Consider the following 66531-nt stretch of genomic DNA (forward strand, 5'->3'; position numbering starts at 1 on the left):
AGCTTCATGGATGCATACTCGGGATACAATCAAATCTCGATGTATAGGCCAGATGAGGAGCATCGACCTTCATTACGGACCGGGGGCTGACTGTTACAAAGTCATGCCTTTGGCCTCAAGAATGCGGGTGCGACCTACAGAGGTGGTCACACGAATGTTCTCCGACCAGATGGGAGGACAATGGAGGTCTATGTGGACGACATGCTGGTCAAATCCCAGGTCGCCTTAAACATATTGCGCATCTCGTAGAGATGTTCGACATACTCCGACTGTACAGAATGAAGCTGAACCCTCTCAAATGTTCATTCGGGGTATCATCAAGAAAGTTCCTAGGATATATGGTCAATCAGCGGGGGCATAGAAATAACCCAAAAAGATTCAAGCTCTGGTCAATATGGGGAGCCCGACCAGCAAAAAGCAGGTCATGAGCTGAACAGGCGAATAGCGGCATTTAGTCGCTCATATCAAGGCTAACAGACCGCGTTTACCATTCTTCAACGTCCTAAAAGCCAATAAGAAATTCGAGTGGACTCCCGAATGCGAGCAGGCATTTCAGAGTATAAAAGAATATTTTGGGAAGCACCTCTCCTTTCAAGCCTTTCCACAGGAAATCCTACTCATCTAACTGTCCTGTCTCAGTTCGCGGTCAGTGCAGCTTTAATACGGGAAGAGGAAAAGGCTCAGTGGCCAGTATATTATGCAAGTAAGCGTCTGTCGGATGCCGAGATGCGGTATCTGGAAATGGAGCGACTAGCTTTTGCTTGCTGGTCACGTCCAGAAAGCTGTGACCTTACTTCCATGCCTATACAATCAATGTAATGACAAATTACCCCCTCAAGCAGGTCCTTAGAAACCAGAGGCCTCGGGTAAGCTGCTCAAATGGGCCATGGAATTGAGCCAGTTGACCTAAAGTATAAGCTCAGGTCGACCATCAAGGGGCAGGCTGTTGCAGACCATCTCGGAATTTTCCTATCTCCCGATCGAGCAACAGCCTAGCGAAGTCGGGCAAGAAAGTATTAGAAAGTCGAACTAGAACCTCTACGTCGAGGGTCATCAAACAGGAAAGAGCGGTGGGGTCTTCTCCTTGTAGCCCGAGGGGGCTCCGAATTCATGGTATCCTCCGGTTCGGGTTCAAAGCGACCAACAATGAGGCCGAGTATAAAGCCTTGCTCGGGGTTGCGACTTGCCAAAAAATTGGTGCAACCGCGATCAGCATTTACAGCGACTCTATGCTGGTCGTTAACCAAATCCTAGGGGAATACCAGCCAAGGAAGAGAACATGGTCTGCTACCTAAAGGAGGCTAAGACCTCTTGGGATTGTTTAAGCACTTTGAAATCGCTCAGATCCCCAGAGAGAGCAATTCTATAGCGGACGCCTTGGCAAAGATAGCCTCGTCATTAGATTCTGAGGCTCCTGATAACATTCCTGTCGTTCGTCGATGCTCCAACTATCAGCTCGACCGAACAGGCCGTAAATGTGGCTCAACCGGATTATGGATGACTCCATTGTCCAGTACCTCAAGGATGAGACCTTGCCTAGCGACAAGGTCGAGGCAAGGGTCTACGAGTAAGGTCTGCTCGTTTCACACTCATCGGGGATCAGCTGTACAGGAGAGGATTCAGTGCCCCTCCCTCCGATGTGTAACAGTGAGAAGCAGACTACATCATGAGGGAAATCAGAAGGGATAGCGGTAACCACACAGCAGCTCGATCTCTTGCGAACAAGGTTGTTCGTCAGGGATATTATTGGCCCCGGATCCAAAAAGATGAGCACAACTTTGTCAGGAAATGTGACAAGTGCCAGTGGTTCGCGAACATTCCGCGAGCCCCATCTCAAGAACTAATTACTATGTCAAGCCCCTGGCCGTTTTCCATGTGGGGGATCGACCTTATCGGCCTCATGCCAGTTGGAAAGGGAGGAGTCAAGTACGCCGTGGTCGCGATAGACTATTTCACAAAATGGGTTGAAGCCGAACCGCTAGCCGCGATCACGACCAGAAAGCTAAAAGATTTCGTTTTCAAGAACATAGTGTGCCGCTACGGAATTCCTCACACCTTCATCTCGGATAATGAAAAGCAGTTCTGCGACGAGCTGGGCATCCATAAAAAATTTGCCTCAGCCGCCAGACCGCAAGCGAATGGCCAAGTTGAAGCAGTCAACAAGACCATCAAGCACACTCTAAAGGCCAAGCTCGGGGCAGCCAAAGGAAATTGGGCTGACGATCTCCCCGAAGTCTTATGGGCGTACAGGACAACTCCAAGAACCTCCACCTCGGAAACCCCTTTTTCGCTAGCCTATGGCTGCGAAGCAATGATCCCTGTAGAGGTCGGAACCGGTTCTCTTCGGAGGGACTTGTACAATGAGGTTGAGAACGAAGCACTTATGAGAGCAAGTTTGGATCTGGTCGAAGAGCACCGCAACAAGGCTTCGCTAAGGATAGCAGCCTACCAACAGCGTGCAAAGAGGTTCTTCGACTCGAAGGTCAAGCGAAGAGACTTCCAGGTTGGAGACCTTGTGCTAAAGGAAGTTCTTCTCGGGACCAGAGAGCCAAGTGCGAGGGTACTAGGACCTAACTGGGAAGGTCCGTACCGGGTTGACAAAGTAATCAGACCGGGGACTTACCAACTCAAAAGATTGAACGGCTCCAAAGTACCCCGAGCTTGGAATGTCGAGCATCTCCGGCCATACTATCAGTAATCCCAAACTCAGCTCTCAGTTTATGTTAATTTCTTTAATGTTAAGTATTACTTTGTTCGCTCGAAACAGTTCGCATGTGTTTTGTTCGCATGTAAGAATTTGTATGTAATTGCCTATGTAAATCACAATTGTAAATTGTACATATATATGAAAAGGCGAACAGCAATTAAAAGCAAAATGTATTCTCATTTATGTACAAACAAAAGACTCAATTACAACGGGGGTGACTCATTACATTACAGCTGGTCGGGAGGATCCTTCGAACCAGAACACCTGCCTGGTCGGGTCGTTGAGCGGCCACGACCTCCTGATCGTCCTCCTCGGCTATGATCCGCAAGGTCACCTGCCAACCCTCCGGGAGGTCGGACATGTCCAAATCTGGGTTCTTTGCTCGCAAGGAGTAGATAGACCCGATTGCCCAGTCTGCGGCCCTTTCCTCCAGCTCCTCTGACTGATTCCGCATTTCCTCAGTCAGAGAAGCGATTCTCTCCCGACCGCCTCGCTCACGGGCTCCTTGCCTGACCTCCTTGATTCCTGTCGCGACCTCAAAGGCTCTTCCTCAGATTCGGTCTCCGACTTTCGGCCTGAATCTGCTTCCTCTTCTTCGACCTCTGGGCCGGAGCCTTCCGCCTTGGGCGAGCAGATGGTGCCTGAGCGACCTGTTCTGTCCTGGTCGCTTCTTGCACAGGACGGGGCTGGGGAGGTGCGACTGTTCGCACCGGCTGTGTCAGAATAGGACGAGCAGTTTCAGTCGCTCTCTCTTTCCTCGATCGAGGGAAGATGAATGGTGCTCGGCGGGGCTGCTCGGACTCCTTTGGGGGCATAGTTTCTGCACTTAAGTTCGTTAGTAAACAAAATTGTCCCGCGACCAGAAGGGAACCATTATAACTTACCTTCTGGGGGTTCTAAAGACGCTTTGTCGCTGAAAAAACCATACTTCCGCAAGTTCGCGGTCGTCACAAGCTTCCTCGCGTCCCGGCTCTCCTTATCCAGTACTCCAAAAGATACAAGCCTGTTTGGGTCGGCAAGTAAGTTTTGGCTGGTCGTTCTGTTAACTGCAAAAGAAAACAGGTCGTTACTATAGATCATGCGAGCAGATAATGAACCCAGCAGAAAAAAACCTACTTGGATCCTGAAAGCGGCAGTAGCCGTCATAACAAAAGAAGAAGAACTTTGTCTCGTAGGCCCCTGCATTGCTGGGATAGCTGTGTATCCCTGCGGCAATGGTAGGTCGCCGAGACAAATAGTATGAGTCCTTGTCCCTGCTCTTTTTGAGATAATAGGCGACGCTGAGCTCCACTGCCGTTGGCTCGCCCAAGCCGCTTTCGCAGCACGCGATGTACATCGCGACAGTGATGACATACGCGTTTGAAGTCAGCTGCATCGGTGCGATCCCGAAATGGTCCAGGACCGACCTGATGAAAGGATGGAAGGGAATCCTCCCCCCACCCTTGAAGATCTCTTCGGAGATCGCGGCAAGACCATCAGAGGGGCACCGTGACGACCTGGTATGGTCGAGGAACACCTCCGTGCGGACCTCAAACTGCCTTTTTATCCTATCAAATTCCCCTGAGGTGAGAACCGAGTAGACGTCGAGGGCTGCGTCCTCGGGAACCTCCCGCGAGGACGAGCTGGCTCCTTCCTCGGGTCTGGATGCTGACGGTTCCATTCCAATCTGCAACATCGACAGACAGGTCATTTTAGCCCTCGCATGTCTCGCGCGGCAGTGTGGGATAAATCCCTTAAGCCCTAACAGTAACTTGAGCCGCCATCCACGGCTCGAATCCAATGACGACGTCACGTCTCTGGTGAAACACCGGGAGACCCAACGCCATGGCCCAACCAAACGAATGCAAAATAAAAAAAGGGAAAAGAGAATCTTACTCTCTGGGATGCGAAGCTGAGGCTGAAACTCGTTTCAGTTGCCTGAGAAGCGCCGATCGGAAAAGAATGATTTTTGGTTTGCGAAGGTTTGTCACTCGAAGCAAAAGAAAATTCGGTGACCTCATCTGAAAAATGCAAGTTTTTATATAGATTGCGAATCAACGGTTACCACCCCTCAGAACCGAAACGACAGCCCTCTCTCTCTCCCCGCATTAAATGCGCCTCACGTCGCATTAAATGCTGTGATAAGAGTCGTCGTTTCGAATGCGTTACACAACCAATGCTGTCAAAATGGCGTCGGGTCAGCACACAACGCATTTAATGTGTCTGACAAACGCTTTAACGCGTGCAGAGCGCCTGACAGCGCAGAACCAGGTTCATTGAATCTCTAAGGTACAGAAAGGAGCGTCCATCAGATCCAGGTCGCTAGGATGAAGATTGTCAGGTCGCTTAGGCAAGGAATTGTGCGAGATCGTGTTCGCCAAGAGTCTTGTGCCGAGCTCATCCTACTCAGGTCGGAGCGCCCAGACACCTCCAATGTGACTTAGTTTCCAAGGTTCGATCCTCAAACCTTAAAAACTAGGGGTCTTCTGTTAGCCTGGGAAAATAGGGCTGACGTGGGAAAGTCACGTGAAGAGTGACATGCTCCCGTCAGACCTGCCAAATGATATGGAGCTCACACATGTCCTTTGCCCTGCATAAATCGTGCGAAATCAGTTGGGAAGAGAGCAATGGGACATAAAGCTGGATTATATCCTGACAATCACACCAACCCATGGATTTAATGATGATTACACGCTTCAGTTTGATATAAAATGAAGAAGACCCCTTCATTAAGGAGATTCAGCCATTTTTTACACTGAGAAACTCTCTCTCTTGTAAACAACACATTTACTTTTCCTAAATCTTCTGTAAGTCAGTCCGCTATCGCGACCTGACCCACACGATCAATGCAAACACAAATCAGTGGAAGTAGGACTTGCTACCTTAGAATCCGAATCACTTTAAAAACTCTCGTTGCATTTATTTTGCTTTTTATATTCATTATCACGTGTGTTTATTGGCCAATCAGCGTTACGCATGTGACAATTAGTTGGTGCCAAAAACCAGCATCAACACATACATTTATTTTTATCATTAATAAGAATTAAAACCAAAATCCTTGGAATAATAAAACACATAAAGGAATACATGACGGGTTCTTGATGCGCTAATAATTGCTATATATTAACTGCTACTAACTGGCCTAATGGTACAAGAGCAAAAGAAGATCTAACATGGTCTTTCAAGTTCGAATCCCTTTAATGATAAAAAAGCAAGATGAGGATCTAACATAGTCTCTCAAGAGGAGAATATAACATGGTTTCCCAAGTTCCCTTCCTCATAAGGGTAAAAAAGTAAGATGAGAATTTAATATTGTCTTCCTAGTTCGAGTCCACATGATTGCTAATAAGGGTGGTCACTAGAGTTTCGATAGTTTCAAGGTCCTGATGGATTAATTAAAGTGCGTGTAATCTAACCCGGACACCCAGATCATGAAATAAAAAATTGCTATATATTTATGAGAATTTTAGCAATGTTTTGAAAAAAAAAAAAAAAAAATTGGCATTATAAACGCTTCTCTATCTATATTTTTGTTTTTGCTTTCTTTACATATGGGCATATAAATATCGGAAAACTTTTACGAGATTGATGTTAAAAAAATATACATGGGGAGAGTAAATATAATGTTTTCTCAATTTAAAGCACTACTGAGTAACCAACAACCGATCCCTTCCTAAATGATTAAAAGGAATACTGAGTAAAGCCACTAGTGCGCTACAAATCAATATAGGGCAAACAGATGAAATTAATATCAAACTTAAACTACAAAGCAAAATTATAGAAAAAAAAATTAAAAATACGAAACACAAAAATCTAATTTAGTAAACTGAAGCCATTACCTTGCTTGGCGACGGAGTCCTCTGAAGCAGAAGCCATCCTCTGTGGAGGTTTTCTGTGTGTCACAAAATTTATCAGTCACGTCGCATAAGGGCTGCGTATTTATAGGATTTCTCTGGGTTCCCCCACGTTTAATTTTAAATTTGATTGTACTTTAATTTCTATCATCCAATAAAAGTCTGTCATGAGAACGGTCCATTACAAACTGTCTAGGCCCGGGCCCAGACTACCATGAGAACGGTCCAAGCTGTCCAAGCCACTATCATGACAGCAGCCCAATTTATCCGGTAGTCCCATTACAAACAACAATCATCCACAATAATTGCAAGAGAGATGCCTTGCTTACAAGTGAAAACAGATTCAAACAAATTTAAAATGAATCCTTAAGACAATCTTCTTCTTTTCTTCTAATCTTTTGTTTTCCATATATATTTTTATATTTAATTCTGAATTTATAGGTTTCTATCAATTTCTAGGTAACAATTTTGAAGTCAAAATCAGTTGGTTAAAGCTACAATGATTAAAAAAAAAAAAAAAAAAACTTTAATCTAAAAAAAATATATGACAAAATGAATTACAATTAACCACTGGGTAGTCGAGTGGTCAACTAAGACTCTTATAGATAGTATTAAGAGGTTTTAAGTTCAATTCATCTCGGTTACTAATAAGGGTGGTCATTAGAGGCTTATCCAGTTGTTAACTTCATGATCTCGAGGAATTAATTGAGGTAAGCATCCCCGGTCAACAAAAAAAAAAAGAATTACAATCCATAAATTTTAAATTTTATTTATACATAATATAAAAACATGTCATGATATTGATATACCAAACTTAATAGACATTTTATTGCGGCTTATGACCATGGTAAATGCTTCATATAGAATGGAGAATTCATGCTTTGTAGCAAACTTCTCCTTCACATTTCCAAACTTCATCACCATCACAACTTCCGATCCCATCACCATTTTCTTGCTCCATTGCACATTCAGGATGAAGATAGAAGTCACACTCATCACAGCCAAAAACCCACCCAACTGCTAATTCATTACACCCACCACATTTGCAAATGCCACGCTGAGAAAGAACAATTTCATGATGTTCATGCTTCCTGCTTCTCACCTTCTCCGGCCACCCCTTTGCCATCTTCTCAAGCTTTCTATCCATTTCCTTCTTTCTCTCCTCGGTGAAAGGATATGCATCTGATCCGAAGAACACCACAAGTTCTCTCGCTTCGTCGGTGAGTGTCTTACCATTTGGTCCAATAGCTGCGAGGTGAGGGAGGAGGCTGCGGTACTTAAACGTCAGTTTAAGCAAAGTTTCCCTCTTGTCATCGTAAGGGAGAGCCAACCAGGGCATTTCAGAATAATACTCTTTGAAGGATTCCTCGTTGAAGTCAAGTGACACAAAAACAACTTCGAAGTCAGGGTGCTTGGATTTGATTTCATGGTATGTCTTGGCTAGTTTAGGCGTGAATGCTCGGCATGGAGGACAGTGCAGTCGAGAGAAGTAGAGAAGTACAGTTTTGCCTACAAGTTCAGATACTGGAACCTGCAATATTTCAGAACAACTGAACTTGCTTAATTTTGTTTTCCAAACTAATCGAAACAAACCTAATAATCATATTCCTCAATAAAGTGTTACCTTCATGCCGCTTTTGTCTAATACAAAATCCAGTTCGTCAGAAACCAGAAGCGACTGCAAGGTTTGCGACTCGCTTCGTGCCTTATTCAACTCATCTAGCTGTGATAACTTCTGGGGCGAAAAGGGGTACGCCTGAACTCCAAATTCTGCAACGTAATCGCGGACATTGAGGTTAAGAGTTTTTCCATCCGGCCCCAGAATCAACAATGTTGGCAACGACCTCAGCTCTAAGTACTTGGGTAGTTTCTTGAGAGCATTGTCACCAAATGGAATGGCCAGCCATGGCATCTTCATGAATTCCTTTTCATAAGATTCCTTATCACCATCATCCAGTGAAACGAATACGATCTCGAAACTCTCTCCTTTCTCCTTCAAGCTCTTATAGAAATCTATTAGCGTTGGGGTGAAATTCTTGCATGATCTATGAGAACCAAGATACATGTACAAGCCCACCATCTTGCCTTCAAGCTCAGAGATTGCCACCTAAGTTTGAAAATTGAACAATCAAATCAAAGCAAGGGATATAAAGCAATGATACAAGTAATACTTATATTCAAGTATATTACCTCTTTCCCCTCATTTGAAATTACAAAATCTCGAGAAGGTGTTGCCAATATAGTTCTTAAAGTTTGGTTCTTCTTTTGAGCCTCTTCTTCATCTTTCAGTTCCTTGATTCTATGTTTTGTAAAAGGATACGCCAATGAGCCAAACTCAGCAACAAGAAAGTGCCCAATACTGCTCACTAAATCACCCTCCTTACTCAAGATTATGAGATGGGGAGTTTCTTGAACAGAATACAAACTCTTCAAGCCATGGCGAGCTGTTTCATTGGAATGTGGAATAGCGAGCCATGGCATAGTAAAGAAATACCCATGAAAGGATTCTTCATCATTGTCTAAAGAGACAAGTATGATTTCAAACTTGTCTTTTGAGATGATTTCATTGTAGGTTTGAACAAGTAGTGGTGTGAATATTTGGCTTCTTGGACAAGACGAAGATGCAAAGTAGAGACCAATAATTTTGTCCTCCAATTTATCAACTGTTGCCTGCAAACACTTAGCCAAATATAAATGTTGAAAGTAGTAAAACAATATTGAATTTGACAGATATTAAGAACACAGATGTTGTAAATGGTTGAGATGGGAAATTATGAAACCTTATTGCCATTACTTTGCAAGAAAATATGATCAGTGTTATTGGTGCCAAGCAACGATATCAATCTGTTAGAAATTTGTGCCATTGTTGTAATTCTTTCAGCTTGATTGACTTGTCTTAAGGCTGTGAGCAATTTTTATTAAACTCTAATCGAAATAAATGGATGTTATTAGGTTGACGGGACAGCTGCATTGAGATAATCATCAACCACTAATTTAGTGGGGCTGCAAAACTAAACTTTGGCCCTTGGTTTAATCGACTTATATCATATTTTATTTACCTGTGTTAACATAAATTAAAACAAGCAACTAGCTAGTCACAATTTCAAATAAATACAAAAACATTAGAGAGGGCCTGTTTCGAAATAAAAAGCCAAGAAGATAATTAATCTATTGAGGCTTGATTTTAGACGCCAACGACTCGCACGTGTAAAGTGCTAAGAGGGTCTTAGAAATTACATGTGATGGATCTATAAGATTTGAATACAGAGCTGAGATTATATATGTTACAGAAAACATAAATAATAGGCTGACAAGAGAGGTTTTTATAGTGGTTCGAATGCTTAAAGCGACTCCTATATCCACTGTTATTTTATTGATCTCTAACTATTTCTATGATATTGCCCGTAAGGCATACAAAGATAAAGAAATATAGTATTTACAGAGAGAAAGAATTGAGCTCAAACTATGGTTAGCTCTCATATGCCCAGCCCCCCTCTTCGGGAAGAGAAGTGCCAATTTATACACCTTTCCACTCAATGTAATGAGTGTTTTGCAAGTTACCTTGACACATAGAAGGCTCTTGTCCATTCATCTCTTGAAATGAGATATGGTTGGTATGAATATCTTTGAGGAGATATGGGCTTGGCAGCTAGTACAAAAAGACATTTATTAGGCTGACATAAGCGTGACTTTTTAGATATAACAGAAGCCCCCAGTTTTTGGAGTGCGTAATCGCGCTTCAGAAACTAAAGTCTTTGATCTAAATGGCTGCAGTCTCGAACTGAAGAGCTCAAACTATTCTTGGCACGATCGAGTGCTAAGAGCTAGGAGCTGATCGCAATCTATTAGGAGCTCGACCTGAAATCTGCTAGGAGCTTGACCTGCTAGGAGCTCGACCTGAAATTAAAACGAGCTCAATTTGAGCAAAACGAGCTCAATTTGAGAGCAAAACGAGCTCGACCTCAAAGCATAACGAGCTCAACCTCAAAGGTCATAACGAGCTCAACCTGAGAGGACATAATGAGCTCGACCTGAAAAGGTCATAATGAGCTCGACCTGAAAAGGTTATAACGAGTTTGACCTAAGAGCACAAGAGATCAGCGATCTCAACGTGTGATCAGCGATCTGAACACGCGATTTGAAGCTAAAGATCAGTGATCTGAAGCCGAGGATAAGGACGACTTGTGCATGTGATCTGCGATATGGCCACGCGATCGGAGAACTCGGAGACATGCGATTTTCCATCTGGCCACGCGATTGGAGAATTCTGACGCGTGCGATCTGCGATCTGGCCACGCGATTGGAGAATTTTAACTCGTGCGATCTGCGATCTGGCCAGGCGATCGGAGAACTCTGAGACGTGCGATTTGGCCGCGCGATTGGAGAATTCTAACATGTGCGATCTGCGATGTAGCCACGCGATTGGAGAATTCTGACGCAGGTTTGAGATCTGAGCACGCCATCAGGGAACTTGGACACAGGTTTGAGAATCGGACCTACATGGGCCACCAAACTGTTGACGCTTGATTTTGGACGCCAACGACTCGCACGTGCAAAGTGCTAAGAGGTTCTTAGAAATTACACGTGATGGATCCATGAGATTTGAATACAGAGCTGAGATTATATATGTTACAGAAAACATAAATAATAGGCTGATAAGAGAAGTTTTTATAGTGGTTCGGATGCTTAAAGCGACTCCTACATCCACTGTTATTTTATTGATCTCTGACTATTTCTATGATATTGCCCGTAAGGCATACAAAGATGAAGAAATACAGTGTTTACACAGAGAAAGAATTGAGCTCAAACTATGGTTAGCTCTCATATACCCAACCCCCCTTTTCTGGAAGAGAATTGCCAATTTATACACCTTTGCACTCAATGTAATAAGTGTTTTGCAAGTTCTCTTGACACATGGAAGGCTCTCTTCCATTCATCTCTTGAAATGAGATATGGTTGGTATGAATATCTTTGAGGAGATATAGGTTTGACAGCTAGTACAAAAAGACATTTATTAGACTGACATAAGCGTGACTTTTTAGGCATAACATAATCATAGCCCAATTATATAACAACGAAGATGTTGCCATCGATGTAACATGGTTGTGTTGAAGACAGGATAGTTTGATAGTGATGTAAAATATTACATAGTTAACAAGTTAATGAAAATTCAATACATTTCTCCTTGAAGCAAGCTCCAATCATACAATTTCCACTATTCTAAAATTTTTCGTTTGGTTCAAGGTAAAATAGGCTTCACTAATCTTCGTTTAATTTTTACGATTCCTTTGTTTGTTTTATAAGTAATAAAATATTACAGTAATCTTTTGTTAAAAATAGTATTTGCTGTTGATAATATAGGAGGTAATAAGATTACCTTGTCAGAGGATGTTATTAAAAAATTACCAAGGTAATATGATTTTATACATATTTTACCTTTAATTAAATATTATTTCAAACACAATTGCCCTTAAATGTCTACCAAATAACAATTACTCAAACCCCCTACATTTAAAAATTTAGCTAAAACACTCTAGCCATAAAAAAGTTTAAAAGTAAACAAAATACCCCCAACTACCCAAGACTACCGTCAACCATTATTTTAAAAACTGGACCGGAGGGCAACTCGCTCTGATGGCTGGGTCACAGTTCAACCGATCCAACCGGTTAGACGGTCGGTTGGACCGGTGGCATCATCAAACATCATAATGATGTCAGCATATTAAAAAAAAAAAACAATTTTTTTTTTTAGATTTCTATTTTTCAATAAGACAATAACAATTTAATTACTGCCCAACATGACTCAAAGTTCAAATTCAACAACAATCCTAACATAATTTAAGTATTTAATAACAATTCAAGTCTAAATCCAAACATGATGTTGTATTTACATATCAAATGACAAAATGCATAATAATTAAAAATTAATAACAAAACATTTGATACAAGTGTTTTTTCTTTTATCCATCTCCATGTTGATTGAGCTTCACACACTAGCATCGAAATTCATCACCATCATCGTCATCAAAACCATCACCACCATCTACGCAAATTTCATAAAAAAGAGAAATCATAAGTTAAAACTTGTAATTTAATTTAAATAGATATTAAGTTTTAATCTTTTTCAAGAACATCTGTGAGTAAACTTTTTGGTATAATCAAAAGAATCAAATACAAAATACATTGTTAATTGTTTTTATATAGCATATAAATGTAACATAAAACAAAACTTGTCGTCAACCAAAACCACAGTCACAACCATAGCCACAAAAGAATATGATTACTACAGTGCTAGTACCAACTATTAGTTTGAATGTGATAGAAAGTTATGCTCACAACCACAGCCACGAAAGAATGACTTAAAATAGAGTATGCCAGCCCAATCTGCAGATATCCTATCTTGTTTAACCAGGTTTTGCAAAACTATATATGAATGGTTTTTTATGACTTGAAAATCTATACTAGCTAAAAAACTGCTCAATCTGCCCAAGCCTCATAATGCAAAAAAAACTATCATAACAACTATCAGCTAAGGGAAGCTTTTTATGACTTGAAAATCTATACTAGCTAATCCAATTACTTAATCATCTACAGTCTCTCAGCAAAAGCAATTTTCATCTTTGTTTAAACTCTTGGTCATGTATCAGCATTTTCAAAAAAATATTGCAAACTCTACATCCAATCAGTGGTAGAACATTGAACTTTCTGTAATGGAATCAATCAAGGACTGATTTTTAACATCAATATCTGGCTCTACAGAAATTAAAAGATCCCAACACCTATAATAACATTGTTAATTTTCACTTAATTCTATTACTCCCATCTTTTACGTTTAAAAGATATGAGGTTGTAGTAGTCAAACTACAAAAGTATACATAAAGGTTTTAAAACTTACATAGACCTCATCATTTGTTACCATATATAAATTGGAATAAATTCCCTGCACTTTTTTTGCGCAAATATAGACCTAAATTTTAGAAGCCTATATCACCAACTAATTTTATTGTATTTATCGTTAAATCCAAAAATAAAAATCACCAACACAAACTCATCAAATTCAACCATTTTTTCCCAGTTCTTCATAAAATCATATTCATGACTGAAAACAAAGAAGACCGAACAAATTCAACCATTTTTCTCATTTCTTAACGAAGTTCTAATGTTACTTAGAAAACAAAGAGCAGAGAGAAAGTTCAGCTTCAAAAACATCACTCATCATCAGTTTCAACACAAAATCCCAAGTGGGATTCGATTTCAAAACCCTTTTTTACTCTAAAACCAGGAGATCTTACCGATCAAACAAAGAGATCAAATCAAACAACCAAAGCATAAGATCACTACAGACTACAGAGAGAAAAAGAAAGGAAAAAATCATATGTACCTCACAGTGCTGGGCAGTTTAAACGATAATCACTCAAGCTAGCTGAAGCTTCTCCTCTCAACGGCAAACAAACAAACAACTGGCGGCAGTTGCAGGCTATAGTTCTTTAGATACCTTTTTCTTAGCCCCTTTTGACTAATATTTATAAAGAGTCAGTAAACAGAAGAGTGGGATTTCAGAGAGAATAGAAGATAGAGGCAAAACCGTAGAATTTTCACAGAGATGAGAGTGTTTGCTGAGAAATTTTCGTCAGAAAAGCTGAGAAAGACTGAAAGAGAAGAAGATGAGAAAGGGTTACGTGACAGAGAAGAAGATGAGAAAGGGCTGCGTGAAAGGGAAGAAGATTGTCGCGTATTAGGGATTTAAATTGTGGACTGGTTTTTCCACCGATCCGGTTGGACCGTCGGTTCACTCACATTATCCGGTTTTCAACCGGTTTAAAGTGGCTTAATGTATATTAGCGGGTTTGAGTGTGACTCGAACCGGACACGTGACCGGTTCACGGTCCAACCGATTGGACCGGTCGGTTCGGTCCGGCTTTTAAAACAGTGCCGTCAACCACCACCGTCGACCACCGCCGACAGTCGCTATATATGTGGTTGGAAATGGCTAGAATAGATCTGGTCGTTTCCAACCAAATCCACAACGATATGGATGTTTCCAACCTTTGATCTAGCCAAAAACAACTAGATTACAACCAAAGATCTGGCCTTTTCATGGCCAGATCTGAAAAGGCCAGATCTGGCTGTTTGCAGCCATAGATCACATATTCATGATCGAAAACGACTTTACCGACACACGACCGACCAAATCCGATCGATCGTGCGCCATTTCAACGACTGCCGACGATGGTGTACTGGCTATCGATAATGGCTTGGGGTGGATGATGGTGATTTTGCTACAAATTAAAGTTTTATATGGCTGTAGTGTTTTAACAAAATTTCAAATATAGTCGTTTAAAAGAAATGATTCTAAAAAAAATATATATATATATTATATTAATATTTTCAATTTAGTAATTTATATAACATATCCACCCATTTACCTCCCAACCAAACAGATTAATATAATATACCTAACAATTTACTTCAACCTAACCAAATACATTTCCCTAAATATTCTCAGTAATCTTTAAGATAATCTATCTGTCTATTAATATAATATTCTCAATAATACAATATTCTCTGAACCAAATGCACCCTACGGAAAAATGATACATAAAGCCCAAAGAATGAAACCACATAGCTAAAAGACCAAATAAGAGAGTACACCTAAAGGGAGAATCTAAACCTGCTGTATAAGCATTCAGTTAAAAAAAAAAATGAATTTAAATAGCTTTCTTTACCCGGTGTGCTCTAGAAGAATGACGGTACAAAACTGAGTACAAGAAAAATTATAAAAGAGCGGCGACGGCATATCAGTTTGAAGGGCTGCAAATCGAGGAATGAATGAAGATGCAATCACCGTTTCATTTGGAAGGAAATTAGGGTCATCAGCTATTAGTCATTCTTCTTGGAAGTACGCAATTTTCTAGCAACATCAGATTTCAATTTGCCCATGAAGGAGACAACATCCAGAACCATGGAATCGATTTCTTGCTCCTTTTTCTCATACACATAGAAAATCACAAAGGCCAAAGGAAGTCCTGCAAATATCAATGGAGATGATAAATCTTCTGCTTTGGAAGGAAATTAGTCACTGTACAAATATTTTAAGAAAGTGATAGTAAAAGCGGGCAAGGAATCCTAAACCCTAAACTTTAAAAAATTGGATTTCAAGTAATAGATGGATATAATAGGGTAACCGAAACAGTATTAAGTTTTATGCGGGAGCATCAGCACTAATTATTCTGGTTCTCCAGAGACCAACCAGAAAAATTCATTTATGACCCTAGACATTCTTATGGTTAACAATCATGTGCACATCCATGTATGAGAATGAGTATGAGCATGAGAAAGTGAGAGAGAGGACCTATAGCATACAAGCTCTGAAAAGGCATAGCCCCAAGAAAGCTTAGTATCAATAGAGAGAGAATAACCTGTTTAATTGCCAGAACAAGATGAATCGTTAGCAAACAATCTTTCACCCACCATAGCAATTAACAAAACAATTTTTAAATGACCATTCAATGTCTCATCACGTAGTTCGTAAGCACAATGAGATTTCATATATATATGGAAGTATTAATGATAACTAGAAAACCAAAGGCTATTTATGCATCTGCATGTCAGCAGAAGAAGACTGCTGGTCAACCAATATAACAGTGTGTTTACAAGGAAGAACAATAACAATCTTACTCATGTTCTGGAATATTATTTGTGAATCGTGTGCAGTGCCTCATCTTTACTAAACTATTAACACCTATTTTTTGGGGGCTGAATGTACACTCAACCTCATGAAAATAAACTCAAATTTACAAAAACAAAAAAGTAGGCCCAACCAGTTAGATTCTCATAATGTGTCAGAAAAGATTTGGTTAGATTCATCTCTGTTTGTTCAACATTCACCTAAATCTCTTCGAGAGATGATTGTACTAGGAAAAACCAGGTCAACTGAACATGGAGAGAGATATGCTAAGAGTCAGCTAAGCTTGTTCACGACCAATGCAATAAAAGACAAAATTCCTGATGAGGTTTTTAGGTTTTATCTATTGGTGGAGTTACACAAGCGACCAAATAAAAAACTTCTAATAAAACAGAATTTGGATAATATTGAAAGTTAATCACCAAAGGCCTGGTGAATGACCCCACTCCCCTCAACTCTCTTCAACATTATAGCCTTCAATTACAAAAGATGAACCAAGTTGGAAGCACACTTTCTTGCCAACGGGAAAATTACCAAATTCCAGTTATTGTACAAGAAAATTTTACTCCCAATGTCAAGTCAGGATCAGAAGGTGGGATCCATTTACATTTTCTCTAGCGTAACTCAGTTTTTGGAAAAAGGATAACTTCACCTAATGCTATGTTCCACCACTATAGACCTTATGAAGTTGCAACAGATCAGTGGGATGCTCATATCTGTGCACATTATAAATATATTGAACCATCCTGTCTGTCAGCTAAGGTAATACTGGAACTTACTGATCTGAAAACTGAATTAATGCTTTCATTAATTGTTTGAACATAATTCGAAATTTTAATCCTTCCCAATGTGTGAACAGATAGGTAGAGTTATGAGATGATCAGATGCATTACTTTACAAGAGCTAGTGCAAGACTGAAATTGCAAAAACTCTATATTTTTTCAAAGAGTAATTATCAGGTATTGACTTTTACGTTCATAATAATATCTATGTCAACACTACCAGTTTGTTTTAGGAAATTCAAGGAAGAGAGAGAGAGAGAGAGAGAGAGAGAGAGAGGGAAAAGTCTTCCTTCAATACCATGTACTAAAAACATTCCTGACGTCCTAGGTTATGTCTGATTTTGTTCTATATTTAAGAGAAGTTAAATAATGCCTTCTTGAAGATAAAAGTCCATTGTACCACATTTTTAAAACGTAGCTAGGTATAAGAAAATACAACCATGTTTTAAAAAAAAATTTTAAAAAAAAGGCTACTGGGCATTGTATATACCTTGAGGAACAGCAACCAGTCATTACCCATGGAAAGAGATTTTAAAACATCAATAGCAGTATTCCACAATGAGATCACAGACAGAGCGACTCGGTGCGATTTCTCTTCAGACAATTGGAAATGTGATGTAGGAATTTTCTCAATTGTATATCCCAATCTGCACAAGCAGAAAATTCCATTCTTCGACATTAGTCAAACTTCCCTGCACTAGGAACTCTATCATGACCTATATTATAATATGTAAATACAGTGTTACTATCAGGTAGTTATCAAACACAGCCCACACTCTATTACATATTTGATGATGCTGAATATCAATTCGACAGGATGAACAACAGAAAGTTCATATTTACAACCAAGTTAAATTGATTTCGTAGATGGTCGTATGACTCAGAAAGAACTAACATAATAGTTTTTTATTCACAAACCAGATAAAGAAAATTTGGCCAATCATGATCCTAATTAATGATAGTGTACAAAACAGGCATTTTGTTGTATTAGCATTTAAAGAAGAGAGTTGGCATACATACATTTTCTCTGGCAAAATTCCATGGATGAACAAGAAGACTACTGTCAACAAGAGAAGCTGTGAAAGAGTAGAAATGATGGTCGGACCAGACAAAATGAAGTTGTAGTAAATTGCCACCAAAATTAACACTGCAGAGAGAGTCTGCTTTTTATCTTTCCAGAGTAGTGTGTCAGCAACTGCAAGGCATCAATGCAAAGAGACTTTGTCAATCAACATATATACATAATTTCTTCCCATCCCCCTTGTCTCTCTTCTCCTTGTGAACTTGTGCACTTCTTAGAATGTTCAATCAATAATCATATCACAAAGATGCTATTATGCTCCCTATAAGATAGACCCTATCCAAACAAAGTGCACTTAAAATTAAAAAAGACACAAGAGAGGTTTCCAACACATATATTAGGTGATTACATGGTTAACACACAAGCAAAATGACTTGATGTGTCACTGCTTAAGAGTAAAAACTATATTGTGTATGCTAGTATGTCATTTAAAATAATGTGTCATTATAATAGAAATTACCATCGTCCATAGCAACATTCCCTAACTACTCTAAAAGCTTGTGTCCCTCAGTTTGATTACACATTCAGGGTTCTTCTACCGATGGTATAACAGTTTTCCACTACAATCAACAAATTAACTATACTATTTTTTTTTTTTGAAAAGAAACGATAAAACTATGTATTAAAGAAGAGATTGAGGTAGGTACATGTGTGGACTAGAGATCCACAAAGATAACAAAAAACTGACAAGGGGAACAAATCTATACGAGACAGTGACTAATGTTCTCTTCCCTGTGCGAAAACTAGCAAACTATACAAAGTTTGCCCAAAACTCAAAAAATAATTACTGTAAATGTAATCAAAATAATCCAACAAAAGCCGACTGGATTATGAATTGTTGTAAGTTTCTGTATTGAATTAAATACTAAGAGGATGCGTCCATAGTATTTGGAATCATAGTCACAACCAGACATCGTAAAAGTAGTTGGATGGAAGGAAAAAAATGCTTATACCCCTTCCACTACCGAGAAATATAGAAGCTTTGGATGGGCCTTCTCTCTTTGATTGATTTTCAGCTCTCAAGTCTGAATATGATTCGATTGTCTTTCTCAGACCCTCCTGCAGAGTAATTACATATGTTGTCATAAGCAAACTGTCTGTCCACTGACTAGGCTTTACATAAAATGCTATACCCTATGGAAATTTGGATCTGTTTGACCACAAAATGTATGTTGGTAGAGCTTATTAGTCAATGAAGGCTAATTTAGGACATTTATGCTTATTATTATATAAAAAAGAACTAACCATCAGACTAAGCAAATTACAGAGTAATCTTCATACAAACAATTAAATAGTTTTAAAACGGCTATAGAATATATATATCTTAAGAATGGGCTAAAATACTAAGAGACCAGTGCAATTAAAAGTGTCGTAGATGAGGCTACCCTTGAAGTTTAGTTTAAACCCAAACTCATGAGTTATAGCTCCTTAACCAGTGAGTTTAACGGAATATGGTGCAAATTATACAGAGAAATGAAGCATCTCCCACCAAAAAATTGTCCAAAATTGATATTTTACAGTTTCAACAATGATTAAGTATCATAAAAACAACATCAAATTTCCATAATAAGTAAAAAAGATTGAATTTTTTGCTTGTTTCATGGAACAACACAGACCTGAAGTGAGACAAGAGGTGTGTAGCCAAGTCGATCTTTTGCTTTTGAACAGTCAAAAGATCTGCTGCAAGAGAGAAGTCTAATTCTTGAAGGTGTCAACTGCGGAACCTTCATTCCATACGGGCCCAGTAGCTTATATGTACACTCTACCAAGTGTGCAATCGGCATCATAACCAAGGCAGGAATCCTTATACTTGGCCTGTAAACTACATCAATTAAGACAAAGAAATAATGGGCGTATATGTTTCCATGACCATATTTAGTTCCTCAATTTTCTTTTGGGAACTAGTGAATACAGAATGCATAAAAAACAGAAAATGCAATTATTGGAGAAGGCTATAAGCGTCTAATTTTCAAGGCCTAATTAGCAGTTCACAAGTGCCAGCAAGTGAACAATAAATCATTTCCTCTTGAAAAATATAAAACAAAATCCAGAATGTTTAACAATTTCCAAAACCATAGAAGCCCGATGGCAACTGGAAAGTTTTAAGAAAAAAAAAACTGCTATGCTGAATGCCAAGTTTCCGATATGCAACATAAAACATTGACCATTTGTTGCGAAACAAAGAACCAAGAGGGTCCACTCAAAATATAAACAAAGAAAGAGATCAACACAACAAACCGCTGGTTGCATTTCTTTAAACTAGATGAGGAAAGAAAAAAGTACCTCTTATAGCCAAGACCTTCAAGAATTTGTGAGACAAATTCCCAAAACTTGATTGGCTCCATATTGGTTATAAAATATGTCTGCAATATCATCACCAAACAGTAAGTTAAGGAGTGTTATGCTGTGCTCTCAGTTTATTCTATCAACAGATAAATTAGAGGTCATGAAAACTGAATCATTCACCTTTGTCCCATTTTTATATTAAACAATAAATCAGAGATCAAAAGAAGTTCAGGGGGATTGTAACAGAACCTGCCCTGCAGCTTTCTCAGCAACCGTCAATTCTGCAGCTAGAGCTCGTTCAGCACATATATGAGCATGTGCCACATTTTCAACATAAGTGAAATCATAAACATTATTGCCATCACCAATTATGAACTGACCATTTGGAGACAGAAAGGAAAGAAGAAAATGTTAGATTCCATTGAAGGAAATCTCTACGAATAAGTAATATGTAGACTCATGAGCAAACATAGATAGCTCCAACCAAGAAACAGAGATGGTTGTTATATGACCACTATTATTTCAATCATTTCCTAACCAGTCAAGAGTTTTGATGAACTATTTTCCACAGAATTCTAAGCCTCTCAAACTACACATTTTAGATGAAAATTGATCAAAAGAAATCACAGAGATGAATTACGATGAGAGTCATTAGGATCAGCAATGCAATATAACTAACAGCTAGAAGTCTTGGCTTGACCACACAATCATGAATGTCGTGTCAATGATATACTTTCCAAACAAGCCGTAGAGAGATTAGCCTCCAAGCTAATTATAGAATTATCAACTTCCATAGCCAAAAGGATGAGATCTTTAATACTATCCTTTAAAAAAAAACATAATTTATTCGAGTTCAAGAAAAAAAATATACCAATTGATAAGATCAGATGAACATTACAATAAGAATGAACTCTCAATTCAAACGGTGAAATTCTTGAGTAGCCACGATAAATTTGGTCCCCTATTTCCCAATTTTCATTTTTTTTTATTCAAATACCCTATTAGAGTCCACCAAAGTATCGAATATTAATTGTGTGAATTTCAAAAAACTCTTTCCTATTTCTAGAAATGCTAAAACCATTTAGTTTCTTAGCATCAAAATAGGATAGATAGTATAAAAATAGAGAAGCTGTTTTCTTTTTCTAGGAAAAACTGATTTGGAGATTGTGTGATAACCTGTAACAATGAAGTCACAATAACATGAATCAACAAAAACAAACATAGAAACAAAAATAAAAGAAAAATAAATTACATAAAACACCAAGAAAGGTTAGATACAATTGATAAAAATGAGAATAGGTGTTGAATATATATATCAGAAAAGCATCAGGTATTATTTTGAATGACATAAACAGGTCAAAATGCAATCCAAGAAGTAACTATGCTGAGACTGCATGAAATAGAGATAATAGTTTATAATGTAACACACTGACTGGTGAAACCAGATTAAAGTAGCCAACCAGAACTTTGTTGAGTTGCACAAAATACTGAATCTAAAATATTTGGAAATTACTTAAAATAAGATTACCAAATCTCCAATGTACTGATATTACATTATTTCTAGATAAAGGCAGAATGGGTTTCATCAAGGAGCCAGAGTTTATTAAAAACTGCAATCAGGACAAAATGTAGACTCAAGCACGTGACAAAAGTATGAAAATATTTAGTGCAAAATAGTAATAAAGAGTTATATGAGATGGGCTTTGGTGCCATCAATAGAAGGATTTAGGAATTTAACACAAGAGCAGTTAACATAATAAACAGCAACAAAATAGTGTGCATTTTACAAAAACCATAGTCATATGAGTAGCATATATCTTACAAATGGGGAAGTAGATACTACAAGTTAATTATTTATTAGAATAATTTAATTAAAAATCATATCAAATGAGTCTATAGACATCTCATGGAGATTGAAAGGGAAAGAAAAAGGATCACTAGTGGCATGGAGCACAAATTTAGAAAACAGCTCCCAAAAACAGAGAACTCATGTCTAAAATAAAGAAGAAATTAAAATTAACAGAGACAGCAAAAATGGTACCTTAGACTTTCCTGCCCTTGCAGCATCAACCAAAGAGGGAACCAGCAACCTATCACCAGGACCAAAAATGCTGCTGGGGCGTAAGCAACAAGTTAGAAGCCCATTAGCACCATTTGCCTTAATGATCAACCTCTCTCCTTCAGCTTTTGTAGCTGAATATGAATCAATGTGCTGAAACAATTGGAGATAAATATTAAGCAAGGCTCATGTCAGTTGCAGTGAGGAACACAAACAAACTAATTTACGGGAACACATCAGAATGTAACTTAGCATGGGTAGCACATCCAAGTTGACTAAATGGTACAGGGTGTGATTGAGCTTAAAATAGTACATAGGACTTTCACCTGTCAGTTTAAATTTTTAGGTTAAGCAATAACTCAACATGTTCTAAATAAGGTAGTATTAGCATTGCTAGTGTTCAAGATAAGGTAATATGAGGGTGAAATGCATACCTTAGAAGCATATGGTAATAACTCATTCCCATTAATAATTCCATGAATCCCATCAAAAACCACACTAGCGGAGCTAGTATAAATGAGTCTCTTTACTTTGCCCTCAATACAAGCTTCAATAACATTAGCCGTTCCTGCAAATCAGAGTTTATATTAAGAAAAAAATCACAAACATTAGGCAAGAACTGAAAGTTCAAATCCTATAGCTAATGGCAAACAATTTCTTACCTCCAATATTAACTGAATGATGAAGCTGATAACTATTGATGGATGAATTGGGTGCAGCCATGTGGAACACGACCTCAGCTCCTTTACATGCTGGAGAAATAAACAAACTCAATAACCCTTTTAAAAAATTTCAGACATATGCATCAAAAAAATTCCTTCTCTATAAGGGAAAATCTAAGATACAAGATGCAAGTCCTGGTAACCTGACTGGATCAAACAGTTATTAGAAACACGCGTCATATTTGCAACAACATTGGCACTGTCATAATCACAACCATGTAAAATGAAAACAGTACCATAGTACTGTCCCTTAACATTACTAGACCAGTTATAACATTAACATGATATTATTTACTTCTCATGTTCCATTACTTATATCAGTATCCTGTATGATATTGTGAATTACTGAAACTATTAATTCCGGTTACAGTAATTGTGGCACTTTGGCAATATGAATTGTAAATTAGCGATGCGTGATTTGTCATGTAGTTCATTGGCTCAATATCATAGTAGAATCTTATGTTATTATTTACACAATTTGATAAATAAAAAAGAAGTAAAGAAAAAAGACCTTGAAGTACTTGAGACTTGTGTCGAAGATCAACGGAGAAATACTGAGCACGGCCAGAACTCAAAGCCTGGCCAAGGATTCCCTGCTCCTCGTGTGGTTCAAGATCAATGGTGGCGCCCAAATCAGCAATTCTCACCGAAAACATATCGTATTTGATAAGCATTTCCACCAAATGGCGCGCGGCGAATCCCCTTCCGCCCGTCACCACGCACCATCTCTCCTCCACCCCCGACATCACGGCTACACCGTGCCGAACCGAATCATATTCAACAAACTATTCTTCATCAAACAATATAAGCAAAAAAAAAAAAAAAAAAACTTCAAGTAACCACATTTGCTTACCGATTGGATCTTGAATCTCAGGATCTGGCAGGTAATAGACGGAAATGAAAGAGAAAAAGAGTCAAGAGGATTCTCTGTTTCTCAACACTGGACCAGTGATAGTGTTTTTTTTAACACGGTGCACGTTTGTACTGGCTAGTATTTCTTCAGCCGAAGCGTTGTCGTTTCCAGTTTAACTAATATCTGATGTCGTCTGATTCGTTTCTTTATTCTTATTATTATGTTTTAGATTATTGAGACTAAAATAAGCTAATGACTCGATTGTTCAATATTATATACACAAACTGTTGTATTATTGTTGGGATTATTAGAGCAGAGCAGACAATGAATCTTTGACCAACTTAAAATCAAAAATCAAATGGATTCAAATATATTTTGTGTATTGTAGACACCTATCTCAAAATGTGCAAGTTATTAACCATCATTTCACAAGGAAATATCGTATCAATACATGAATGTTAATTAATCCTTAGGTGATCGAGTGGTTTAATATAAACTTTTGAGTATTACTCAAGAGGTTTTTAGTTCGAATCTCTCATCAATTGTTAATAGGAATGGTCACTGGAGCTTTATTCTGATCGTAATTTAGAATCCCATTAATGTGGTTTAAATTGGCAGACACGCCGATCACAAAAAAAAAAAAAAAAAAAAAAAAGTTGATTTGGATATGATATAGCCAACCCATAGTGGTGATATTGAATTTATATATATATTTTGTTATTGGGGTTATCCGAGCCAGCTTACATGCACCTCGACTAGTCCTCCGACCCTAAACAAGGCTTCTAAAACAGGTCAAGCCCCGCGGTCTGTGACCAACAATATTAGCAACCGTTCTTGTGATTTGATATTGATATAGCCAACCCATAGTGGTGATATTGAATTTATATATATATTTTGTTATTGGGGTTATCCGAGCCAGCTTACATGCACCTCGACTAGTCTTCCGACCCTGAACAAGTCTTCTAAAACAGGTCAAGCCCCGCGGTCTGTGACCAACAATATTACCAACCGTTCTTGTGATTTGAACTCGAACCTGGGAGCACAAGGGAGAAAACCCCTTAGCACCAAGCCTTTACCACTAAGAGAATTCATCAGAAAACCCCTTAGCACCAAGCCTTTACCATTAGGAGAATCCATGGATTTTTGAATTTGAAAATATTCTTTTTCGTTTTAGTCTTATTAGTTGTTATTTGGATTTGATTTGGTTGTTGGCATATGAATCTAATTTAATTCTTGGAAATTAAAGATGGTTGTATTTATTAGGAACAATTACTCTAAACTCTCTGAAATTTCTATAATATATTTTGAAATATTGGTAATTATTCTTCACAAACAATTATTTTTGTTAAATATTAATATATATGGTTAGTTTTAATTGAATGAGTAGAAGAATAAATGACCGTTAATAATAATTTTCGAATAAATACTTTGGATTAATTTTCACCCCAATCTATTGTGAAAGAACATTTTCCCCCTTACTTTTGAAAACATACAATGTTACCCGCATTTTTTGAATTCAGGGTTTAAAACTTCATTTTGTCAATTCATTAGGCTATATTAGCTTTACTGTCTTATTTGTCTCTATAATGTTATACAGTATATATATGAGGTAAATTGACAATATTATCCTTTCATGGCTAATTTTTAATAGAGTAGACGAACTTTTTTCCACCCAAGGTTTGCCTTAATGACATTTTTCCACTCAAAAAGTTTTAAAATACCAGTTTCTCATCCAACGTTTATATTTCGTTAATACCCAAAATACACTTCATTTTCTCAGTCGGTGTTTGGTGAATTAGAAAGAGCAAAGATAAGAGGGTTTTTATAGAGTGGAGGCTGGTGAATCAAATGGTGGTGATTAATTGAATATTCACCATAAAAAATCCACTAAGAATGGGAAACTCTAGCTTTGCGATAGCCGACAATCATCGAGAAATTAGGTGTTGTAGTCAAAGGGTTTTTGTAGGGAGGAGACTAGAGGTTCAATACTGGTGACGGAGAGAATTTTTGCGGCTGAATTGGGCTTTGGATAGTAACGGAATACTAACTTTATGTGGGAAAGTGGTATTTTGAAACTTTTTGGGTGAAAAGTTTATTGAGGCAAACCTTGTGTGGGAAAAAGTTTTTTACTCTTTTTAATATCTAAATTTACAAAAATGAGAGTAATATTGAATATTTTCTAAATCAAAGGAAATAAGATTTTTTCATTATATATTTAGGGTTAAAATGTCAGTCCACCTAAATAGTCTTTGCAAAAGTGCCTCGGATTATAATTAAATAATGAGTAATATTAGATGTATAAAGATATATTTACAAATTAATACGAAAAAAAAAAATAGAAGAGTGAATTTGACGAATTTGACTTTTTATATTTATTTTTTTATTAATTTTTTATCACGTCATTTTATATATAAATTTTTATTCTACCTCTAACATTACTGTTAAATAATATAACTTTACATTTTATTAAGTTTTTGGTATTAATAAATAATATAGAGGTAATTAGATGAAGATTTATTAACTCATCCTCGTGATAAATATTGTTTATGTTATTTCTGAGGAATTTTTTTATTATTTGATTAATTAATGCTATGGGTCGAGAAAACCCCAAAAGAGGCTCGAGTGCTGGTGAACCTAAAACGAGGTATGAAAACTTCTTTCTCCTCACTTTGAAAGCACAAGATTACAGAGCTCCAGTGCTCCACTTATTCTACACTCTCCTTCTAGAGGCAAAAGCCGAGCAGCAGTAGCGAAGATTGAGTCGGATCGGAAGAGAAAGAATTCTTCGATCTCATCGGCAGATCGAAAGCCATCAACAACAACGAGAGATAAAGAAAGAGAGAAGAGTCACAAGAAAAAACCTAAAATGTCGTCGGCCAATCAGGTTAGGGCGTCTCACATCCTGATCAAACATCAAGGCTCTCGAAGAAAGGCCTCATGGAAGGATCCGGAAGGTCGGGTCATCAACAACACCACCAAAGACAGTGCCATCTCTCAACTCAAAACCATCCGAGAAGACATCGTCTCCGGCAAGATTAAGTTTGACGAAGTCGCCTCTCGTGTCTCTGATTGCAGCTCCGCCAAACGCGGTGGCGATCTCGGTGCGTTTCTATTCCGTTTTATTACTTTTTTTTATTTTACCTTTTCGCGAATTTTTGCGTTTATCGATTTGCTGAAATTGTTGTATTATAACTATTTAGGATTAGCCCTAGAGTTTTATTATTATTATGGCTACTTATATGGTTATGAGAAGTATTGAACCGGGGTCATAGGTGGATTGAATATGATGAGATTAGGGTTTCGTATGTGAAGTTATTGCTAGATTTAATTGGAATTGTGAGAAAAAAGAACTCTGAACATGTGGAAGCAGTTAGAAAAGTTCACGTAGTGGGAAGTAATACATATCTCTGTTATAGTAATAGCTCCAAATTTGTTATGCAATTGCTAATGTTTTTAACTTATGGTATTAGGGCTTTATTTATAATAATTTTTTAGATTGAGCGTGATTATAATTTCCATGTATGACTGATTATAATTTCAATGGGGACATGGCTGATTGCAGTGTTGATGTAATGTGTTTGTTTATTGGTACATGGGATGTATAATAATGTAATTCTAGCATTTGAGGATTTGTATTGGTTTATTGAACTGACAAATCTTAATTTTTGAGCATATGCAAAGAAAGCTCACCAGTCACCAAAACCTTTGTGCTGCAGTACTGCAATCAGATTATTTGAATTTTTTGAAATAAACTCTGTAAAATTTTTCTTGTTACTCTAGTTTATTGTCATATTTAGAAGGATTTCAGAAGAATTGATTGGTTGTATTGGCGTTTTTTTTTCTTCTTAAATAAATGCCATAGAAAGGGCTCTATAATGATGGATTCTCTTGAATTGGCTACAATGCCTCTCCTTTTGGTTCTTTCATGTAGTGATACTATTTGTTGAACTATTTATGGTTGCTGAATCTTGAATTTTGTATTGACCTCTTACCAAATAGCTCAAGCTTTTGGTAAGTGGTTACTTATTATAGTATCAAGTTAAAAGTTTTGTATAGCTCAAGCTTTTGGTAAGTGGTTACTTATAATAGTATCAAGTTAACAGTCTCGTATTCAAATAACTCGTGTATCATTTCTTTTTCTCAATTAATTATCTAAATCAACTGAAATCTTGATGTGCTCATTCAATTAATGACACACAACTCAAATCGTTTATGATTCTCATTGGATCCATGATACACATTATTTGTGAAGGAACGTGTAAAATTTTAAATATTAATGTTAGGACTTTATTTAATAGCTTAAACTTTTGGCTGAAGGGGATACTTAACAGTAGTGCATTGGTGACCTGTCTAACCCACCTAGCGTTTTGTGCTTTTTATATATGTCCAGACACGTCAGAAGCCTCCCAAAAAAAATGCAAGTTTTTTGTGAGGGTGTTGTTTGTATGCGTTTATGGTCATTGAATCGTTCGGATCAGTGCATAGCACATCTGAAACATGTCCTCTTCAAAATGTTAATCTGAATGATCCTATTTAAAATTTTGCTTCAGGTCCTTTTGGACGAGGTCAGATGCAGAAGCCTTTTGAGGAAGCTACATATGCTCTTAAGGTTGGTGAGATAAGTGACATCGTGGAAACTGATAGCGGGGTTCACATTATCATGAGAACTGGTTGATTATTTCAGTGTGTTGAGCAAAGTATCGAAGAATGTTGTTTGATTTTGCTTGCTTCTTTCTGGTTCAATGAGACCGTCTTGTGATAATATCTACACTTTGTAAGTGGTATTTTAATCAATCATATTGTTTTCTGAAGTCATTTTAGTTTATAGACTTTTCTAATTATGATTTTGAATACTTTGAGTGACTGTAATAATCACATCTTGTTTGGCGATTTGTGCTTACTAGTTATTATGTGGTATGACAGTGTTTTGGCATGGTTTAATGTTAAGACATAATGTTTTAAAAAAGTAAAAGATGAGAATAACTAGTGTCTGTGGTAGCAGATCACTATATTATTTATCTAGGATTTCTTTTACCTTTTACAGAAAAAAATATAATTTGATGCGGAACCTAATTTATGGTAAAGGTAGCATTAGAGATTTGTTTGAAGATGAAACCTCATACCTGTGTGAAATCTCAAATTTGATTCAAATGCATTATTGCAAATCTTGGATTGTTTTAACTAAATCCTAGTTTCATTTCTAACTATATTAAAAGCGTTTCTATTTTGTAGATTAAAACATGTAAAGACAATGCATTTATAACTGCGCATTTAACGATGTTATTCTATTAAGCATACTACAATCCAATTGATTTAGACCTAAGATTTATTTACCTACCAAACAAAATATTTAAGGGTCACATTAATGAAGAGTTACCTAAATTTTGCATAACTTTGGCTATTGTAGACAACCAAACTGTGGTCAGATCTGGTCGTCAGATTTAGCCATAGATTTGACATTTTTCGTCCAGATTTACCGTGGATTTGGTTGGGAAATGTTATATCAACGCATGAACGGTCAAATCTAGTTGATTGTGCGCCATTACAGCGACTATCGGCCACTCCCCAATGGTGATGGTCGAATGCCAGCATTTAATGGGTGGGTGTGGGTGTTTTTGTTAATTTTTAAACTTTTTTATTTGTTGGAATGTTTAGTTAAATTAACAAACCTATGGGTGTTTTTGTTAATTTTTAAATCCTACCTCGTAATAACCACTCAACTCAACTTTTTCAAAAATTCAACCCAAAATTATAAAACAAACACCCCAATAGCCAACTAATTTGCTTGGAGTCTTTAAGTTTTAAGCAAGCTTACTCAACCTTCTAGATTGCCTTTTCAAGCATTGAGATCAACTTGCTATAACCATGTTATATTACTCATTCATCTTCCTTTCTATTTTTGCTAAACTTGTTAAGTTTTTATTCAATAGGATATACTAAAAATACATATATATACATCATTAGCTAAGTAAACTATGTTACCTCAAAATTGTGTGCAATTTTTTTTTTTAATGATCGGAGGTGTCTAGATTAGCTTATGCATATCTTAACTAATGTCTCAAGACCCTAAAATTACTGGTTGAGTAAAAATTTAAGTGGTTACCTTTATTAGCAATCAATGAGAGATTCAAACTCAGGACCTTTTGACTAATACACCCAAAAGTTCTTATCGAATCACCTAGACACTTAGAGTTAGTTGTAGTTATGTTGTGTGCATTTTCATGATTATATAGCTTAGAGAATCTCCAAATGACTCTTTATATGACACAAACTTTTTATTATAAAGAGTATCTATAAAAATAAGAGTCTAACATACTTTTTATCTTTAAAATATACATTAAAGAGTGAGTTTGGTTCTCCACATTTAGAGAGTCAAATTTCACTCTCTATCCTAATTTTAATAAATAAACTACAAGTTCTTATGCATTTTATTTATTAATTCTCTCTCTCATTAAGTCTCTTTCTTAAAAATAAAGAGTATCTTCATTAAATTTAAAGAGTCTATTGGATTTGAATAAAAAATATGTTCTTTATATTTAAAAATTAATGAAGATGCTCTTTATTTATATGAAAGATGCTCTTCAAAATAAAGAGCACCATTGGAGATGCTCTTAGAATAAATGAATAGGCTCTTAGGGGGCGTTTGGTTGGAGGTTATGTGGAATTACTAGGGTTATGTCATCTTATATTACTTGATTATCACGTTTAATTGTCAAGTAATATAAGATTTTGGTAATCTTCAAAAACCAATAGTAGTTACTGTTGGTAATATTGAAGGTTATCTAATTACCTCCATTGTTTTAGGTATTGTAAGATTACCAAGGTAATTTTTTTTTTTGTTACAATTCTATCCCTTATTAATAAAATTTTAGGACAATAATACCCTTATTTTTAAATTAATTTACATGAATATGGCTTTTACTATTTCACCCCAATTAAATAACTTTTTGGACAAAATTACTCTTGAATTCAAAACAAATTGCAGTCTACCTAAGCCACTACCCCCACCCATCTGCCGCCGTCGGTTGCCGGCAACCATTGCTAACGGCTAGCAGTCGTCGCCACCGGAACGACACACAGAAGGCCGAAAATGGCCGTCGTGCGCCGATATGGCCATTTCCGATGAGAGATCTGGCCGAAAAATGGCCAAATCTAATTTGGTAGCCGGAAACAACCAAATTAGATCTAGCTATTTTCCGGCCAGATCTCTAGTCAGAAATGGCCATACGGCACATGGAGGTCATTTCCTGCCTTCCGTGCACCATTAGGTTGCCGGTAGTGGTTGGGTTAGTGGGGGTGCATTGTTAATTTTTTAAATTTTTATTATGATGTTGTTTTTGCTAAGTTTTTAAATATAAGGGGGTTATAATAATCCAAATAATAATCTAAAATAAATAATAATATTTAATTAGAGGACAATTCAGTCATTTAAATAACATACCCACCAATTTATTCCTCCCAACCAAACATATTAATATAACATACCCACCAACTAACCAAACACATTTTCCTAAAGATTCCCAGTAATCTTCATGGTAATCTAACTTTCCAGTAATCCAACATTCTCAATAATTTAACATTCCTTAAACCAAACGCACCCTTAGAGTTAGAGGTAGTTATGTTGTGTGCATTTTCATGATTACATAGCTTAGAATAAATGAATAAGGTGAGTATAGTGTGAAACGGGTTGGAGGAGAAGAATTGTGAAAATGGAGACAAGTGTGTCGCGTGGAGTAAACGACATGTTCCCACCCAAAGTTAAGCAAAATGTAAAGTTCCCACCCCTGATTTCATAAATTCTAGATTCCCACCCTTAAATTAACACTGTTAATGAAATTAACAGCTAAGATTGTACTATTACTATACTATCCTTGACTTTTGATTTCAAGCACCCAGCCACCACCACCTTTCACCACCATCAATATCCAGCTGCCACCACCCAACACCACAAACTCAACCACAAAGCCACCCAAAACTCAACCACAATCACCATCACCACCCAGCTTCGCACCACCACTCTTATCCAATTGCACCAGCCAGCTGCATCTGTGAAACCCAATCGCACAGTAGCCCTTCTCCTAGCAAAAGCAAATCCCTTGGACTTTTCTCAAACACTTCGGGGGCAGTCGTAGAAAACTTCAAAAATACCAACTTCAATCCATCAATCAACCTAAAAAAACCAATAATATGTAGCAAAAACAATCAAACACCCCAACAAATCAACTAGAAATCAAAATCCATCCTCACTCTCCCATAAAAATCCAACAACCAACAATTTTTCAAAACACAGTTGCGGCGACAGTTGTGGAAATGGTTGTCTACGGCGAAGCAAAATTGCTGGAAGGACAAAGGTCAGCAGTGGAGTATCCTGGTAAGTAGGTGGAGGCTGTTGGATTTTGGCCACCGTAAGGCCATCATGCTGTGGCCAAATCTGGCCACAACGTGATGGCTTTAAGGCGGCCAAATCCAGCCACTGCAGAGCCTATTCCGAGAAGTGAGAAGAGAGAAGAAGAAAGACACGAAGAAGGAGAGGAGGAGAAGAAGAAAAAGAAAAGGTGGCAGTGGTAGAGTGATGTTAGCTGGATCTGGGAGAGAAAGGAGGGAGGGAGAGGAGTGGGAAGGTTGTGGTGTGGTTTGGAATGGTGTGGGTTCAAAGACTATTTACTCTTTCACCTTTTCATTCAACATTTTTCTGTTAATTTCAGAGTGAGAAAATGGAATTCATGAAACCAAGGGTGGGAACTTGGTATTTCGCTTAACCTTGGGTGGGAACATGTCATTTGCTCGTGTCACGTATAATGAACTAGTGGCATTATGGTAATAAGATGAATATGGACAGTTTCCCTTCTTTTAATCTTGTAAATATGGCTATTTAGGAATTGTTCATTTCTCTATCCTCAAATGGTAAGACCCGAATCCTCACCCAACCCTACTCCGGGTTTCGTTAGCCTGGTCGGATTTGGGCGAAAACCCAAAACAAAACGGCCCATCATTTGAAACCTCCATCGTTTTGAAAAGGCAGGGAAAACTCCATTTTCCCTCCACTTGGCCAGTCTCTTAAAGAGAAAAATTGAACGAAAACCTTCCGTTTCTTCATCCATTTTAAAACAAGTGCAACGTCATAACCTAAGAGCAAAGTTTGAAATCATGCTCACAAAACGCACCGCGTCTCAGCCAATACCCACCGCCTGCGCCGCCGTCCTCGACGACGACGACGATGATTTCCAAGCCCCACTCACACAAACACCTAAAATCACAACTTCCACCTCCAAAAAACGAAGAATCCCCTTCAAACCCTCCAATAATTTCCACCATTCATCCAAGCCTTCTTCCAATCCTGGCAAGGAGAACTTGAACCCCAATATCGAGGGCTTTTACTTCAATTCAGATGAAAATTGCAGCTTGGAATCAATACCCTCGAGCATCGATTGCAGCTACAAGGTCACAAGTAGCAATCGCTCTCCTAATTGCGGGGACAAGAAGGGAATATTGAAAATAAACGAGGGGTATTCACGGAATTCGATTGAGTCTAGGTTATTGAGGTCAAGGACAGAGACTTGTAATTTGAATGAGGAGGAGTCTGACGACGATGCGGAACTTGATGTGTTACTTAAATTACGCGAGGAAATTAATGATGATTACGACGAAGCTGAAGTGGATGGCGTAGTTCAGTGTCCGCTGTGTGGAGTTGATATTTCGAATCTGAGCGAGGAACTGAGACAACTTCACACCAATGATTGTCTTGACAAATGCGAGAACCAATCTCAAGATGTAATTTTTATGATCTCTTAATCGAGAATTTATAATAGTATTTATAAGTTGAGATGCGGTTACTAATTTGACAGCATTTCTTGTAGGTTGTTGCTCCTGATGTTGACAGGATACCTCAACTGCCACCACAAGTTGGCGATGTTTTTGCTCAATTTCCTCAACAAGTTGTTGATGTTTCTCCTGTTGTTAAATTTCTACACAGTCTGGGTTTGGGTAGATATGAAGAAGCCTTTGTTCGGGAAGAGATTGACTGGGACACCTTACAGTGGCTGGCCGAAGAGGTTTGTTTCAAGATAAAACATACCACACCTCCCATGGGATTTTTGGTTAACTATCACCCAAATGTATTCATACAATTTAGACAGCGTATTTGATTTCCAAAAGTTCTTTGTAGAATCAAAAGAAATTGTTGTTTATGGGCTAGAATTTCAAAATGGATTGCTCCTTGCTATGTCAACTTAATTAGAATAAGAATTTGCTGGAGACGATGTTCTTGTATTAAGAACGTGAGGGTGAATTGTGTTGTCAAGCTCATAATGTTTTCTTCATTTCTTATAAAGTTCTTGCAGTTTTTGTTCCAGGATAATATGTTTTTGATAACTACTTTCTTTTATCTTTTTCATTGCAGGATATACTCAGTATAGGTGTTACTGCACTTGGTCCAAGGAAGAAAATTGTGCATGCTCTTAGTGAAATTAGAAAAGGTTGCTGCCATGCAATTGAGAAAAACGTAAATTCACATGCTGCTAGTGATGAATCAAGCAGTAATCGGGGATCAGAGAGGCACAATGATGCATCTAAAACTATTGTTAATGAAAGTAGTAAGCCAGCTGCGAACAAGCTGATTACAGATTTCTTTCCCGGCTCCATTGTTGATGGGAAGAAACTTTGCACCTCTTCTGGTGGATCAAGAAAAAGTTATTCAGGTTCTTGTCGAAAACCTGTTGGAAAAAGTCATGCCAAAAATGGAAAACTCAAAGATATTCCCACATGGTGTTGTGTGCCAGGGACGCCATTTCGAGTGGTAATGATAACCTTTTATCTTCTGACAAATGTTATCTGCTGCTTACTCAATTACAAATTTTGTACTCATTTACCACTTGACTTAATAAAGCAGATCTAAAGGTCAAAGTAATGCTTTCAAATGTCAACTGTGACAGAGAACTTTTCTGACATATCATAGACTAATTTGAAGTAGTATAAGCAAACATCACAGGGATAAAATTCTTACATCTTCTTCGTTGTATGTATGTGTCTGTGTGTAAGGATGAACGAAAAGCATTATGTGCTGTGACTGATCTGCAATAATTATTACTCTCTTTAATTTCTATATTATCAATGGTGCAGGTCTTAATGCTAAGTTGATTATAATTTACCTTTGGCAGGATGCTTTCAAGTTTCTTAGAGGAGATTGTTCACATTGGTTTCTTACTCACTTTCATATGGACCGTAAGTTCACTATTCTGTTGTTCAAGTCCAATCTTACAATTTAGTTTGAAAAGTTCAGGTAGGATTTACTGTTAGTTACTAGTTCAATATATTGATAAGTTCATTAAGTTGGTTCATATTAAATTTGTTTAGCATACCCATGTAGCTTGTAGTTGTTTTCCCACCTCCTCTTGTACTCAATCCATTCATTTGTAAAGCTCTTCTATTTAGTTTTCAAACTTTCAAGTTTCATTTTCTACTTGATTTGTGTCTAATTTTCATTATTATATTTCCATGGTATTATGGGCAAGGGAAGCATTAATGATAATAGGTTCCAAAATTCTTGTAGTTGCAATAAAAACTTCTCTTTGTTCATCTTAGGCACTGATTCTCAGTCACATATTGTGGTGCTGATCCAGTACTACCACATCAAGTCATCTTTCTGAGTGCAATTTCTGTGGATGACTTACAATACATTTTGCTTGATTCCATTTGTTTCTTTGCAAAGGAGTCATACTTAAGCATATTCCTACACCATATTTCAGGATGAGTATTCTAATCGAGAGGTAGAGAGTTTTTGAAAAATGGTCATGTTGCTAACATACATTTGTTTGCAAGTTGCAAGTTGGATTAGTTAATAGCACAATAAATTTATATGTTTGTGTTATTATTATTATTTTGATGAGGAACTATAGATTTTGTATTTGAACTGAAACTAAGATAAAGTTACAAAAGTAGACTGGAAGAAAACCATAAGAACTAAAACTTTAAGGTTGACCATCCTATACAGAGACAAGCAAAAACACTTGTCCACATCCCCACTTGAAATAGCCCCTCCTTGTACAAAGGATCTTTCTAACAAAATTCAACCCAAAACTCCTTCCAAAAAATTAAGATGTATAAAGAAAATAGAATAAGTAAAATTGGTGCATAAAGATGAACTTCGTCCTACCAACTACTAGTTGTTTCTTCTAATTTTTTATGAGTGAAACCCAGTTGTTTTTTCTCTTACCATATCACCCAAAAGATATTCAATACCCCACATTTCCACAGAATCTTGGCTTTCTTCCCTTTCCCAGAAGCAAAAATGTTTTCTATGGGTGAATCACAATTACCTGGATTGACCCAAGCAATGTTGGCTTCTTTGTATAAACCTAGCTCACAAATAAGAAGCCACTTGATATTTTAGAAAGAGATGGTTGTGAGGTCTCTCAGTTTTTCTTACATATTACACACCAAGAAGGCAAGAGACACATTCCTGTATACTTTCTTTTGTTTACTTTCCCTTTAGCCATTCCAAAGTCTTGACAGTTTCTTTTTGTGGCAACCTTAGACAGCATCAATTTTGTGTGGTTTATATACCATTCTATTGATGAGCCCTTTGGTAAAACTCAAGTAAAACCTGTACTGCATTTATCTTTTCAGATTATCAAGGTTTAACCAAATCCTTCTGTCATGGGAAGATTTATTGCTCCTTGATTACTGCAAGGCTTGTGAATATGAAGATTGGAATACCATGGGATAGAATACAAGTTTTACCCCTCAACCAAAAGATCACAATTGCCGGTATATATGTGACATGCTTAGATGCAAACCACTGTCCAGGTTCCGTCATAATCCTTTTTGAACCACCTGATGGTAAGGTGTGGTCCACATTGACTTCTAAGATACTGCATTGTTATTTTTGTTATCACCTTCTCATCATTTTTAAGAATGATCCTAAAGTTACTATAACTTCAGGCTGTTCTACACACTGGCGATTTTCGTTTTAGTGAGCAAATGGCGAGCGCATCTGTTTTGCAAGCATGTCCTATTCATACTCTCATCCTTGATACCACTTACTGTAATCCCCAGGTAAGTCTGTATGCAATAATTTCAACGATTATGTTGTCGATATGCTGAGTTGAGCTGAAATTTTCTGAGTTTGATTTGCTTTAAGTTGACAAAACAAGAATGGTAGTGACCTTACATAGCTGAGCTTAAACCAAGTATCCCAAGTATCACTAATCCCTTATCAAAATCTAATGCATATGCTTAATACTCCAAGTTTATTGAAAATTTAAAGTAAATGATGCAGAATTTATTTACTCTGGGTCTGCTTGAGATCTGCTGAGGTTAGTCTCTGGAGATATGACCAGCTTGGGGTCTAAGTTTGCCTCATGGATAGTAAAACAAATTGGCTAGTGTGCAATTAACTTATATTCATAAATAGCACATAATTTGCATTGAGAAGTTTCTTGTGGGATATATGTTTGTGAATGTTTAATTATTTCTTGTTATTATATACACAGCATGTGCTTACATTACTATTACCTAACTCTGCTACAATGTCTACTATATAAAATCCACTGGTTTTTAGTAAGTTTAGATTGTTTTATTTCTTTAGAATATATAATCTTTGCATTTAAATTTTACTTGTATCATTTAAAACCTGAAACATGAAAGTGATTACATACTTTAGCACTTTCTTGGTATTTGTATATAAAATTAAAATAAAATTGAATTCATTCTCATGTGATTATTTCTTGCAGTATGACTTTCCAAAGCAGGAGTCTGTAATACAGTTTGTTATTGAGGCCATCCAAGCAGAAGCTTTCAACCCTAAAACTCTTTTTCTAATTGGAAGCTACACAATTGGTACAGGCCATAATCTCTCTATCTCTCTTTGATTCTGTCTTTCACTGTTGTATGCTATAATTTCTTTAATTATCATAGGCAAGGAAAGGCTGTTCTTGGAGGTTGCTCGTGTCCTCCACAGAAAGGTTTATGTCAATGCTGCAAAGCACCGTCTTTTAAAATGTTTGGAGTTTTCCGAGGAAGATATGCAATGGTTTACTATGAATGAACAGGAAAGCCACATTCATGTTGTGCCTATGTGGACACTTGCAAGCATCAAACGACTTAAACATATATCCAATCAATATAAGGTGAGAGGCATGCTTTTCAATAAAAAATGTGAAGCTGTGATCTGTGTTTGTGAAAGAATTTAGTTATTTATTTAGGTACAGAAAATAAAAAGAACGATAAAGAGGATAAATTAGAAGCATTGAATAAGTAAGTGCTTCCAGATTCTTGCTTAGTGAGTGCCGATATGTGGTAGGGCCAAGGACACCTAAGCTGTTTTTCAGTTTTAGGGGTAGAGCACTCAGGCATATTATTTTATGCTCTTTTTTTTTTTTTTTTTTTTTGATAAGAAATATATAAATATTATTGACTGAGTCTGAAATAAGTACAAAAGAGTGAACAAGATGCCCACAAAAGTTAAAGATCCATTTAAAAGATCACAAAACCATAAACAGTCTAAAACGGCCGACTTAAAAAAACTATGAAACCTCAACATGTGTACACCAATGCCACTAGTATGCCATTATACCAAAACTCCTTCCCAATCTAAGTGAATGAAGAAAAAAGATGTCCACTAGTATGCTCTTCTTGTTAAGGCGCTCTTTCAGCTTTATTAGCTTACGAGGAACTAGACCATCGGTGCTTGTCTGGAAATATTTAGAAAATAATACATGTCACATTGTTTATGTCGTTGAAATGGTAAAAATAAAGGGAATAGAAGCATAGAACAAAACAAAAATGTGTTATGAAGTCCATATTGATTATTGAAGGATGATAGGCATTTTAATTCTCTCTCATTTAGTGAATTTGTGATGTATCCAGGAAAGACTGAATTATTATTTCCCTTTAGTAAATTTTATCGATGCCGATGGCATCTCAGATTTGTTTGGTGAATGTGATTGCATTGCTGTTAACCGGAGTATTGTTCCTAAATCTGGAGTTTGCATTTAAGTCTCAGCTGTGCTTGATTTTATGTATATATAGTTAAAATTTTAGTTTCTCTTCCCTTTTTTATATTCTTGTATAGAAAGTGAACTATCGTTTCAAGAATTTTTTAGTCTTAAGGCTCTCTTAGATGATTCTATATGCATTTTTATTGTCAATAATTGATTTTAACAATGGATAATCTATTGAATTATGTAATATGAATTATGTCCTATAAGAATTTGGGCTAGCATGTGGGTAACCAGCCATAGCATGGTCTTATCACACTAACTTTAGTGAAACAGACTTCATTCTTTGTTTCAATATCTGAAATCATTAAATATTGGAATGATTATTCATGTTTATTTGTATGCTTGTTGTCAGAGCCGGTATAGTCTTATAGTTGCTTTCTCTCCTACTGGCTGGACATTTAGTAAAGGGAAGAAGAAGTCTACAGGGAGAAGATGGCAGCAGGGCACAATTATAAGGTTTGTCTTGTATTCTTTAAGAAAAATGTAATTCCTATATATTCCCCAACTTTTGCCTTATCCCTTGTGATATGCAACCAGCTATGGGATAAATGGAGCTTATAATGATTTGCTCCAAAGTAAAACTGTTTACTGAAATGGCAACCTCAATAAAATCCTACCTGGACTGATTAGATTGCAATATTAGTCACCAAGTATCAAATAAACCACATCAAATCTATTAATGTAGCACCAAATTTGAAATTATGCAAAGCAATTTTATTATTTGTAAAATGAGATGGTTTTGCATTTTGAGAGTTCAACACTCTGAAAGCTCAACAGTTATGCTAAGTGATCAGCTTTGAAGTTTACCTTATTCACAATTGATATGTTAAGGAAAAGGTCTTTTTGTCATTATGCTACTTACTAATGGAAGATGTTATTTAGTTGCCTAGTGTTTTCTGGCAATATATTTTCAGCCCTTTAGGGATATAAACAATTAACAGCTTAATTTACTGTCTCCAGTGCTGCTTGTAATTTCACTTCCAATCCTCCAAGGTTTTGAAGTCCTGTTGATTAGTGTTGGTTCCAGTTATATAAATAGTTTACTCTTTCTTGATAAAAACCTTTGTCAAACTCTAGTTGGCTACAACAATAATTTTTCTTCAATACTAATTTGGCAGGTTAAACTCTTAAAAAATTGCATGGCATTCCTTATACCTGTACTTCCGCAAGTTTAATCTGTTCATGGTGGATATACATGTTTGACTTGATGTTTGCAAAAACAATTTTTTTTTTTCAGTATATTGTATATAACAATCCTAATTGTATGACTAATAAGAGATTTTGCTCCTCTGTTGTCCAGATACGAAGTGCCATATAGTGAGCATTGCAGCTTTACAGAGCTCAGAGAATTTGTGAAGCTTGTATCTCCGGAAAACATAATACCAAGTGTCAATAATGACGGACCAGATTCTACAAATGCCATGGTTTCCCTTCTTTCATCTTGAACCGTTCACTGCTAGCAGCAGATACAATCCCTTATTGTATTTTCATCTGAACCTGCCTTTGAAGTGCTATCAAGAACGAGATGGGTGAATCTCCAGTGCAGGTCTGCAATGCCCTTAGATTAGTTTGGTATGTCTTGCCCAATTGGATAATGAAATATACCACAAGGTAACATGGAAATGAAATGCATGTATATTTTGTGGAACATGATATTATAACTGATGTTTGTATAAGAGATACCCAGACCTGCAATGTCTAAGAAATATTGGTAATGCTATATTTTGAAAATGTGGCTCCAATAAGATGTATTGAGTAATTTTAAATTTACTGAAAAATAAAATTCAACTTCTATATATTGAATAACGCTATTGAGTCTTATAAAAAAAGTATGGTCAATTCTCATATAATATTTTAATGACACATGATTGGATATGATGTCACAGGTGACTGCATAAACAAAGAGTTTATGATGGGGACACAAGGTGAGTGACCTTTTTGTTAATTACTTTTGTGTTTCTAGATGCTCTCATAAGTCAATAAGTGCCAAAGGGGCAAGGGGCCTCCGCGGTTTGACATTGTTTGACTGTTTTCCATGTAAAATATGACTGCGCAAGTTAACACATATTATATAATTTGATTCGAATTTTGATTCTATAATCACAATATTTCTTTGGCTGTCTGTAATACGATTAAAATATAAAGAAGAGGAAGATAACAAGAAAGTACGGTGGACAAGACAATGAGGGGTGTTGGTAATATTATAGAAAAACCTCGAGTAAATGGGTTTCTCATAGTTGACTCTGAAATGGGCCTACCATGGGAATCAAATACACCAGTGTTGATAACTGACTTAGGGCTTGTCCATGGATGTTTTCTTAATTGAAATTATATGATCTAGGCTTAATTTCAGTCTTCTAGGTTCATGTTCATGGCCATGGCTGGCTTTATTATAAAAAATATATATTATTAAGCTATTATAGTAAAGAGTAAACGATTTTTTTCACCTAAATAATGGTTTACTAACATTTTTTCATCTACAAACTTTTAAAATACCACTTTATTATCCAAATTTATATTCTGTTTCTCTTCCTCAATCATTACTCAGCAAAACCCTTTAAACCATACTCTCGTTAATCAAATACAATCGATCGATTATGGTTTGTGTAGCGGCTCTTTCCAAGTCAAATTCTAATCAATCCTAATCATTAAAATCTAACTTTCCACCACCAAAAGACTCATCAGTCTTCCCTCTTTAAAAGTACCAATAATTTGTATTGAGTTTAATCTGTGTTCGTTGTTGGAATATAAATTTAGATAATAAAATAGTATTTTAAGAGTCTGGGTGAGTAAGTTTCATTAAACCATTATTTGGGTGGAAAAAAATCTTTAAATAATTAGTAAATAATACAAGGTGATGGCATGTAAAAAAGGTATTTATTGCATGATCTAAGTTAATCATTAATGAAAATACATATATAAATAATATAATTTTGGGTGAGACAGTCAGTTCTTAGCTCCAAAAGTACAAGAGTGAGATGATTTCGTACGTATTATAGTAGACATTGAAATTTCGTTCTTGAATGCTCTTCCTATAAAAGGACACCACAGCCCTTTTTGCACACATGGCAGATGACATGGACTTCATATTCCAAATTTTTTATATTAAATTAATAACAAGCCATTTATTAATTCTACATCTTTCCCAGATTTAATACAACAGAGTACAAAAAAACTGGGCCATATTTTCCCCCTATAATTTCCATCCAATATCTTATAACTGAGACGCCCCTATAATTTCCATCCAATATCTTACGATTGAGATGAAAAATCAGTGATATCAGCAGCAAAAATTAGCCAAACTCTCCTGATGACCTGTTAAACTTAACTATACAAATTATAATAATAATAAATAAATAATAGTAATCTCGATCACTTAGAAGTTCCACAGAAATGAAGACTGAGAATACACGTTCTCATGATCTTCCTCGTTCTCATTGATCATCGCTGTTGGTGTTTCCGGAGGTGGAGGATATTGTTCATCTCCATTCATGTTCATATTCATGCTTATGTCAAGCCCAGAATAAAGACCAAAATCAGATGCAACTGCTCGCTCATTGCTATCTAACATACTCAAAAACGACCAATCCATTGTAGTATGATTACTACTGTCCACGTCCACCGGCATCGCCACCCCATATGATGATGACGACGTGTAATGCGAAGTCGCAGCCGATGATGACACATTATTATAATCCAATGAATTTCTCTGCGGCTCTTGCTCTTCGTTGGCGTATCTTGCAGCAATCACTTGAATCTCTTGTGGTTGAAGCGCTCGTCCTCCGGGTCCAGTTATGTTAATCTCCGGTGGGTTATTGGGGAAGTTGAGTTTAGCACTGGGACCTCGTAAACAGAACAAAGCTGCGTCAAATGCACGCGCCGCCTTCTCTGGCGACTCGTACGAACCTAACCAAATACGTTCTCTGCTGTTCGGAAGCCGAATCTCGGACACCCATTTCCCCCATTTTCGCTTACGAACACCCTTATACTTTGGTTCATGATGATTACTTGATGATGAAGGTTCAGTTATGGAGTTAGTAGCGGTCTTCACCATAGAAGTCTGTTTAGTTTTGGTTAAGGTTAAGGAAACAGCATGAAAATGTTTGAATTGGATCAGACTGATAATAACAATGGCGGCTGCGATGGTGAAGAATATATAGTGAGGAAGAAGTTGAAGTCTAAGCGTGTTGATTTGTGAAGTCAGAGGAAAGACAGAAAGAGCGCGGATAAGCGGACACGTGGCAGTTATAAGTGATTTTGACGGTTTGAGAACGCGGTAGGACCAATTTCAAAGCACGTGGAGTGTTTGTCGTGTTTATATTTTTATTGTTTTACTCGTGTCTTCGGGTTTCAGCCTTTCAGGTCCCTGGAGAGGGAGGGCCACGGCTCACGCTCTACCGCTCTAGGCCTCTAGTTCAGTGGAGCCTTTCTTCTTACGTGAATACCACTCTCCACCTAGGTGCGTTCCTTCCACTCTGTCTGATAACAAATATCTCCCGTAGTTTCAGAAATAATAAATATGTCAATGTTGTTACTTAATTTGCAGGGGTTTTGGTTCAACAATTATTATTATTTTGATTATTTTTTTAATTCCTACATTTGAAAACTAAGTTAAAACACCCCAGCACATAATTGTACATGATCAGTTGGATATGGTCGGGTGTATGCTGATCTGATCATTTTTTTTTGGGGTCAAATCCATGGATTTAGCCGGAAATGGTCATGGTTATGGCCTGATTCCGTCAGATTGACACACGACCGACCAGATACAATTGGTTGTGCACTGTTCTGGCAATGACGGCTGACGGTGGTGGCCGACGGTTGGTGATGGTGGCCAAATCCGACGGTGGTCTTGGGTAATTTGGTGGAAGTACAAGGGTACTAATATCTTAAAAATCTTATTTATAAGCATAAAATAATTCATAAATATTCTTGTAAATTATTTTCAGAACAAAAGCATTATTGTTAAAAAAAATTATTAATTAGAGATAAAATTGTAACAAAAATAAGAGTATCAAGTAATTTTAGAATACCTAAAAAAATTGTGGTATTCAGATTATCACCTATAAAACCTGCAATAATTACTATTGGTATTGGAGGATTACCAAAAATTTTTATTACTCACAACCAAACATGATAATGTCAATAATATAAGATTACATTACTGAAGTAATAAGAGATTACCCTTAGGTGACTAAATATTACTTAATCGATCTTCTATCGTTTATTTTAACATAAAAAACTAATGGGAGGATTTTTATTATTTCTTTAACCATCGGCAGATTTTAAATTTTTTATTATACTAAAGGGGGATTATTGTATCAACCCATTTTTTCAAGAAAAAAAAAAAAAAAAAATCCATTAGACACAAATTTTTATTCTCTCTTAAAGCAATTTTTTTAATTTTTTTTTTTTATCAATACTTATTTTTCATCACTGTTGAGTTGATTTTTAATTATTTTTATAATTCATTTTATTAATTCTAATTTATTTCATTATTTTGCTTAGTATTAATACCCAATAAATTGATACATCACAACCATTATAATAACCAAATCAAATTAATAAAATGAATTTACAATTGATTGATTAAATCAATTTGGTTTCAAAAGTAGAATAATAACAAATTTCTTAAGTTTGATTTTACATTTAAAAACATTATTGGGTCCATAAATTGACATGCATATATTCAATTGGGGATTAAAATACAAGAAAAGTAAGGTTTGACTGCCAATATTATTTGAATATAATTGACATATTTTATAATAAGGTTAAGGTTGACAGCTTTGAATTGTAAAATAGAATGTCAACGAGCCGTGCTGTTGAATTAAATATTCTAAAACCATCCTTTTGTTGGAAAAGTGGCTCATTTAGCAAATCACATGGGGATAGAAGTGATAATGAAAAAAGGTTTAGGGACTTATAGTAATAGGCCAAAATGTTAGTTTGTCCTACATTGCTTGGGAATGAAAAATGGGAAACTTTTGGGGCCTATATATAAGAACCTAAATCATTGTTATTTGTATCCTAAGATGTAATTCCATTATACTTCTTTTGTTTAGGGTTCTTTTTTTAAGGACCCTTTAATTTGTAAGTTTTGTTGTATCTCCCATTTGTTTTGGGTATTTGTTGTATTTCCCAAAAGTTTGTAATATTGTTTGGAGATAGTGGAGTTTTCTTTTGCAGCGCCCGAGGACGTAGGTTTTAATACCGAACCTCGTTAATTCCTGGTATTCTTTATTTTTGCATTTAATTTTTGCAATTTCTTTATGCTTTACTACTTGTTATTATTATATTCAATAAGCTAGCGTTAGAGTTTATGTTTCCGTTGCATAACAATTGGTATCAGAGCCTAGGTTTAGGACAGTGAGTAGCTATTTGTATGGTTATATGCATGTCTAGGAAAATTCTGTCAAAAAGGCGATAAAAGTCTAAGGAGACTGGATTTTAAGTGGGACCATTTGTGACCCCTCCATTATTTCCTGGGAATTTTCCTAGTGCGTATTTAATCATTTTAGCACTTACTAATACTTAGGGCTATTGTTGATTTGTTGGTTAGCTATTGAATATAATAATTCGTGGAGCTTGGTTATTGGGAACTTTGTTTACCAAGCCAGTTGAGTAAGGCATAAATGGCGTCATTGTCCGAGGATTCATCGTCTGAGGCATCACTGTTCGTGGCACCACCATCCGTGCCAGTAAAGATGATAACGGTTTCAAATGCAAAAATTGATGTTGAAAAATTTGATGGCCAAAATAATTTTGGCTTGTGGCAGAGTGAGGTAATGGATAGCTTGTATCAGTAGGATCTAGATATTGTTCTGAAGGAGGAAAAACCAGAAGATATCTATGAGAAAGACTGGGTGAGGTTGAATGTAAAAGCTTCTGGAATGATTCACTCATGTCTTTGTAGAGAGCAGAAATATCCATTCATGAAAGAGACGTCTGCAAATAAGTTATGGAAGGCGCTGGAAAACAAATATATGAAAAGAAGTAATGAGAATCGGCTCTATTTGATGAAAAAACTGTTTTGTCTTCAGTTGAGACCAGGTACAAATATCAGTAGCCATATTGATACATTTAACAGATTAATTGCTGATTTGTTAAATTTGGATGAAACATTCAAAGATGAACATAAGGCTATGTTGTTAATTGGATCTCGTCCAGATGAGTTGGACTATCTTAGTATTACACTTCTTCATGGGAAAGAAAAATTGTCCTTTGAAGAAGTTTGTTCTGCTCTGTCAAATCATGAAATTCGAAAAAAGGATCAGAGGGAGAATAGAGATGAGTCAGCAGAAGCACTTGTAGCAAGAGGGCGGAGTCAAAATCAGAGTCGTAAGAAGAAGAGAAGAGGAAGATCTCGTTCAAAGGGAAAACTCAATAGGGATCAATGTGCCTTTTGTCGTGAGAATGGGCATTGGAAGAAAGATTGTCCGAATTTGCAAAAGAAAGAAGGCAAAGCTACTTCTGATGCATGTGTTATTGAGCGTGAAGAGGATAAGTCAGATTTCTGTCTAGTTAGCCTACCATCCACCTCTGGATCAAATGAGTGGATTATGGATTCAGGTAGTACCTATCATATGTGTCCTCACCAGGACTGGTTCTTTAATTTTGAAGAACGTGATGGAGTTGTTTATATGGGCAATGATGATGCTTGTAAAACAACTGGGATAGGTTCAATTCGGTTGAAGAATCATGATGGCTTGACTAGAACTCTGACAGATGTTCGGTATGTACCGAAGTTGAAAAAGAATCTCATCTCTTTGGGAGCCTTGGAATCTAAAGGCTTCACGGTGAATATGCGAGATGGAATTCTAAAAGTTTCTTCAGGCGCTCTTGTGGTAATGAAAGGCACAAGGAGAAACAACTTGTATTACTATAATGGTAGTACAGTTATTGGAACGACAACTGCAGTCGTACAGGAGAATGCAGATTCAGAAATGCTCAAACTGTGGCATATGTGTGTGGAGCATACTCGGCAGCAGGTGGAGTTTGAAACAACAGTTGAACCAGATAGTGTCCACGAGACAGAAAGTGATTCTGAGGTGACTAATGTGGATACTATAGATGAAAAGGAGATTTTACCCCAAGAATCTCCTCAGCAACAGGAATTGATTGCATACAATAGGCCAAGACGAGAAATTCGCAAGCCTGCTCGTTTCGCTAATATGGTGGCTTATGCACTTCCAATCGTAGGTGATGATATTCCTACTACTTATAAAGAAGTAGTTAGGAGTTCAAATTGTGAATCATGGAAACCGACCATGAATGATGAAATGCGATCCCTACATAAGAAGGCGATTGGGTGCAAATGGGTGTATGCAAAGAAGAAGGGATTTCCTAATAGAGAAGATGTTCGGCACAAGGTTAGGTTGGTAGTAAAGGGATACGCTCAAATGGAAGGATTTGATTACAGTGAAGTGTTTTCTCCTATGGTAAAGTATTCTTCCATTCTAATTTTGCTAACCTTGGTGGCACAGTTTGATTTTGAACTAGTTCAATTGGATGTGAAAATTGCGTTTTCACATGGTAGTTTGGAAGAGGAAATATACAAGACTCAGCCAGATGATTATAGGGTTGCTGGAAAGAAAAATTGGGTTTGCAGATTGAAGAAATCGCTATATAGTTTGAAGCAGTCACCAAGACAATGGTACAAGCGATTTGATCAATGTATGATGGGCCATGGGTACACAAGGCCTGATATTTCACAAGCAGTTAGTATGGTGAGTATGCATATACATGATCCTGGTAAAGGACATTTGCAAGTTGTGAAATGGTTTCTACAGTATATTTTATGTACTATAGATATTGGTTTAGTTTTTGTGTAGGATTATATTGAAAATGGGAAAATGATTTTCCAGAAGATTGGCACAGAAGATAATCCTACAGACATGTTGACTTCAGTAGTGACAAGGGTCAAGTTCATTTATTGTTTGAACTTAATCAACATCCTGCGAGCTTGACTGTGTCTTTTGGTGCATTTGAAGGTGTTGCAAAATTTGACAGAAGAATACAAAACTTTGAAGGTTTGCTAATTCGCCAAGGTGGAGATTTGTTGGAAAAGTGGCTCATTTAGCAAATCACATGGGGGTAGAAGTGATAATGGAAAAAAGTTTAGGGACTTATATGTAATAGGCCAAAATGTTAGTTTGTCCCACATTGCTTAGGAATGAAAAGTGGGAAACTTTTGGGGCCTATATATAAGGACCTAAATCATTGTTATTTGTATCCCAAGATGTAATTCCATTATACTTCTTTTGTTTAGGGTTCGTTTTTAAAGGACCCTTTAGTTTGCAAGTTTTGTTGTATCTCCCATTTGTTTTGGGTATTTGTTGTATTGCCCAAAAGTTTGTAATATTGTTTGGAGATAGTGGGGTTTTCTTTTGCAGTGTCTGAGGACGTAGGTTTTAATACCGAACCTCGTTAATTCCTGGTATTCTTTATTTTTGCATTTAATTTTGACAATTTCCTTATGCTTTACTACTTGTTATTATTATATTCAATAAGCTAGCGTTAGAGTTTATGTTTCCGTTACATAACACCTTTTAATCAAGACTATCCATCTTTTCTAGATTATACTCTTCTTTTTTTATTTATTTTTTAAAAAATAAAAGAGTTTATATAAAGTCTGTTTGGCATGACTTATTCAGAAAGAAGAGCTTATTTGAGAAAAGCTTACAAGAGTAAAGCATTTGTGAAAACTTTGTTAGTTATTTGGTTAAAAAAAAATGTAAAAGAGCTTTATAGTAGTAATTTACAAGAATAAATTATATCAAATTTATAAGATATATAAGGATATTTTTTAAATTTCAATATTTTAAATAAGCTCAAAAAGAGTTTATGGTAAAAACCCAAATTTATAATTCTATAAACATTTTTAAAATGCAATTAAACAACATAAAATAATTCTAAAATACTTATAATTTGAAATAAACTCTTTTAATCCATAGATAAATCCACCTAAATGGAGAATATCGTGATGGAAAACTATTGTATACATATTAATTAAAAATTATAAGATAAGATATCATATCATTTACACTTAAAGAGAAAATTTCTAAACCCCCTTAATTATACCCAAAATTATAAGAGTAATGCTATGTTTACTCACGATCTTACTAACCATCTTACTATCATTTGTTAAAATTACATATGGTACCCGTACTATGCGTATGGTACCCGTACTATGCTTTATATTTACGCAGGATAGTAAAATGGTTAGTAAGATCGTGAGTAAGCATAGTATTATTGAAATTATAGACCCCCTCTGGTATCAGTATTATCTCTCAACCCCATGCTGTTTGTCAGAATTACTGATTTTTCTCCCTGAACTTTGCAGAACATTAATTATCCATTCTACCCTTATTTCTTCTTGTGAAAACCCCTTCATACCCTTAGTCTTCTTAGAAAACCATTTTAATTTCTTAAAATTGAAAAAAAAAAAAAAAAAAAAAAAAAAAAAAACAAAGTGATCCACCCCTTTCTCTTCCTCCACCCATCACCGCAAAATAACCCCCACGGCCCCACCCTTATAGTAAAACCCATCCATAGCCCCCTATCCCACCTTCTCCACGACCTTCACCGTGAAGCCCTTATTTCTCGTGGTACTTAACGACATTATTGTCTTCAGAGTCCATATCTCCCCTTGACGCACGAAATTTATCTCTCTTCTGTCACATTCTAATCTAAAACACAAACATACAACCACAATTTTATATAAAATAGTTCTTTTTTGTTCGAGGGTATCCGAGCCAGCTTATGTACATCTCAACTAGTCTTCTGGAGTCTTTAAGTTAACGGTCAGTAAGCCTCTAATGACTACCCCTTATTAGTAGTCGTGAGGATTCGAACTCAAGACTTTTTAAGTAATACACCTAAGAGTTACAAGCGAATCACCAAACTACATAGAGATAGTTATATAAAATAGTTTGAATGCACTAGAAAGTGCCTATGGCCGTGGGTAAAAAATATTTCTCATGTAAACTTTAAGACAATTACTTTTCTCCTGGTCTGTTAAAACTAATGGGAAAGTACTAACGTCCAAAAAAGGGGTTGAGAGCTATTATGATACTGGAGGGTGTTTAGTGATGTTGAGTATACCTCGGGGGGTTTAGAGGATTTATTGATCCAAAGGGTGGAAAAAACAGTAAAGCAAAAATGTTCTAGAAAAAGAAGGCCAAAGTAATTATATGATAAATGACTGAAAACAACAGTTTGATGAGTATATACTCATTGATTTGATAATGAATTTGACTATAGTTTAAAAAGGGGTGGCTCAAACGCGCTAACAAATTAGACTCGTAATCTCGCTATCTCTTGCCCAAATAAAAGAAAAGTGTATCTAATTTTCAAGGTTAAATTAAAACAGTCAATATGCAGGTTGATACAAACTAAACCGTGGTCTTTCATTTTTTTTTTCACCCATAAGCTGAAATTTTAATTTTATATCTATCTAAATAGCTAATATCAAAGAGTTTTCTCCTTATATCTGAATGCCTTAAAAATTCAAATATTTACTAACAATTGAGTTATACAATCTGACAAAAGTAGACAAATTAACAACCGTTTTTGGTTGTTCATGGGTGTGTAAATGGTGTATATCCTAGCTTCTTTGTTTTTTATTTTGGCATCGTCCCTTTCTGTTAGGGTTGTGTAGATTTGGGTTCGTCCCGTTTAGTAAACTTCAATAATATAGGTTTATCATAAGACAACGATTCTCTAATCTTGGGCCTGTATAAGCCATTCTAACCTTCCATTAGACAAATCTTCTTGCGCGTTTCATTGTTGCGTCCCTCTAATACCAGTTGGCACTTACCTCTCAATATACCGTCTTTTCAACAAACACTTCCCATAATCGACACTCTGAAAATTTTCATTCCATCTACATGAATCTCCCACATTTCTATCTTTATGTCATTAAACTTTGCATTCTCACTCTCTTTTTACTCTTGGCTTGTCTCAAGGATATCCCACGAGAAAACTGCAAATTTAATCAATAAGCTCAACATGTTTGATTATTTGTCTCTGAGAAGAGTTTGGTACAAACAATGTTCATTTTGTGTGGCACAGAGTAGATTAAGACCAGCAGTAAGCGTGTCCAAGACCGAAGCAAGAATAAGAGAGTCGTGGCTTGAGATCGCCACCGAGAAGTGGAAAATATTCACCAAAGTGAAGATTTTAATGGATATTTTAGCAAGAACCTGAAATGGTAATACCCGTTAGATCGTTAAATGAATATAGGAGGCAAATTAATCTGCCTAAACCTCATAAAATATCAGATTTTATTAGAAGACACCAAAGCTCTTTGAAGTGTGTAAGGATCAAAATGGGGTGTTATGGTGTGGAATGACTAAAGTAGCTGAAGACTTGCTTGAAGAGAAGAGAGGTTACTTGATGAACACTCAGACAAAGCTGCAGAGAATGTCACAAGGTTTCTAATGATGTCAGTTGATAAACGTTTGCCGTTGGACAAGATTGCACATTTTAGAAGAGACTTTGGCTTGTCACTTGATTTTAGAGCTGAATGGGTTCATAGGTACCCTCAACTTTTTAAAGTGATTAAGTCAAGACTGAACCTGAAGTTGAGTATTGGAACTCGCAATTGGAATCCTAATGGGCTATCACGGAGTTGGAGAAGAAGGTGTTGGGGCTAAGTGAGGGTGGTGGTGATCATACACGGGAATGCTTTCTTTGCGTTTCCTTTGAAGTTTCCTCCCGAGTACAAGAAAGTTTATAGATATGGAGGTAAGATTGAGCATTTTCAGAAAAGGGCTTATTGTCTCCATATGCAGATGCCAGAGAGCTCAAAGCTGGGTCGTTGGAATTTGATAGAGGGCAGTTGCGGTTATGCATGAGCTGCTTAGCTTTACCATCGAGAAGAAGTTGGTGACGGATCACCTCATCATTCGAGGGAACTTGTTATGCCACAGAAGTTAAGAGACTTCTACTGAAGCATTTTGGAATTTTTTATGTGTCGGAAAGGGGAAAGAGATTTAGTGTGTTCTGACAGAAGCTTATGAAGGTTCAGAGTTGATTGAGAAGGGCCATTAGTTCTTTGGAAGGAAAAAGTCCAAAGCCTTATAGGTTACAGAGGACGGAAGAAGAAGATTGAAACTTTTAGTGACCATCTGACATGGAGGAGAGGATTGTTGGGAGTGATTCTGAGAATGGCAGCATAAGTACGCAGTTTGAGCAAGAGGAGACCATGGGAGATTTAGAGAGAGCTTTACTTTCAGATGATGTGAGATGGAGGTGGGGAAGTTTGCAGGGATATAAGGATGCTAATACAACTTGAGTTCATCAATTTTTTCTTCGTAATTAGTTTCTAAACTTAATTTAGCAGTGAAACGTCATAAATTTGTTAATAAAGTTCTCTGTGCCTTATCCCTTTATATAGCAGAAGCATTGCGGGTACTAGTTTGGTTGCACCATCTTTGTGTTACTGTTTTGATGCTGGGAAAGTTCAGAAGGTCAGAAACATTTATGCATTTTGGTGGAATATTTGCCCGCATTTTGAAAACAAAGTCCTTCCTTTTTGGTTATATGTAATGTATATGAAGATGATTAATATTTTACTGTCGTCCTCCTGAACACTCCTGGCACTGAAGGCCTAAAAACTTTCAGTCAAGTAAACAGAGGCCTAACATGCTAACTACTGGGTTCCATATTACTGTTTTAATCGGAAAAATGTGGTTGGTTAGCTTGCGTCGGGAATTTTTATCCATCAATCTGTATTGAATTATCACTTGTATTCTCTACATTCTTTCTAATAATGGAGCAAAACACTGGATATCAAATATGATTTTTTTCATTCCTGAAATTTTAGCTCAGGTACTCCTGATCGGGTCCTCATATTGAATACCACAAATTTTATGCCAATTCTAGAGAAAAACAGTAAAGAGATTGCTTGTGAGTGTAATTTTCTCTATAATTGGGGATTGAAACCAGAATGCAAAAGTATGAGAGGAAATCTCCATGTGAATATATATATATATATAGGGAGAGAGAAAGAAGCACATCAAAAATGACAAACTTACCTGGGGAATAATTTGTGTACAAATCTAGACCATGAATTGATTGGATGTCATTATTTCATCTCTATATGAATGATTTTGTGTCCTTGATAAAGTGTGACGGATTTAAGTTTCTACTGGTTGCCGCTGTATCTTGGGTCAGGTCGTACTTGTGCAACAATCGAATAAGAATTCACAAGAGAATCGTCATTAAAAATGGTGCCAGAGCCAAATTTATCACTTGTACTTGTTCCTAAAGGGCAAACTAATGGTTTAAATCACCAGATTTATTTATCCTAAATAATGTATTATATTATTCAAATTAAAAAATTGAGCACTTTTTTAAATAATCCAAATAAAAATTATCTTGCTAGTTAAGGTTGATTTTAATTGGATTCATGTGTGCTATATTATATTAGAAAAACAAAAACTAACGGAGAAGTGTAAAATTTATTCAATAATGCTACGGACACAAGAACTGTGCACAAAATTCTTACACCGAATTACGTATCACGTGACTCAAACCAGTCATGTATCCCATTAACAAATATTTTGCGAGTGAACGGCCGTTTACTGTTATTAGATGAGAGTCCATTATATGTGGATACCCATCCATGTAAAATGAACGATGGACTCTCGTTCATATTATATGGGTAGGAGTCTATTTACTATAGACGGGGGTCCACATTTAATGGACGCCCATTCAAACTTTAAATTAAAAAAAGTTTCTAAACAAAAATAATGGATGAGCGTTCATAGGTTATGGACGACCGTCCTTGAGTAATAGATGAGCGTCCACATATAATGGACGCTCGTCCATACTTTAAATAAAATAAAATTATATACAAAATACAGGGACACCCGTTCATAAGTTATTGACGGTCGTCCCTGAATAATGGGCGGACGTCCATATATAATGGACGCTCGTCCATACTGTAAATTAAAAAAAATTTATGGATGCCTGTCCATTATTAAGTGGACGGGCGTCCCTAAATAATGGACAGGATTGTTTAATGAGTACTTTAATTGGAATTTAGGTCAAATCAATTTGGGGAAATTTTAAAAAACAGCAAGCCGCTCTTCTTCTTCATCTTCATTCCCCATCTCCGCTCTTCTTCTTCGTCTTCATTCCTCATCTACACTCTTCTTCTTCTTTGAAGTTCTCATCTGCCGCTTTTCTTCTTCGTCGAAGTTCCTCATCTGTCATTATTATTATAAGTGTTCTAGTCTATTTGGTTTCTGTTAATCACGTTTTTTTTTAATTGGTTTTGATTGATGATTGAGCATGTTTTACAGCGTTCACTTCTTTGTCTTGGTTCCTCATCTACCGTTTCAAGTTGTCGAAGCCATCTGCCATTTTTTGAGTAAGTGTTTCAGTTAATTTGGTTTGTGTTTATCATGTTTTATTGGGTTTGATTGATGATTGAGGTTGAGTGGCTAAGGTATGAAGTATTGGTTATGACAATTCCGTTATGGAAAGCAATTGATGAATGCGTTAATTTTGTCGTCGAAGCCATTTGCCATTTTTGAGTGTATATTTTTTGATGCAAAATTTTGAATGAATTGCACCGAACAAATAATTGAAACTTGAAGCCGTTTATAATGTATAAGTGTTTAATGCTTTCGTCTTGATTGAACCAACTGAGTCTTCCCATACGTCTTCCTATTAGCTAGTGCTGCTAGAATGAATTAAATTGTGCAAAGCGTAACTTTAATTGATTACTATAGGTAGGGGTCGCTCTAGTTGTCATAGCATCTTGTAAATTTCGTCAAAAAAACGATTGTACAACTTCATTGCGCTCGTAAAAAGTTTTGCGAGCGAGTATAATAGAAGATCTTAATTGAATACATCACACATGGGTTCTGTACATGAAAAGTCAAGCTAATAGGAGAATTGGTTGAGTTGAGGTTATGGAATGCAGTGATGGGTATCAAGAAAAACTTCTTCTAACTGTCCTTTGATAGTATAGTAGAAGATCTTCACATCGTATAAGTATCGCATGAAAGTCTCTTCTTTATTCAATTTGATTAATGCGCTATTCACTCAATTTGTTTATTGGTCATGCTACAAATAATATATTTGGTTTACAGTTTTTGCCTATGCTTTGTTATGCAGCATGCTTGTTCGCCAAAAGGTTTTGTCCAAGCAAAGGTGTCTTCCGTGGCAGCTCAGTTGATTAAAAGAGGATGGTCAGCTACCCATAAGTTTATTTTAAACTTCAAGGTTAAGATGTAAAAAATGCATATGCTACTTGTAGTGTTGATGATGGTATCTTTACATGTCATCTAGCTACTTCATGTTTATGTTTATCCAAAAACCCAAAAGAAGGGAGAGAGGTGTCAAGATTAGGATTTTTTTTATGTTTGCAATATGAGGTTTGGTGATTTCATAAATATGATATGATTTAATCTTTAAATCATGGGAGCTATATGGAAACTTTTGGGTTGGTTTGACTTTACTTGAAGGGGGACCAAGTTTCATTTGTATAAGGGCGCAGGGTTCCTGACCCCTATGGTGAGTAGAAATATCATCCTCTTCCCCAACTTAAATAATTTTCCCTCTATTTGCTTTCGGCCCCAGACCCGTGGATGGTTTTTTGACAACTAAAATCTGGTTTGAGTGCTTGTTAGGCTGGTGAGTTATTAAACAAATTGTTTGGTATTTTTAATAAACTGGCCATGTATTGGTGGCAGTGGGATTATAAGTGATAATGTTGATCTCATTAAAGAGGATGGACCCAGAAAGGAAGGGTTGGATCTAGCAGCAGAACACAAAATATTAAACAGATGATTTGCAGTGAAATGATAATTTTCTTGAAGATATTATGAATTTGAGGATGAGTTAGTGAGGAAAATGGCTGCTTTGTTAGTGATGAGTCATAACTAGCTTCTTCTAAATATCATATAAAAAGTGATGAATGCAGACAAACTATAATTATGTACAGGTTTCTGTCGAGATTCATGTTCTTATTGACACTTTTGCATCTTTCAAACTTCTTTAGTTATGACTGATTATGATGATAAATTTTTTATGTATACAGGTTTTAAAAGAAAGTAAAAAATAGTGAGAGCAAAAAATACAATCATTCCTCATGAAGGCACATCGTCATCTGGAATCCAATTTCAAGACTTGCGACATAAAAAACAATACGAGGAGGTGTCCAAAAGAGATATTTTCCTGGGAAGAAGTTTGAATTTAGGACTTATAACAAGTTTGGGTTTAGGTGATGAAATGAATGGTTGGATTCATAATTTGAAATGGGACTGGTTGGTGAGTATTAGATATGATGGATATAAGCATTTGATCTATGAGTTTTTTGGTAGTTTGGAAGTTGCGGAGACAGATATTGATGAGTTTCTGGCGTATACAATGTTTTTTAGATTAAAGAATTAGATCTTTGTAGTGAGACCACAAGATTTAGCAACCTGGATAGGATTTGATTTTGAAGGGTAGCATAACGTATCTAGAACGTGGGATTCCAAACAAGCTTGGATGGATGTTTCTGAGATAGGGATTTACCATCCACATAGGTGTAAATCTACAAAGTTAAAGAATCCTGCTATGAGAGTATTTCACAGATATCTGACTTACACATTTAATGGTCAGAAAGAGACAAATGGAAATGTGATAGTTAAAGATTTAATGTTCATGGAAGTAGCAATAGCAGGGAGGCAAGTAAATTCAGTGACGTTATTGATTAAGAAGTTGGGAGAGGTTCAAGCAAAAAAATGAGAAATATATTGGGGGATGCTTGTTATTTGAATATGTGAGAAGTTGGGTATTCAGATCACCCCTAATGATGAAGCAAATAAGATTAAGTTTTCCACAAATAATTTGTCGGGGGATGTGACATTGTGTAAAATGGGTTTGATTAAAAAGAATATGATAGGAGAATAGTTTGTGATTAGGGATGAAATGAAGGGAGATGCAACGGTTCAGGAAAGTGTCAGTGTTCCAAAAGGGGTAAATAAAGGACAAGTCTATATGCACAAAAGAAGAAGAACGAGTATTGAACGCGTAAAGGAATCATACACAATATTTTGCAACTTAAACTTAAACTTTATAGTTTCATATTCTTTATACCCTCTTAACTTTTCAGGCAGTTTCTTCATTATATGCCACAAACACCACCTATGTCTTGTACCAAAGAAAACAATCTCAATTACATTTTGCATGGCCTTATCTTGTTTAGTGATAATTCCATTAGGAGCAGCATCCATGCATTCAAGCCAAGAACAAAATAGCCATACAAATGTCTCAGTGTCCTCATGGGAAATTAACCCACAACCTAATAATGTAGAATGTCCATGATGATCAATCCCCACAAAAGCAACAAATAGCATATCATACTTGTTCGTCAGATACATTGTGTCGAAGGTGACAACATCACCGAATTCTTTATATGCAGCCTTACATCTAGCATCAACTCATAACACATTCTGTAATTGATTCTCTTCAACTACATCAATCATGTACTAGAAATTTGAATTCTTCTTTTGCATTTTCATACAATACTAGAGTACTACCGAAACATCTCCAACTCCAAGTTGTAGCCTTCTCACTTTTTCAATGTTGTTCCTACAATCTTTTTATAGAAACGTCAAATTATCTACACCTCCTGCCTTAACTGAACATGACTGAAATTTTTTACATAATCTAATCCCAGCCACATCATTAACTTCAAGCTCATTTTCACATAAGATTGTATCGTTTAGTTAACCTTGAAATATCTTTTTGTCGGACTTGTAAGATCATGGTTATATTCAAGTACAACTGATTTAATTTCTGTAAAACCCCTCCCTAGCCGAGTATTTCCTAAGTATCCCTTGGCCACTGAGAACCTAGAAAACGCACGCCTATGAAAGAAGTTTATTTTAAAATCCTATTAAAAGAATAAACTTGTAGTTTAAAAATATATCTATTTTTATTTTAAAACATTTTAATTTCTAAACTATAATAAGTTCATTGTACAAGTCAAAAATATAGTTTCCTTTCTTGGAGTACATTATGAAATCCATAGTAGTACTTACGAGAACATACATACTTTTACAAAATTTACTAGCAATTTGATTTCTTTTATTAACACAAACATATATACTCTATAATAACATGGACATATTTACTGCATTATGAGATATAAACATAATTACTACACTAAATACTAGCAAAACCATTCAAAAGTCATAATTAAAACACCCTTCTGCTCCTGCGTCCCTCGGAATCCTCTCCAGCTTCATGCTTAATCCTACCTGCAAAACATTTTAAACATTTTGTGGGGTGAGCGCTAATGCTCAGTAAGGAATATGGCCATTTATAAACTATTAAGGTTCATTATACATCATTATACAAGTATATTACTTAGGACCTTACATACCTACAAAACATGACCTTCATTCTTTGACATAACAGTTCATAAAACATATCATACACTTTGGACTTTTCTCATAAACATAAGTCATAACATAACCATACATAATATAACATAGAACATATATGACTTATGAAAATATTCAGTACATGGCATGCTTTTTTGTCTTTACTTGATGTTTTCATTAGTCTTGTTATCCGATCGGATTCATTTGAACCATTACCTTGTTCTTGGTCGGTCACCTAAAGACTCATGGTTTCCAAGAATTCCATTCCTCTGATCTGGTTTAAAACTCAAGAGACTCATGGAATTCATTCTTTAACATTTTATAAATTTTTCATAAGACAACTAAATAAGCTATATGCATTACCATATGAATGCAAACATATGGACTAATATCTCCCATGCTCATCATACTATATTCTCCTACTAAACTTATTAACTTAATTCATTCAATTCTGATACAATACAAGGAATTTCAGTAGTAAGATTATTCAGGGTTTATTAGAATTAGAAACAAATGGGAATTTCCATTAAGAAGGTGGAGGCCATACAGTTCGTCACTTTCAAAACATTTTTCATTATCTTCTAATTCGAATTATTTTTGGCTAAAACATAAAAGTTTTAGGTGTGTTTCAAAATTTTTAATACTTCAGAATCAACTCAATCGGACTTCTATAACTTCAGTTATGACTGATTTAGTGAAGCATGTACAGTATAAGTCTCAAAAAGCCAAATCCGAATTCTATTCATTTAACCATGTCACCTTCATTGCACATTCATATCATTGCCAATCATTTAGTATAAAAGGCCACAAAAACCTCCCTTTTTACAGAATCAAAAAGTGCCAAGACATCATCGAACTACAAATCTCTTAATTGGCATAATCATCCTCACATGCACACATACACCAATCAACACACCCATTTAAACATCCATAACCAAAACATAGCATCACACTCATATTAACATAAATAAATGAAGTTTCATAAACCCTAGGTGTTATCAATTGTAGTCATAGGGAGATTTTTTTCCTTATCTTAGTGATATAAGCACAAGGACATCCTCCTTAGCTCCAAAGGTTCACCTTACTACCTTATACATATAACCACTTATAAATTTCTATTTTAACTAAAGATCAGAACAACTAGGGTTTTGAAACTCACCTAAACTCTGAAATTGAAGTTCTTTAAGTGTAGATGGTGATCTCCTTTGAAAACACAACTTGAAATCCTATGAAAATTTGAGAATAAAATGCTTGAATTAGTGGCTTTATGTGATTTGATTGAGATTGAGAAGAAGATGATGCACTTGGGGTGTAAAGGCTGACTCCTCTCACTTAAAATCTTGTAACTATTCATTCAATTGTTACTCTAAGTGATTGGTCAATAAAAGTTAGATATAAGGGTCATTTGGCATAAATTTTTCATATAAGGGTATTTTGGTCATTTCTACCAAACATAAAGATAAAGCACCATTTAATGCCATTGACTTCTTTAAAACACTTAACAATTAAGCAATCCCATTAGGTAAATGACAACCTTACCTTTAAGCACTTTTAGGATACTTATTACATATGGATTTGTATGAAAAGACCATTATACCCTTGGTTACTGTTTACGCCATTTAACCATATCAATCAACTTTATGACCATTCTACCCTCATTTCTCTTCAATGACATCACCCCTTACACTTAATAATGGCCACATCTCGAAATACATGTAAATTGACCATTTTACCCTTCCATTCAAAGAAAGAAAATTACTTGAAAAGTAAATTTCATACCTTAAGGCATTGGAATAATAACGCGGGGTTTACAATTTCCCATTTGCATTGACCAATCAAAGCTGCACTAATTCGACTCTTACAATCTGTTTTGGCAACATGTTGCTTTTTCAAGGTATTTCTGGATTTACATCTCTCTTTCTCAGAACAAGAACAAGAACATGCCACTGTCACATATCTCATCTCTCCATCATCGCATTTCTTTGACGTACGTATCATTGCTTCAAAACCCATTTTATTACCATACCGTTTGTAATACTTCACCGGACTATCAACTGAATCAAACACCATTCCAATATGAGGCTCCACTTCTTCCTCCGCACATCCCATATCTTCTAATTCATCACGTTCATTTTCCTGATCATTTAATAGTTTTATAATGGATAAAATTAGAATGTACTAATACAACACATCATAAGAAACAATACAATACAATAAATTTAAAATCATGTTAACGAAAAAGTTAAGGTTTCGAGCACAATTTACCTCGACATCATTGAAATGAGGCAAACTGGACTCTTCCATATTCTGTAATTTAATGCAAAACCAATACTAGTGTTCGCGTTCATGAATCTGATTCACAACAATCATCAACAAATATTCTCTATCAGTTATTTTCTATTGTAACATATATTCAATTCAAAATAGAATACAAAACTAAATAAATGCATAAATTAAATAAAAAACCCCTTAACAACCTCAACAAATCTTTCTAATCTGAACAAATTTTGATTTCCCTATCTTCCTTTCCACCCTAAACGATTGTTTCATGAAAAATTGATGGCTTTCTTTCTTGTCACGGTAGTTGGTTGTTGAGGAAGAAACCGGTTGTGGCTGTTGAAGAAGAAACTGGTACAACCGTAGATGAGAAGAATGCAGATGTGAAGAACAGACGGGAACAATGAAACAAAATGCAATAGGTATAAAATGAAGTTTTTTTCTTTTTTGTTTCATGTAAAAATTTTGGAGCTTGTTTTGGAGAAGCTAATGTTTTTTACAAATAAAAAAAAAAAAAAAAAGTAAATTTAAAAAGAACATTTTATTATATTATGGATGGTCGTCAATATTATATAGACGGGCGTCCGAAAAATTTGTTTTAAAATTTTTCTTTTAATTGAAAGTATTGATGGGCGTCCATAATATGTGGACGCCCGTCCATTATTTAGGGAAGCCCATCCACTGAATAATGGACAAGCGTCCATAATTTTTTTAATTACAGTATGGACGGGCGTCCATTATATGTGAATGGCCGTCCATTATTCAGGGATGGTCGTCCATTATATGTGGATGCCCGTCCATTATCCAGGAAGGATCATCCATAACTGATGAACATGCGTCCCTTCATTTTGTATATAATTTTATTTTATTTAAAGTATGGATGAGCATCCATTATATGTGGACGCCCGTCCATTATTCAAGGACGGCCGTCCATAACCTATGAACGCCCGTCCATTATTTTTGTTTAGAAACTTTTTTTAATTTAAAGTTTGACCGGGCGTCCATTAAATGTGGACCCCCGTCCATAGTAAATGGACTCCCGTCCATATTATATGGACGGGAGTCCATCATTCATTTCGCATGGATGGGTGTCCACATATAATGGACTCCCGTCCAATAACAGTGAACGATCGTTCACTCGCAATATTTGTTAATGGGATACATGACTGGTCTGAGTCACGTGACATGTAATTCGGTGTAAGAATTTTTTCATGTTTTCTTCTATGAGATCGTTTGGTATTAAAATCATCCGTCTTACTTAGAAATCTAAGTTAGTGTTTTAAAACTCAGCTCGACCTAACTGGTTGAACAGGTTCAACCAAGACTCGGGGCTTTCACCGGGTCGGGTTACCAATTTCCCTATTCACCAAAAAACCCTAGAAATTGGGATGATGATCGGCAAACAATTGAAGGCCGAGATGTTGGGGCTTTTGAAGAGAAAGTTCCGGTGAGTGCAATGGTGTCAACGGAGGTGATTTCTAATGAGTGAATCAATTGGAAATAAAAAAACCAACGGCAGCAACAACCAGCTTTTGCTAGTGATTGGCAAGGTGAACAGGAGTGAGGTCAGATGGGTTTTGGTTAGAAGGTTGAGGGAAGTATTTTTGTGGTGATGGGGAAGGTTGTCGATGTCGACGTCAGTAAGATCTGTTCGATTTCGGCCAGATCTTGAGTAGATTTTCTAGGAAATGGGCTCAAGGGATGATTTGGATTGCATTTGGTGTGTCATAGCCGTCAACCAGTCGACCGCCAATTTGTATTTGGAGTGTGTTTGCAAAATTTTAAACCTGTAAGGACTTAACGAATTTTGGGGGCATATTTGCTAAATTTTAAACATTTTGACACTCGATTTGACCGACCGGTCAATTAGGGACCCGACAACTTTGTCGGGTTTCACCCCGAGTTGGTTATTAAAACATTTATCTAAGTATTAAAATCCTCCTATCACTATAAAAAATCTCCATAAAAATATCAAACATCCTCTTGAAAATTATCAAAAACTTTTATCATGGGTATCTAATATTTTTTAAACGAAACAGATGAGTTTAATAATAATTAATAAATGATTTCGTGGATATAAAAATACTCAGATTCGTATGGTGTTGGACTGTTGGTAACTGTATTAGAGCTTCCTATATTAATTTTGCAGACTCTCATCCACTTACACAACTACTAATTGACCTATTAAAGATTCATCCAAGTTGACAATTAATTAAGTTGCGACTCTTCCTCCTCCTCTATCTTCTTGACTGTCTCTCTCAGGAGCTCCTCTACGCCGCCATGGTTATGGAATTATGGGCTCCACCTTTTTAACTTTGCATTGAATGTTGAATTATATACTTTTTTTAACAATTATTTATGTTTAAAGTAAAAATGTTAACGTAATTAAATGAATATAAACCGCATATTCTTCCGCATAAAAAGAAAAGTTGAAAGTAGTTGTGCCACTTAATTATAAGGTTAATTTGAGCACCTAAACCTAAATTTTTGTTGTTATTTTAAAGCCTGAATCTATACTGAAAGGACAGGTTTCCTCCCTACCCCAAAGTTAGTATTTGTCCATCAAATTTTTTATTTGACCATCTTTAACCACGTAAAAGTTAAGGGTATAAGTGGAATTTTTTTGCTCAAAGCCGATCAAATAGAAAATGATGGACAGAAACTAACGTTAAGATAGCGTTTGGTTTCGGCAATGTTTTATTACTGAAAAGATAGGATTACTAATGAGATAAATTATTTTGAAGATTAATAAAAAATGTTATATTAAAATATTTGGTTAGATAGGTGGGTATAAATAATTAATATGTTTAGTTGGAAGAAATAAAAAATTATCGGGGAAGCTTTTACTAAATTTCCCTTTCTTTTTAATATTAATATTAATATTATCATTATTTAGAGTATTGCTTTGATTTTAACCCATTACATTTGAGATTTTAGCTAAAATACCCTCCATAATACAAGTTTAAAAATTAACAAAATACTTCCAATAACCCAAGACGATTGTCGACCGTCGGCTACCACTGCTAACGACAATTGTCGAAACAGCACACGAGCGGCCATATCTGGGGGTCAAAGTGTCATTGAGCTCTATTTTAAAAGGTGTTGACCTCTAAGAGAACAAGTCATAACTTTTCTCAAGTAGAAATGCTTGCTTAGAAAAAACAAAGTTTCTCTTTCTCTATGATTTTACTTTCTAGGAATTCATAAATAGCATTCTATCATATTAGAGCATCTCCAAAAGACTCTTTATATGATCCAAACTTTTTATTATAAAGAGTCTATTCATAAAAACAAAGTCCAACACTCTTTATCTTTAAAATATAAATTAGAGAGTGAGTTTGACTTTCCACATTTAGAGAGTCAAATTTCACTCTCTATCCTAATTTTAATTAATAAACTACAAGTTCATATGCATTTTATTTATTATTTCTCTCTCTCATTAAGTCTCTTTGTTAAAAATAAAGAGCATCTTTATTAAATTTAAAGAGTCTATTGGATTTGAATAAAAATTGTGTTCTTTATATTTAAAAATTAATGAAGATGCTCTTTATTTATATAAAAGATGCTCTTCAAAATAAAGAGCACCATTGAAGATGATCTTAAACAGAGGTTTTGGGCTCAACCTTACGGCCCCTTTAGATTTAAAAATAGGGAGAATGACTTTTTCCCACCCAAGGTTTGGTGAAATGACAGTTTCCCACCCGTTAAGTTTCAAAATGACGGTTTCCCACCCATCGTTATGCTCCGTTAGAAAAATTTGTTTTAAAGAAGGGCAAGATGGTCAAAACAGAGAAACATGCTTTTCCACGTCGTTCTTTAAAGCTTCCTCTTCTTCTAAACTCCATCTTTTCTTTTTTCTCCTTCTGATTTGTAATTTCATGCTTCTTTAGTGGAGAGACAACCTTCCTTTTGGGCTAGGTAAGTGAAATCTATGCACATGATAGGATGATCCTCCTGGTGAGTCGTCAATAGAATCATTCCACTACAAAAAGCTTCACAATGCAACATAGTTAAAAGTTAAAACATACCAAATATATAGAAAACTATAGATATTCAAAGCACAAAACACTTTCACAAAACGTAAACATCAACAGAACTTCAAAGTCCTAACAAGATGTCAATGATAAACTGATGTACTGTAAAGTAGGTCAAAAAAATGTTTTACAACAACAAAACAAGGAGCAGCTATTCTCCAAACTTCATTCACCTACTGGCAGATCTAACTGATCCGTATTAGTAATCAAACAAAATCGATTTACAAACTAGTTGAAGAAAATTCTAATTCAGAGTAAACAAATAAATACAACACTTATGCTTAGTAACCAGATATATCTGAGACCTTCAACTTCGACACCACCTCATCCAGAGAACTCGATACTTCAATGCACCAAGATGCAGCCAATCCCTTCTCACCTAGAGCATCGTTAAGAATTCCGTGAAACCTGATTGGAAGTATACGACCAACCACCTCACCAAGTAGATTAAGCGGATAATAACCATTAGTTTTCCGTTTCTTCCTCTTTGCTGAGTTCTTATCATCCTCTTTAGCCAAGACGTCGAGTTTACACCATTTCAAACTAGACATTTGAGATTCTAAGTTCTACTTGATTATCATTCTTGAAACAAAACGATCAAACCAATCACCACATCAATCAAAAACTAAAAGGACTTCACTTCCTCCCACTCCCTCTAATTCCAAACCTCAACCCCCAAGTCTACGAATGCAACATAAACCCTAAGTTCCAATCAGTTTGGCCTTCAACAACAATAGAGAAATCAAATAACGATGTCGTAGAGACAATCTTGCTCATTCAATCTCCAAAACAACAACATTAAAGACAAATTGAAAGTGAGAATCAAGATTGCGAGAGAAAGTTCTTTAGAGATAGAAAATAATGGGAGGCAATTTAACTCCCCGGACATCTCAAGTTTGCATTTAAAAAAATAACCCTGAAAAAATTTTGCAATTTTTTTTAAGATAAAAAAACTGACGTGGCACACTTAGGATTCATTAAACATGTAAAATGGGTTAAATTAAAAATATTTAAACATATGTGGGAAATAATAATTAACAAAAGTTTATTTAAATTGTAAAAATTGCAAACGACCCCCCTTCTCCAATCAAAATCAATTAAGCGGACTCAAACGCTTAATCGACCCTAAGAAAACCCCGATGAAACAGCCACCCTTCACCGCGTTTTTCTTGTCGTTTTCTGCCACCCATTGTCGCAATCGTTTACTGTTTGTATTGAAGACATTCCCTCTTACTTAGAAAGAAAGAATGATTGACCTAAACAAAGATTTTGACAAAGACCTTGCCCCTCTTCAAATTGTGGATGTAAGTGGTTTGAAAATTGGAGAATCGAAGGTTGCGGTGGAGCAAATTCCGATGAATGAAGTTGGTCCAATAGGAGATGATACGGCGCCAGTAGAAGACAACCCGCCAGGTGAACAAGGGAGGGTAGGAGTCGAAATTGAAAATGAAGAGGGCGATGCCGACGCAACGTTAGGCAAGAAGGAGGAAGAAGATGAAGTAAAGTTAATAATTTATATATTTTATGAAATTATTGGTTGTTTCAGGTGATATTTAGTGTGTATTGCTATATCGTTTAAGCGATTCAGTATACTGCTTAAGTGATTTGGTATAAATAAGTCTGATCGCTTAAGCGATCTGCGATCTGTTGCATTATACGACATACCAGATCGCTTAAGCGATCCATCAGATCCATAACATATTTTCATTCATCTCCACCTACAACCAGTGCTACCACCCCCAGCTACCCACAATGCAAGAAAATATTTAACAAATTTCACTCCTTTCAACTTGCATTACATCAAACACAACCCAATACTTAA

At 36.1% G+C, this 66531-nt stretch overlaps 6 protein-coding genes and 1 pseudogene across 7 annotated transcripts in view; 4 read left to right on the forward strand and 3 right to left on the reverse strand.

Annotated features, from left to right (window-relative positions):
- Positions 1-7369: 7369 nt before the first annotated feature.
- Positions 7370-9141, reverse strand: LOC116117091 (probable nucleoredoxin 1). Its single transcript, XM_031403120.1, has 3 exons — positions 8731-9141; positions 8165-8647; positions 7370-8071 (listed from the first exon to the last, which is right to left on the reverse strand). The coding sequence occupies exons 1-3, from the start codon at positions 9019-9021 to the stop codon at positions 7415-7417; spliced, it is 1431 nt and encodes a 476-aa protein (XP_031258980.1). The 5' UTR covers positions 9022-9141; the 3' UTR covers positions 7370-7414.
- A 5910-nt stretch (positions 9142-15051) lies between these two features.
- On the reverse strand, positions 15052-24166 carry LOC116117123 (3beta-hydroxysteroid-dehydrogenase/decarboxylase-like). Its single transcript, XM_031403144.1, has 13 exons — positions 24009-24166; positions 23667-23906; positions 23096-23185; positions 22868-23001; positions 22416-22586; positions 20624-20749; positions 20372-20451; positions 19705-19903; positions 19042-19147; positions 18028-18202; positions 17498-17654; positions 15893-15959; positions 15052-15566 (listed from the first exon to the last, which is right to left on the reverse strand). Exons 2-13 carry the CDS (start codon positions 23899-23901, stop codon positions 15421-15423), a joined length of 1686 nt encoding a protein of 561 aa, XP_031259004.1. The 5' UTR covers positions 23902-23906; positions 24009-24166; the 3' UTR covers positions 15052-15420.
- A 2505-nt stretch (positions 24167-26671) lies between these two features.
- Positions 26672-28908, forward strand: LOC116117113 (peptidyl-prolyl cis-trans isomerase Pin1). The gene is made up of 2 exons (XM_031403136.1): positions 26672-27109; positions 28559-28908. Exons 1-2 carry the CDS (start codon positions 26875-26877, stop codon positions 28681-28683), a joined length of 360 nt encoding a protein of 119 aa, XP_031258996.1. The 5' UTR covers positions 26672-26874; the 3' UTR covers positions 28684-28908.
- Positions 28909-33109: 4201 nt separating this feature from the next.
- On the forward strand, positions 33110-40979 carry LOC116117115 (DNA cross-link repair 1 protein-like). 2 transcript variants are annotated; one of them, XR_004125918.1, is made up of 11 exons: positions 33110-33779; positions 33866-34060; positions 34408-34803; positions 35165-35228; positions 36633-36850; positions 36948-37061; positions 37739-37844; positions 37923-38134; positions 39360-39463; positions 40308-40618; positions 40894-40979. XR_004125918.1 is itself a non-coding variant. In XM_031403139.1 (10 exons), exons 1-10 carry the CDS (start codon positions 33156-33158, stop codon positions 40450-40452), a joined length of 2178 nt encoding a protein of 725 aa, XP_031258999.1. In that variant the 5' UTR covers positions 33110-33155; the 3' UTR covers positions 40453-40751. The 2 variants fall into 2 exon arrangements, 1 of the variants encoding a protein (XP_031258999.1); XM_031403139.1 differs by lacking the exon at positions 40894-40979 and having other exon boundaries at positions 40308-40751.
- Positions 40980-42383: 1404 nt separating this feature from the next.
- On the reverse strand, positions 42384-43120 carry LOC116117108 (ethylene-responsive transcription factor ERF017-like). Its single transcript, XM_031403132.1, has one exon. It carries the CDS (start codon positions 43059-43061, stop codon positions 42384-42386), a length of 678 nt encoding a protein of 225 aa, XP_031258992.1. The 5' UTR covers positions 43062-43120.
- Positions 43121-51016: 7896 nt separating this feature from the next.
- On the forward strand, positions 51017-52304 carry LOC116117109 (annotated as a pseudogene).
- A 9827-nt stretch (positions 52305-62131) lies between these two features.
- The window catches only part of LOC116117094 (heat stress transcription factor B-2a-like), a 6847-nt gene continuing 2447 nt past the window's right edge, over positions 62132-66531 (forward strand). The window contains exon 1 of the mRNA XM_031403121.1: positions 62132-62160. Within this exon, the coding sequence (XP_031258981.1) occupies positions 62132-62160 (29 nt within the window). The remainder of the gene's footprint in view (positions 62161-66531) is intronic.

The sequence above is a fragment of the Pistacia vera genome, unplaced genomic scaffold (genome assembly GCF_008641045.1).
Source record: "Pistacia vera cultivar Batoury unplaced genomic scaffold, PisVer_v2 Contig8, whole genome shotgun sequence".
Lineage (NCBI taxonomy): Eukaryota > Viridiplantae > Streptophyta > Magnoliopsida > Sapindales > Anacardiaceae > Pistacia > Pistacia vera.

Bases quoted from the DNA above. Each gene is read 5' to 3' on its own strand.
- LOC116117091 (XM_031403120.1), bottom strand. From the start codon at position 9,021: ATGCCATGGCTCGCTATTCCACATTCCAATGAAACAGCTCGCCATGGC. The intron at 8,648-8,730 runs GTAATATACTTG...TTTCAAACTTAG, and splicing joins TTTCAAATGAGGGGAAAGAG to GTGGCAATCTCTGAGCTTGA. The intron at 8,072-8,164 runs GTAACACTTTAT...GAAATATTGCAG, and splicing joins TAGACAAAAGCGGCATGAAG to GTTCCAGTATCTGAACTTGT.
- LOC116117123 (XM_031403144.1), bottom strand. From the start codon at position 23,901: ATGTCGGGGGTGGAGGAGAGATGGTGCGTGGTGACGGGCGGAAGGGGA. The intron at 23,002-23,095 runs GTAAGAAATTGT...TCTGATTTGCAG, and splicing joins TCATTCAGTTAATATTGGAG to GAACGGCTAATGTTATTGAA. The intron at 22,587-22,867 runs GTATGCATTTCA...CAATTGTTTCAG, and splicing joins TATTACCATATGCTTCTAAG to CACATTGATTCATATTCAGC.
- LOC116117113 (XM_031403136.1), top strand. From the start codon at position 26,875: ATGTCGTCGGCCAATCAGGTTAGGGCGTCTCACATCCTGATCAAACAT. The intron at 27,110-28,558 runs GTGCGTTTCTAT...ATTTTGCTTCAG, and splicing joins CAAACGCGGTGGCGATCTCG to GTCCTTTTGGACGAGGTCAG.
- LOC116117115 (XM_031403139.1), top strand. From the start codon at position 33,156: ATGCTCACAAAACGCACCGCGTCTCAGCCAATACCCACCGCCTGCGCC. The intron at 34,061-34,407 runs GTTTGTTTCAAG...TTTTCATTGCAG, and splicing joins TACAGTGGCTGGCCGAAGAG to GATATACTCAGTATAGGTGT. The intron at 36,851-36,947 runs GTGTGGTCCACA...CTATAACTTCAG, and splicing joins TTGAACCACCTGATGGTAAG to GCTGTTCTACACACTGGCGA.
- LOC116117108 (XM_031403132.1), bottom strand. From the start codon at position 43,061: ATGGTGAAGACCGCTACTAACTCCATAACTGAACCTTCATCATCAAGT.